General features: G+C 37.2%; 3 protein-coding genes across 3 annotated transcripts; 1 reads left to right on the top strand and 2 right to left on the bottom strand.

Moving 5' to 3' along the window:
* Window positions 1-5,678: 5,678 nt before the first annotated feature.
* Window positions 5,679-24,100, bottom strand: pspc1 (paraspeckle component 1). The gene is made up of 10 exons (XM_038305783.1): window positions 23,711-24,100; window positions 21,141-21,290; window positions 20,910-21,061; window positions 19,770-19,865; window positions 19,496-19,692; window positions 19,327-19,411; window positions 19,087-19,192; window positions 13,168-13,225; window positions 8,656-8,792; window positions 5,679-6,383 (listed from the first exon to the last, which is right to left on the bottom strand). Exons 1-10 carry the CDS (start codon window positions 24,098-24,100, stop codon window positions 6,204-6,206), a joined length of 1,551 nt encoding a protein of 516 aa, XP_038161711.1. The 3' UTR covers window positions 5,679-6,203.
* A 1,391-nt stretch (window positions 24,101-25,491) lies between these two features.
* On the top strand, window positions 25,492-38,984 carry LOC119796987 (ly6/PLAUR domain-containing protein 6-like). The gene is made up of 5 exons (XM_038305798.1): window positions 25,492-25,574; window positions 26,753-26,895; window positions 38,419-38,517; window positions 38,594-38,724; window positions 38,802-38,984. Exons 1-5 carry the CDS (start codon window positions 25,504-25,506, stop codon window positions 38,982-38,984), a joined length of 627 nt encoding a protein of 208 aa, XP_038161726.1. The 5' UTR covers window positions 25,492-25,503.
* Window positions 38,985-41,306: 2,322 nt separating this feature from the next.
* Window positions 41,307-47,988, bottom strand: mmadhca (metabolism of cobalamin associated Da). Its single transcript, XM_038305777.1, has 8 exons — window positions 47,903-47,988; window positions 47,413-47,451; window positions 46,032-46,170; window positions 43,654-43,871; window positions 43,377-43,482; window positions 43,184-43,305; window positions 43,017-43,103; window positions 41,307-41,983 (listed from the first exon to the last, which is right to left on the bottom strand). The coding sequence occupies exons 2-8, from the start codon at window positions 47,422-47,424 to the stop codon at window positions 41,765-41,767; spliced, it is 903 nt and encodes a 300-aa protein (XP_038161705.1). The 5' UTR covers window positions 47,425-47,451; window positions 47,903-47,988; the 3' UTR covers window positions 41,307-41,764.
* Window positions 47,989-60,948: the final 12,960 nt, after the last annotated feature.

Here is a 60,948-nt window from a genome sequence, read left to right as displayed (position 1 = left end):
AAGTCCTTTTTAAACAGGACTTGCACGAGGAGAAATGGGCTTGTGCATGCTCTTGCACGTGCATTTTGTTTTTAAACTGGAGAGGGTGGGTCTTTAAAAAAAAATCCTCCACAATACCTATAAATAATTCTGGAAAAAAATCCCTTAAAACGATCAAAGCAATTTTCACCGAAAATGTTGAGATCCAACAAAACACAGAGGTTCCTGAGACTGGGACCAGAGAGGGTTCAGGTCCATTATTCAGCTAACCTGCATATAAAAAAACAGCTAAAATCCGAAGCAAAAAGAATGTGACAAACATTTCCACAAGTTACTGATATGAAAAAAGTACAAAAAGGACAAGTAAAGCTTGTATAATCAAATAAGTAACCTGCCAGGCCAGACAGCCTTAATGCAAGGCATCTGATTTTGATTGCATAAATGAGAATATTGTCTTTTACTAAAGGATCTGGATGATGTGGAAGCAGAACAATAACCACACTGAGTGGGGAGTAAACCAGTTCAAAGGTAGACGGCATTAAGAACATCTGAAGGACGCATCACAGGACTCCAAACGAGAGCCAAGACATTTATCTGCGTTATAAATTTTCTGCAAAAAAATAAATACCTGAAGGATTTAAAACTAAGTTTAAAAACTGGGATCTGGGAACAGAGAGGCATTGAAAGATGATTTGAACAAGCAAGAGTATAAAGCAGCTAAAGGTATGCAGAACTGACTATTATTATGTTCATTATGAGTAAATAAGCTGAATTATAGAGTTTTAAAGGTTATGTTAGTTCTAATCCACCTGTGTGTGAACGATTTAAAGCACAAATACATAATGGCTAGATTCTTGGGAGCAGGGAAGAGGAAGGAAGCCACGTCAGTTACCAGATGTTCTAACACATTAAAGACAGAAGGAAAAGCAAAAAAATATAAATAAAGAGTTTCAGAAATCAAAGAGTCAAATCCTCTCCCTCTCAGGTCTGGATATTAATACAGTGAAAGAAAAAGCAGCAGATATTTTTCAGTCTAAACACAGACGTCTACGTGTCCTGATGAGCAGGTAAGATAAAACAGCATATTTAGATTGCTGGATCTCTGCTGCTTCTCAGATTCAAAGTTATTTTTTTACACCGTGAGAGAGATAAAGTACCTATGAAGACAAACATGTCCTGAAAATCCAGGAAACACACTTACCTGCTTATTTAAAAATTCATTTCCATATTGAATCCTGTTTAATTTTTTATTTTTTCAATTGCATTTATCATCTCAAGCCTCCCCCGCAGAAGTTTGTCCATCTTTTGTTTTTAAATGTGTCATATCAATAAACTGACGTTTAACAGATGGCGACCCGTTCATGTCGTAGAAGCAGATCGGTGGGGATTCTCAATTCAATTCAGTTGATTTCTATAGCACCAATTCACAACACGTGATCTCAAGTCACTTTACAGAGACAGTTCAACCAGATCATAGTCAAATTGGTTCAAAGTTTTCGATCTAAGGAAAACCAGCGGATTGTATAGACTCATTGAATCAAAGGCACACTAAGCATGCTTGTAGCGACAGTGGAGAGGAAAAACTCCCCTTTAACAGGAAGAAACCTCCAGCAGAACCAGGCTCGGTGTGAGCGACCATCTGCCGAGGCCGACTGGGGTTCAAGGAGACAGAAGCAAACATAGAAAAAGAAGCTGAGATAAAAACGGAAACTGTCAACCAGCTCCACAGGCGGCCCCGTCCAGCCAGGCGGACGAGCTCCGAGCCAGCTCCCATGTCAGAGGATATAAAGAGAACATCCAGTTAGTCACAGTAAGAGATACAGGACTACACTGCAAAACAGGCCAGGCTCCAACATCTATAAACAAAGTCTTTGATGGCAGCAGCGCAGCAGACACGCCTCTCCATGATGGTGTCACAGCCACCTGCTTACTGAGGCCTGACACCAGGCTGTCAGTCTCAGCTGTTTTCTTGCAGCACCTCCAACATTTCAAACTCATCTTTCAGCCAATTCGTCCGTAAACTCTGATCTTAACCAAACTGGGTTCATTTAGCTAAATAAGAGCAGCAACTGTGAGTGGATTGCATTGTGATGCTTGGTACCGCTGCCTTTTCCCCCCTCTTTATCGAATTATTTTCTAAATGTTTGACAAAAACTGTTTAACAGCCTTATAAATGTCCTTTCTTAGGCTACGTTCACACTGCAGCCTGAAGTGACCCAAATCCGATTTTTTTGGCCCATATGTCACCTGGATCTGATCTTTTCATGGCTGTCTGAACAACACAGATTTTTCTCAATCCGACTCAGGTTACTTGGCTATGTGGTCCTGAATCTGATACGAATCTGATCTTTTTAAATGCGACCTGTGTCTGAACGGCCAAGTCGAAATTCAGCAAGAAAAACAACAACCATGGCAGATGATGATGCGGAGAGCAGTATTTATGTTTAAAACATATTGAAAAGATTGTGTTTTTATGGTTGGAAAAGACCGCTAGATGCACGCCGGCACTACCATCCACGCTGGCCTGTGATGTCATTGCGTCCTCTACTGCGCATGCGGGACACTTGCGTTGTATGACTGCAGTTCACACAGGAGATCACATACAAGTCGCATTTATTTGGAAATATGGACGGCAACGCAAAAAAATCGGATTTCACAAAAAAATCGGGCATCAATTGAGCATCAAGGCTGCAGTGTGAACGTAGCCTTAATACTTCCAGCAGATCTTCAGGTTTTAAATTTTTCACCCTAAAGCGAAAAAAAGTGATTAAGAATCAATTAATGCTAATTAAACATACTTTTCTATTTTACACTGATTTTAATTCCACTGGATTAAAAAATGGCAAAAACAGAGTTTAGAAAGCAGAGAACATTTTATCAAAGAAAATTACCTCAGAGACAAGAACAACTAAAATCAAGATAGTAACTACCGATTCAAGCATAAAAAGTCAATGACATGTTCTGCTGTAGTACACAAACACACATTCTGAGTATTTTTAATGTGATACTTCAAATATATCCCACAGGATGACGCCACCTACACCAAGCTCAGGTGGTTATAGCAGCAAGTTTCCAGCCACGTTTCCCGTCTTCTGCTGCTTCAAAGTCCAACATGTGTGTTCAGAGATGGTATTCCACATTTTAAACCTTTCTTCATGTACAGAAAACGTCAAAGAGTTTAAATATATTTTCATCCGAGTGGGATTAAAAATAAAGAGATATTTGACCAAAAGTACATTAAGTGTCTTATGTGTTTAAAAGTTCAAAACAATCAGAGAGAGAAAGATGCAAGTGGAGGATTTTTATTTTCATTGAAAAAAAAAAAGAAATTATAGTTCGTTCAAAACAAGAAAAGAAATTCCACAAATATTAATTTCTCTTGACCATCAAATACGAGACACACAATGAGTACATCCAACATTTATTTCCTGTTACTCTGAGGTGAAAAATGGGGAAAGAAATTCCCAAACACAAAGAAAAGGAGGATTTCACAGTAATCGCTAGTATGTATGCAAGTTCAGGATGTCACAAACACAAATACTCAAAGCATAAAAATAATATAAAACAACATGTCGGCTTTTTAATTCAACAGCAAGAATAAAAACCTCAATAAGAAGCTGGAAGTCATTGCCCTGAAAATCAGCATAGATAAAACCTGCAGCTGCTCAGTGACTGTACATGTGGCTTCTTTCATTCATAAATCTAAAATCCTCTTATTTTGAAATTGTAGAATTGTACCATTTCTAAAATATTAGCATAATACACCATATTTCTTGTACAAGTGATATTCCCATCAACAGATAAAGATTGTAACATTATTTTAAGTCTATATTAGTTAACAGCAGCAAAGGTTTTAAATGAAAAAAAAAAGAGCTGAACACTCAACATTCAGAAAATATACATTTTCAGTTTAAAAAAAAGTTGCCATTCAAAAGTTTGTAAGAAGTTTTCTGAAAAGTTGCTAAAGTACCAGTACTAATAGCTGTATTTATGTATCCGGGGGCAGTTTACCCCTCTGCCAGCTCCTATCCCCTTTTATTTATCTCTGCTGGTGTTGTGAGAAAATCCTCTAAATCTTAAGCGGAACTTGAATTAAATGATATTTTGTAATTTTTACCCTTTTTCTAATTAAGTCCTTTAACAACCGTTTTAAAACCAATGCACTGATTTCAGCAACACGTAGGAAGTTGAGGCGTAGCAGAGGAAGGAGGAACCGCATCATGACTGCTGCGTGGGATATTTCTGAAGATTTAAATTAAATCTAAACTAATCTGGGAAACTGCTGCAGATCTACAGTATAGGAGGAATACAGAGAGATGCCAGATCTCAAAGTGTGCGTGGAGCGTCACCTAATCTGCTATGAACCGACATACAGGCAGTGATGGGACTAACGGCGTTGAAACTAACGGCGTTACTAACGCCGTTACCTTGTTTTAGTAACGAGTAATCTAACTAATTACTTTGACTGTAACTATAACGCAGTTACCATTGCAGGCACCCCGTTACTGCGCGTTACTCAGGTCGCACAATGAACCTTTTTTCATTATAGGACTCGTGCGCAGCTGCGTGAAGCTGACACCCCACCCACATCAAAAAACTCTGCAAATAGACTGAATGGTTAGTGCAACGTTAGTGCAGATTTGTGCAGAAAAAAATATTGTTTGTTCTACTTTTGTTTAAGAGATATTAAAGATTATTTTTTTAGGTCATCCAGAGGTGCGCGCCTTGTCATGAGAGAGGGGAGGATGAGATTCCGTCTGTCAGTTGAATAGGTTGGTGTTTCTGCTGGTGGGTGTTAACGTACAGCACACACAGAGAGATGGAGAGTGAGGATGACTCCAGCAGCAAAACAGCGTTTTCCACATGGAAATACCGGTGTTACGTCGAGCTGCGTTTCCCCATCACATAACGGTTACCTCTGCATCTCCACACAGCGCAGGCGGCAAGAGTCACCGCGCAAGCGACAGGAAACGCGCATGCTCGCTAAAGGCGCGCAACAGTCGCTCTGTGCTCGCGCCACAGGAGAACTATAGAGAGCGTGAACGATCAAATGAACCTGACAACAGCCAGAAATGATAGCCTGTATGGAGAAAGGGAGAAATCTGGATGGATGGATGGATGGATGGATGGATGGATGGATGGATGGATGGATACTCTGCCTTCTCAACCTACTGTATTTTTTATTTTAAACATTATTTGATGGCCTTTGTGGCAGGGATGGAGATCCATATTTTATGTCACACACAGAGTATACATCTAGATAGATAGATAGATAGATAGATGATAGATGTTGCAGTATCTATAACAACCCAAACACACAGGATTTCAGAATTAGACATCCCCAGTTATTAATTTCATATACTCACCGGACCTGAATGTCCTGTTATAAAACTTCACATCGCGTTCCCCCTGATGTCATTTACGTTGAGTTGCAATAAATGCTAAACTGTCTGCAGGTTCTTGTCTTTGTCGTCCGCTCTATTCAGCTGGCTTTGGAAACACAGGCGAGAAGGTGGGGGCCGGGTGGTGAGGTTTACGGGGGCGAGAAACGCAAAAGTAACGCAATAGTTACTTTTACTAGTAACTAGTTACTTTTATTGTGGTGTAACTCAGTTAGTAACTCAGTTACTTTTTGGGAGAAGTAACTAGTAACTATAACTAATTACTTTTTCAAAGTAACGTGCCCAACACTGCATACAGGCGTCATTTTCTACAAGCAAGCTGGTTCTAAAATGACCAAACCTGCAGAATAAAATGAGAAAGAGGTGAAGCAAGCAGCCAGATCCTTTTGACATTTCTGGTTTAGAGTTTCTTCTTTCATGGTCAAAGGTAACTAGCAGGCAATTCCACACAAAAAAAAACAGTGAGGGTGTCTAAACAAAGCTCATGTGCCGCTCTTTCATAAACCTCTATTAGTCGGGTGCAGAATGATGAATCTGAACATTTGAACTTTTATTAATGTCCACCCCAGGGAGCCATACCTCTCATCATAAAGTGTTTGCAAAAAATGCTAAAAATATTTTGTTTTCCAATAAATGTGTTTGTATCAACTAGTCTTATTGGAATGAGAGAGAAGGGGGAAAAAAATGCTAAAAAAGAATCAATCAAAAAGTAAATCCACTAAAGGAGAGAAAACATGCGACTTTGTTTAGCAAACTGGAGCGTTGATGTTGACGGGTAAACATGAGGGCCGATGACATTGCATCCTAAAGAACAGTTAGACGTTAGTATCTGCGGCGTTTGCTGTTTGGACCGTCAAAGACGCCCGAAACGGGACTCCCCCTGCCGTATCCTGGAGCTGGTCCACCCTGGGGCCCCAACACCGCCGCCGCCTGCTGCAACTTTGGGGACTCCACCTCAGGTCGACCCCCCATTGATCCACCCTGAGGGTACCTGTCATTACACTGAGGTCCACACCGAGATCACAGTGGCAGTGGTTTTGGTTCAAAAGATTCATGGAACAGTTTTCAAACGGTGAGGTTATTCATTTATCCATTTGATCCAAAATGGAGAAGTTCAAAGTTGAGTAAGAGGACAGTTTGATCCAATTGTCGCCATCCAGAAAAAACGAATAAAATCATGGTCAACCCGTAGGGAAGAGAGAAAAGAAAAAGACGACCATTAGTGAACGAGACTGAACATTAAAGATTTAGCAAAACTGCTTGGATCAACATGACTTGCAGACGTATCAATACCTCAAACATTTTCACATTTATCTTAATAAAAAAAAAAAACAAATGTTTAATTTATACTGTAAATGTGCATTTCTAATAAGGACTCTGACTTATTGTTTTCTGGTCTTTTATTTTATTTCACCAACACATTCAAATAAATGCAGTTTGAATTGTTTTTGCATTTATTCTTTGCAAAATAGCTTAAATTTAGTCAAATTAAACTAGGAACGTCTAAATTCCAAAGCAGGATTTGTTTCTGCAAAACAGCTCTGAATTTAGTTCCACACTGTAAAATAAAAAAAAAATAAAAAAAAAGCATAACTATCTTTTTTGGGTAAAGAATAACCATTTTCAAGCGCAAAAAGCTGATAAGCTACGGAGGAAATTAGGGACAATAATGGCATGTTCCCAGTATCGGACAAAATTGGCTTTAAAACTAAATAGCAGCCATGAGCCATTCTATCAATATATACCGATATAAGGCATGTTTTTAGTGACCAAACAATGAGGAGCATGAATGCAGCAGCAGGTAACATTCACCAAACCGATCCACGAGTCTGTTACAGAAGACATACTGAAGTAAAAATGTCAGTGATGTTTTCTTTAAGTTTCAGAGTTTCAGTAACCTGAGCCAATATTTGCAATGTATGCAGAGAATAGGGGACATAAAGGTTTCTGTAAAAAGGTATAGGGGATGTTTTTTTTGTCTTGATCATTTCAAATAACATTGTGCATTAATAACACTTTTATCTTACAAATGTTGGTTATTTTAAAGGGTGAAAGTTCTGCTAACTGTTGTGCTTTTCTGGGAAAACGGTTGTTTTTCTTTTCATTAGGAGGTTTGAGTGTTGGCACAATGATCATTGTTTACAGCTTCTATGAAATTCAACAATAAAACTAATTTCTGTAGGATAAAAATAAAGCTTTTTATTCAGTTTCGGCTTGTCATTAAATAAAAACGGTTGGGAATACAGAGGACACATTTCCCCACTGAGGGACAATGAGGGGGAAGATTGTTTTTAAGTGAGTTTTATAGTTGGTCCATTACAGTTTCTCAGTCATCACTGATTTCATTTCAACTAGAAAAGATCAGGATTCAAAACTGTAAAAAAAAATATATATATATACCGGTATATATATATATATATATATATATATATATATATATATATATATATATATATATATATATATATATATATATATATATATATATATATAAATCAAAACGTAATGGTTAAGATGAAGTCATAAACTGAAAATTGTTTGCCTTTAAAATGACTTCTGCAAACTTTTTTATTTTTAAACAGTGCACCTTCCCATCAACTCTACATTCTTTGAGAAAAAAGCGGCTGCTAACATGATATATTAGATATTTTTGTTGACAGCACAGACAGTTTTAGCTTTCCATGTACAATAAAAAATTGTCAAACTCAAAAACAAAACAGTGCATAATTGCACCATATATATTTAATGCTCTAAACTTCCACATCAAGGCGGGTTTTTTGCACCAAGTTTTTTCTCCCAATCTTTACATTTGATCACTGCTGCACTTTAAGACATGTTAATGTCATGAAAGCTGAACAAAATGAAATAACAGTTGTCTAAGTCTAAAAACGTTTTACTATTTTCAAAAGTGAGTATTAATGCTGTTTAAAATAAGGGTGTGAGATAACCACATGTGGGAAAATGATATGAATACTATCTGATTGCACCGTCAGCCTTACAGGTTCACAGCGGTGCTTTATTATGTCAATTTACTGGGCAATGTGAAATAATTTGAAGGTTATGTACATCTGCAAGGTGTTGAATATTTTCCAAAGCAAAGTCTTTCTTTCCTTTATATATATATATATATATATATATATATATATATATATATATATATATATAAAAAATTGGACAAAATGCTATATTTCTTTCAATACGGTGCTGTGAAATGTATTCTGGTTTTTAGATCTGACCGTTTTCATGAATAGAAAAGCGTTTTCAGATACGTTACCATGGCTCCATTCTCTGACATCAAAGGTGTCCCCATATTTGTTGCTCCCTCTGGGGCAATGGCTCCTCCCCTTCCACTCACGCCCATCATTTGACCCTGGTTACCACTGGGCCCCGCAGAGGCCTGGTTAAACCCATCTACACGCAAAACAACGGATTACCGGGTCATCAGTGTGTTTCCTATAAAACTACCTCATTTAGACGTGTGCGTCACAATCTGATCATGTAACTTTTGCACATTTTAAGATGAAAAAGATGAAAGGTAATAGAATAGCACTACACATTTTAATGCTGCATCTATATAACAAAATCTACACCTTATAATTTAGGAATCTATAGAACTGTAATCATTCTTTAAATTTACACTTAAATTATGAAACAGTTTAAGATTTTATTCAGTTTTGTGCTCAAAGATTAAAATAAAAGAAACTTTAAATTAAAACGAAAACATTATGGATTTATGTTAAAATATATATAGTAAAGGTCAAAGAGAACATGAATAATTAAGAACAGAGAAAAATGTTTTAATATAAAATCATTTTAAGCAATATGACACGAATACATTTAACCACCGGATTGCACATCACCCAGAGCAAAGGGACACATAGAGGGAGAGTTAAAATAGTTATAGAGGGAGAACAGGATAAAAGGCAAATTCACTTCTTATAAAAGTTTTGACAATGGTGAAGAACAAATGAGTGACTGAAGGGAAAGTTAATGTTCAACAGATTTTATATTAAACATGCCGACCAATTCCTCTATGCAACAACAAACCATTAATTGCACTATTGGCTTAAAGCGTAATCTAATGGGATCATAATACGCCACACCAACAATTACATAAACGGAGAATAAACACCTAATCCTACGAGTGTTTTTGAGTCAACGTATCCTACTGTAAGCGGTGCTATGAATGGACTCCCTGCACCAACTATAGCGTTTATTCACAGCCAGTTTGAGATTTTATCTCAAAATAACCCTTTAAACTAAAGCCGCAACTAATTATTATTTTGAAAATCGATTAATCTGTCGGTTACTTTTTGCGATTAATGGATTAATAATTGGATAGCCAATGATTCTTTACAGAAAAATGTTTTTTTGCAGAATGAAACCAGGTAAAAGTGAAACTTTTCCACTTGACGAGTTCTATGTCGAGCATATTGACAATTTTGTTTTTATATTAAACTGCTCTAAGTAAATCACTCTTGTCAGCTAAAGGCATCTATTAGAGTCTCTATACTCCAGTTAACGATTAATCGATTACTAAATTAGTTGTCGATTATTTCAATAATCAATGAATCATGATTAATTTAATTGTTTCAACCCTACTTTTAAACCTTAATAAAGCCAATATAATGGACATCTTAGACAAAACTAGTTTTATATTCTACTTAGAAGTGTCCCGATGTTGATATCGTCTGATGTGAGCCATAAAATTCATATTGGATTCTATTTACCAGCATTTAAAACCTTTAATATAAATATGATAATTCCTTCCATGTAAAAGTTTCTTTTCATTTATTATTTTCCTTTTTGAATCCATTCTCTATTAGTCTAAGAATCGAGCTTAAATGTTATTGTTGTTGACTCACTCCACACTACAAAAAATAATAATAAAGAAGAAAGATATCATATTGGGTCCCTATCAGTGTCGGCCGCAACTCAAAGCTGCAATATCTGTATCATATCAGAAATGAAAAAAATTATATTGCGACGTTCCTAATTCTAGTATAGTTATAATTATTTTATCCACATAGAACAGTTTCAGGTTCATTTGTCCAAAGAGAGTTTATTTCAACCATTGATGTCTCATAGTCATAAGTGAAGGACACTAAAGCCCCATTTACACTACCCTTGAAAAACCGATCCGTGCCGAGACCGGTCCGAGCTCTGATCAGTTAACCAGGCCGAGCTCGGTTCTGACGACCGTTTACACATCAGGCAATCTCGGTTCCTCGGCTCCTCTCCTCCTAGTGACGATCTGCGGTATTGCTGCCAGTATTGAAGGAGGAAATCAAGCAGTTGGTGGCGGTAATGCACCAAAAATTGTTTGCCAACCGCCATAAAACACAAGAAGGAGGAGGAGGGAATCAAGCAAATCAAAATGGCGGCACCCGTCACATTCAGAAAGTTATGCTTGATTATTATTGCTGTACTTCGGTGTTAATATTTAAAATGCAATTATTTAAAATGTTGCATGGAGAAGATTTCGATTGTTGTTTATAGTTGAAGAAGAAGTTGTTCTTCTTCTTCTGTTTCCGGAGGAGCATTACCGCCAACTACTGGAATGGAGTGTGAATCGCGATGTGCAGCCAGACGGAGATGACGCGTTCTGCTCATGCGCTCTTGTTATCAGAGAATCGAGCAGAGCCCACCTCTGGAACTGGTCTGCAGTTAGCTCCGTCCGGTTGTGTCTAGCTCGGTTCAGTTCAGTTTGCTTTTCATTTAAACACGATAAGTTATCTCAGTTACTGAGCTCGGACCGGTCTCGGCACGGTTTTTCAAGGGTAGTGTAAATGGGGTAATAGATGACCAAGTTAAATTCTTTGTTTTTTAGCTTAGATCTTGCCTTAACCTGAGGGATCAAGTCGTATCCAAACTACAAATAAAGGGGAAAAAAACATTGTTTCCACTTTCTCTACCGTTTTCTCTTTCTAACTATATGACTAATATAAACAGAATAGAAGAGGGTTAGAGGAGTCCACCAATAGGCAAAGAATAGGGCCACAGCCTGAGCTTTATTCACAGAAAAAAGACTCCAGCACCCCTGAGATGATGGCCCAGGACATTAATACCCAACTTCAGAAGTCGCACATATGCTGCTTCAGGAGTCTCAAAGAACAACAGAGCATCAAAAGCATCTTCCTTTAGATCGTGTCCTCTGAAGTGACCCAAATCTGATTTTTTTGCCCATATGTGACCTGCATCAGATCTTTTCATGTCTTAACATAGATCTGATTTTTTCCAATGCGACCCACTTGGCTGTGTGGTCCTGAATCTGATGCAAATCTGATCTTTTAAAATGCAACCTGTGTCTGAACTGCCAGGTCGCATCCACCCGACCTGAACACCATTACTTCTCCACAAAGGTCACTATTCTGCTTCTTGCTACGCAGAAGTGGGAAGAAAAACAACAACCATGGCGGTCGATGATGCGGAGAGTTTTTTTTTTTAAACAATCTTGAAAAGATTGAGTTTACAGAAGTTTAAGGTTACAGAAGATCGCTAGAGGCACTCTAGCACTACTATCCATGTTTACTTCTGTAAACGTGGAGCATGCTTGCTTTTGACGTTATTGCACCCTCTAGAGCGCATGGGGGACACTTGCGTTGTATGAAGGCAGTTCACACAGGAGTCCCTCATACCAAAGCTGTATCTGCAATGGCATTCCTGTTTTGTGCTCATCTTGATTACATCAATTCAACTTCTCTTAAATAATGAGAGAACCTCTATTGGAGGTTCGCATGTTTAAATGCCCCCCTTTTCTCCTAAAGGTCTGAGTAAAAATGCTGCAGGTCTGATGATACGATGGCTCTCCTTTCTCAAAAGTCTGATTAACAAAATTAAACATTAGATTCAGGTAGGGGTTGTCCTTTAATAGATGTTTTCTTTAACCAGTATAAATGGTGTAAAATGTTAAGAATCTTATCCAAAACCCTTTACACAAGTCTGTAATTCACAGAGTTGGCATCATTTCACCACATTCATTTCCCTGAGCTGACATTTTAACAGTGGAACCACAGCGCTTCCAGTCTTTAAGGGTCAGTTAAAGTAGCTGCTAATCTTTCTAAAGCACACAAACATCAATCTTCTTGTGTTTAAACCAAAAAAAAAGCTTTAATTTTTAATTTTTATTGAATTAAAACCTGTGAAGATTTTATCTGAAGAGTAAAAACAATAAGATGAAAGATGTTTTAAACAGAATGAAAGCATAAAAACAAATGGGAGCACAGAATGAGAGAAAATATAATAACACAAAACATTTAAAAAAAAAAGTATTTTATCAACCCTGAAGCAACCGTAGAGGTATGACTGATACCTGTTTATAAAGGGGATGTGCAATCCTGGGTTAAGCTCCAAATCAATTTAGCTCCCTGATTTAAAACGGACATACAACCAAAGCCTTTCTATGTATTTTTTCCACATAAATAAAAAAACATCAATTTAAAACAATAAATGAGAAACAATCCCTTAAAACATGTTGGATATTAATGTGCATTTGTTTTAATGCAATGGCATTTAATTATGGAAGCCCATATTTTTGATACCACCTTGCAGAAAGTTTGATCTGCATGCAGCTCAGGATGAAAACTACATCTTTCACCCATCAAAGTAGTTCAGTTAGCTTAGCATTAACCGCATGTCCAGTAAATTGCCATCTTATCTTTTGCAGTTTAATAAGGATATGAGAAATGCAAAAACTAAACATTGGTGTGAAGTCTACAGCTCCTACCGTGAGTCTATGAAAAATTGAAACATCAAAAATATTTCATCCACAGAATCATGCCCGTACCTCCCATATTACCGGCTCCACGAGGGCCGAGCTCGCCCACTCTCATTTCCTGTTCCCTCTGAAAGAAGTGAAGAAGAGCCTTCAGGATATATATAAAAAAAAAAGCTAAAATACAAAGTGTTATTGGACAGACTGCTGTAAATCCATCTTGGGGGTAGGGACAAGCAAAAAAAAATGTAAAGAACCTTAAAAAGCCTGGAAACCAAAGGGCTAAATGATGAGGTTTAGCTGATCTACCTGCAGAACAGTAAAAATATTATAGCTGTTCTCGTAATGTGTATTTAAAGTCGTAGGGAAGCAGCTGTTCCAACCGTTGCATTTCCGAATTCTCCCGAGTAGTGCCTGACTTTACAAGAGTTAATAAAGTGAATGTGATTGGTCGTTTATCAAGGGGGCGGGATTATTGTGGTGGAAGGTTCGCAAGCAAATTTGGTTGTGGCCGGTTTGTCGGAAGCATCTTGCTAACCAGTTAGCAACTTAGTGCTAGTAGATTCCCAATAAGAAATTACACTGGGACCAAGTAGCACTTAGCAACGACACTCAAGGAACGCTATGGACAGCGGAAACATGCAACAGGAGGAGAGTTTTGTGTCGGAGGTCGTTGATGAGTCTCCTCCGTCATACATTTTTTATTTAGAGGAGGAAAGCGGGGACAAAGTTGTTGTGGAAGAGGACGCCAGGGCAGCAGAAGCTTGGTTTGGTGTAGAAGGCTTACAGCCGTACATGTTGGAGCCCTTGCCTCGCAACGCTGCCAGTTCTGTTAGCTCTACGCCTGCTGAAGACACAGACGTCCATCCCCGTGAACACTGGGACGGAACTCAATGGGAAAGTAAATTATTCTTATTTCAACCGTTGCGTATATTAACTGCGACATATGAATCAAGATGCTATGATCGAAAAATTTTGATTGACAGATGACTGTAATATATAATAGGTGGAATTTAGCTGACGTATAACTAACTGGCCTGCATAAAATAACGAAACCCCCCCCCCCCCCCCCAACAGATGTTAAGATAGGATTTTTTTTTTTTTTTAAGAGAAATGTTCTAACTTTTGGGACAATATCGTCTGATAAAGAGTACATTGATCATTGAATCATTGAATGATTTGAAATTTAAATATGACTTCCCTATGACTTTAAAGACAATTACAAAATCAGACAGTTTCCATATTACTGCTCTCAGTGGAGATGGCCGTCAGGGAAACACTTGCAAAAGTAAATATGTTATAAAAGAAAAATAAATCATAGAAACATGCCTTTTACACTGTTTTTGAACTTTGAACTGTTATGATAAATTGTCACATTAAAGCCGTCAAGGTTTAACCAGAAAAGCAGCCAAGAGGCCAATAGGGACTTGAGATGAGGGAGCTGTAGAGATCCACATTTTTCAGGTGGACAGATGCGGGTCAATGAGTTCCTGTCTGGGGTAACAGCAAGAAGACAGCCACTGGTTAAATGTCACAGCAAGCATGTGAATAAAGTTGCTCTGGTTGAGTAAGACCAAAATGGAGACTTTCAGGAATTAAGAAGCAGAACAAAATCTTCACCATCATCACTGTAAAGCACGGGGGTGGCAGCATCATGCAGTGGGAATGCTTTTCTTCAGCAGGAACAGGGAAACTGGGCACATTTGATCGGAAGGCAGTTAGTTGTCTGAGAAAGATTTGGGACTGGGATGGAGGTTCACCATTTGAAGGACAGAATAGAACTATGGACGCACTATTTACAGGTTTCTAGACAAAATAGAGAAGACTGGTTTTAAATATAAGTATCAACCAATCAGCAAAAATAAAGGAAATTACAGCTGCTAAAGTGGTGCTCCTTTAAATAGAACAGATTTGCTAGATGAAAATGCATGGGATAGAACCCATATACACCCTATATCTAACTGGAAAATAATAAAAAAGAAGTAGAAGCAGTAGAAACGTGTGCTAAAGAAGCTGCAGCCGTATCATGAGGCAAAGAAAGCACATTGAGGTTGGTGATAATAATGTAGAAGGACAGTCTCAGATTTAATTCTTAGTCCTTCAGTTATCATGTTGTTTTCTTGTTAATCCCATCTGTGCATTAAGTTGTATCACATTGGCATGAAAATGTGCTCAAACAGCCGAAAGAATCCGTTAATACTAGGGATGGCCGATCCGATATTAGTGGATATCGTCCGATAAAACCACAAGAAAAATACGATCGGATTTCATCGGCCAGCATCTAAAATCTCAGATGTTTTTATGCTGATAGAAAAACTTTTAAGGTTAATTTTAAACGGGTCAATGTTTTTTTGTAGACTTTTCTTCCCTGTTTTAATAAATGTTTTTCTAACGTTCCACAGTATAAAATAATAAAAGCTGGTATGATTCGAGATGATATCGGATCAATATCGGTATCGGTTGATTCTCAAAGCTGCAGCATCTGTATCGTATTGAAAATCAAATAGTTGTATCAGGACATCCCAAGTTAATACAAGCGACAGTTCAATCTCTGCTCTCACATTTATGCATGCAGAGCATTTAGGTGCAGAGAAAGGCACATTTAGAATATAAAAGGTTCTTCAGTCGCTCATCCTCTTTCCTTCAAACTGACAAACAAATACACCAAACTGTTTTAGGCAGCTTTAGATTCTGGTTCATCTTCTGTTGTTTAATTATTTACTCATTATGAGAAGTATCAAATAAAAAGGAAGCTAAATAAATATACCCCCCAACGTGGAAATCCACAAACATAGACGGTTAAAAACAAACATCAACAACAATATACCGATCTGGATCAAATCTACTGTTGATATAATAAATAAATAAATAAGTATGTGTTTAATCTATTACAACTTGAGAATATTTTATACTTACCTTACCTACTGCAGCTAATAGTGATCAATAGTAAACACTAAAATGAAGCACACCTAACAAAACAGCTGCGTCATTACTGGGACATTTATGTGAATAAAAACAATTTTTCTTAACTTTGAACTATTCATCAAAATGATTGCTAATAGAATCATCAAAATAATGAAAAACAAAACAATAACTTTACACTGAACTTAATAGATATAAAAAATGTGATTTCCACACCTTAAAGTAAAGAGTATATGAAGAATTTATATATTTCAATATAAACACAGAAAAGCTCTAGATAGAGGTATAAAATGAAGTTTTATTGTATGAGTTAAAGTAAAAATGAAGAACATAAGAAATAATATTTTGATTGGTAAAATAAAATTTAAATATCAAAGTAAATATCAAGTGGAAAAAATAATCAACTGCTGAAGAATTGGATAGGAATTCATAAATTAACCAAATTTATGAATTCTTATCAGGTATTAAACACTTGCTGCAACAAAACCATATGCTAGAAAATCTTATTTGCCCTTAAATGTTTATACAATCCCCATGTTTAATAATTTAGTGTAAAAATAACAGTGAAAAAGAAAAGCATAAAAGTTTTCTGGTCAGTCATCTGTTCACGTCTGCCCCCTGGTGGTTGTTCTGGAGTAACAGCTGATTGTAAATGCAAGTGTCCTAAAAGATGGAGAAGTCCTTCTGCACTTTTCAGGAATATTTAAGAGTTGTGGATTAACCTCCCTCTCACTAATTTCCCCACTAATTTCTGTAATCCTTTATTTTTATTTAACAACAGAACATTTTGGCAACTAATATTTCACTAAAGATATCAGTGAAATGATTGATGCCAGCGACAGAAGGCAGGTCACAAACATTCAGGATCTTCCATCAAAGGTATCAAAATTATATCTCAAGATTTAAAACAAACAACAACATAAAAAAAGGTATACTTCTGTATAAAAGTAAAGCTTTAAACTTTCTGTTTTGGGAATTTTTCCCCGCTTTTACCTTGAGTTTAAAAAACTGTACACGTAAACCATGCAGTGTCTCCACTGAGCCTAATCCATAGGAGATAATCCAGAATAAGAGGATGAGCTCAAATACAGGTGCTGGTCATAAAATTAGAATATCATGAAAAAGTAGATTGATTTCAGTAATTCCATTTAAAAAGTGAAACTTGTATATTATATTCATACATTACATGCAAACTCATATATTTCAGATGTTTATTTTGTTTAATTTTGATGATTACAAATGACAACAAATGAAAATCTCAAATTCATCATATCAGAAAATTAGAATATTACTGAAGACCAATAAAAACAAAGGATTTATAGAAATGTTGGCCAACTGAAAAGTATGAACATGAAAAGTATGAGCATGTACAGCACTCAGTATTTAGTTGGGCCTCCTTTGGCCTGTATTACTGCAGCAATGCGGCGTGGCATGGAGTCGATCAGTCTGTGGCACTGCTCAGGTGTTATGATAGCCCAGGTTGCTCTAATAGTGGCTTTTAGCTCTTCTGAATTGTTGGGTCTGGTGTATTGCATCTTCTTCTTCACAATACCCCATAGATTTTCTATGGGGTTAAGGTCAGGAGAGTTTGCTGGCCAATTAAGAACAGGGATACCATGGTCCTTCAACCAGGTACTGGTAGCTTTGGCACTGTGTGCAGGTGCCAAGTCCTGTTGGAAAATGAAATCTGCATCTCCAAAAAGTTGGTCAGCTGCAGGAAGCATGAAGTGCTCTAAAACTTCCTGGTATGTGGCTGCGTTGACCCTGGACCTCAGAAAACACAATGGACCAACACCAGCAGATGACATGGCACCCCAAACCATCACTGACTGTGGAAACTTTACACTGGACTTCAAGCAACGTGGATGAAGTGCCTCTCTTCTTTTCCTCCAGACTCTGGGACCTTGATTTCCAAAGGAAATGCAAAATTTACTTTCATCAGAGAACATGACTTTGGACCACTCACCAGCAGTCCAGTCCTGTTTCTCTTTAGCCCAGGCAAGACGCTTCTGACGCTGTCTGTGGTTCAAGAGTGGCTTGACACAAGGAATGCGACAGCAGAAACCCATGTCTTTCATACGTCTGTGTGTGGTGGTTCTTGAAGCACTCACTCCAGCTGCAGTCCACTCTTTGTGAATCTCCCCCACATTTTTGAATGGGTTTTGTTTCACAATCCTCTCCAGGGTGCGGTTATCTCTCTTGCTTGTACACTTTTTTCGACCACATCTTTTCCTTCCCTTCGCCTCTCTATTAATGTGCTTGGACACTGAGCTCTGTGAACAGCCAGCCTCTTTAGCGATGACCTTTTGTGTCTTGCCCTCCTTGTGCAAGGTGTCGATGGTCGTCTTTTGGACAACTGTCAAGTCAGCAGTCTTCCCCATGTTTGTGTAGCCTATAGAACTAGACTGAAAGACCATTTAAAGGCTTTTGCAGGTGGTTTGAGTTAATTAGCTGATTAGAGTGTGGCACCAGGGGCCATCAATTTTGAACCTTTTCACAATATTCTAATTTTCTGATATGATGAATTTGAGATTTTCATTTGTTGTCATTTGTAATCATCAAAATTAAACAAAATAAACATCTGAAATATATGAGTTTGTATGTAATGTATGAATATAATATACAAGTTTCACTTTTTAAATGGAATTACTGAAATCAATCTACTTTTTCATGATATTCTAATTTTATGACCAGCACCTGTACAACCAGTAGAAATTTTAGTCAATAAATACAGAAACCCACAAACCCCACAGTTGATGGAAAGGTATCAAAATAAGGTATGGAAAAGGTTTTCAATAAATTATGGTTAAAAAAATAATATCATCAGCTTGTACGAACAGTTAAATACCAGAGAAGGTGTTTTAGTCATGTGGGTTGTAGTTTTTTAAATCTTAAAACTTCGGCGATCTATAGAAGCAAAACAGTATTCATCAAATAAAAAAAGCTGTTTATTATGTAGCAAGGTTAACCTGAAACATCCTATAGAATATAAGTCTTATATATATGAAGCAGCCAGACGATTCCACATTCAGAACCGACCAAATCAAAGTGTTCTCCATCAGTACTCACGTTGTCCTGGTAGTTTGGTATGAACCCATCTGGTTGGTGCCGCATGTCGTCCTGCTCCCTGTGTCTCATCATCTCCTCCTCTCTCCTCCTCCGCTCCTCCTCGTGCCTGAAGACATGGGAACCACATCACAGACAGATCAATTTCAATAAAACAATTATCAGATAATATTAGAATCTAACTCCTTTCTTAAAATGCTTGTAATGGTCCTCTGGTAGTTTGTGAACAGGTAGGAAACACACCTCATCTCTATCTGCTTTCTCCTCTGCAGCTCCTGGTTGCGGAGCTCCTCCAGCCTCCTCAGTTCCTCCTGACGTCTCATCAGATCTGAGCAGAAGGAGCAGGAAGATTTCAAAAAGCTAAATCGGCGGAAACGCAGAAAAAAATGTCCCCCGCCCGCCCGTCTCTTACCTTGTCGCATCAACATGAGCTGGTGTTCGTTTTTGGCGGCCTCCAGCTCCGACTCCAGCTTCTCTTTGGCCTCTTTGATGTTCCGGTCCACCTGCTCTCGCTGCTGCTTCTCCATCTCGTCCAGAGCTTTCCAGCGAGACGCGTATTCAAACTCGAAGGTGCCCGGCTGAGCAAACCGGGGCGGCTGTTCCCGCTCCCTGTTAGATGAGCAATTATATAACTACCAATAATGCTACATAAATATTAAATAAATAAAAGGAAAAAGTCAGCTTACTTGTAATACTTTGGAGTTTTCTGCAGCAGCTTCTCAGGGAGACCATCCTCATTATCCAAGTGCTCCATGGGTTCAACAATGGCAGGACATGGAGTGCTGATAGGAGCAAACAGAAGCTGTTTAGGTTTACAGGTACATCTAATTATTTCACTTGGCATGAAACCATTCCTTTTAATTTTGAAGACAGATACTGAACTTATTTAGACCTTTAAAAATTCAAAAACATATTTTTAAAGGTCTTAAGACTGCTGATCTTACAGACGTTCAGAGGACTGTGACTGACACCTTGCACAAGGAGGGCAGGGTGCAATAGATCATTACTATAGAAGCTGGTAGTCAACGCAGAGCTATATGCAAGAATATTCCCAGAAAGTTGGGTGTAAGGAAAAACTGGAGAAAAAATGTGAACCACCATCAGTGAGGGAAGGAATGTTCTATTCAATGCAGATGTTCTGAAAGTTTCTATGAAAGCTGGGATTTTATTACAGCTCTGCAGAACCACAGCCGGATCATCTCTGTGCCAAGAAGCACTGATTGAAGTCATTCGTGCAAAACAAGGCTCCATATGCATTTCAGAAATCTACAATTTCAATTTAAAATATCCTTTTTGCATTGAATTTGTTAAATATTCAGATTTTTAAATAAAATTATATTTAGATTTTTTTATTATCTGTAAGCCATAATAATGAAATACAGAAATAGAGTGTAGCTCATCCCTTCAGAAGAATAGCAACTGTTACCACACTGGACTAATTAAATAGATACACCTGACAGAAACAAGATCTCAGTAAATAGATGGGGAATATTATGATTACCAATGTTAATAAAAAAGGTTTAATTTGAGCCAGTAACATAAGATCTGTGTGGTACGGGGTACAATGTCCTGCATGTTCTATGTGGACTTTAATGATTCGGCAAAGATCCTAGGCCATAGATATTCAAGATAGCTTGTGCGTAAAGAAAGTTGCCGAGTTTGCAGTGTTTTAATTCCACTGCTTTAAAGAAATTTTCTAAGAGATTTCCATTGTCTACTGCAGAAAAAATCATAAAATTCAAGTTGCTAAAAAGTTGCACTATTATGCAAATATGTTGATAGTGGTTAATAGTTAAAAGCAAGCATAAATAAAAAGCTTTGTTTACGTAGTGAGCAGCATTGCTCCCTCGTTGCATCGCTCCAGGGCTTTACGAGCATCCACTTTTTTCACAAACTCAACGATCCCTCTCCCAGTGGAACGGCCGCGGTCGTCTGTCACAACAAGAGCCCGCTCCACAGGCCCAAACTGAGAGAAAGCCTGTGGATAAACCAAGATTGGTTTTCAATTATTGCACAGAAATCAATGTTTTAAGAGCCCCGGTTGACCTCCAACATACCTCTTCCAGGAGTTCATTAGTCACTACTGGCAACAGATTGCGGACTGTGAGGGCAGCTCCATGTGTTGCAAAGCGGACCTTTAGCGATCTGTTGTTTATTACCGTTCCGTCTAACTCGACCTTCGCAATCTCAGCCAGTGTTCGGCTTCCCTGCAAAACAAAACAAAAACTAGCATGAAGGATTTAATCCTCCAGTTCTTCCATGTTCTTCTAGGGGGAGAGGCGGTGTTACACCAGCTTACCCATAGTCAATACCCGTTTATCCCTTTAGTTTTGTACAAAAACTACACTTTAAACTACCTCAACAGATTTTTATCTATTTAACTCAATCCATCATCCCTGCCTGCCTCCCAGTCCTTGTTCTTCGCAGCATGATTAGGCCACCACCATGCTTCCCCACAAGAAAGATGCATTTTAAGCCGGGCTTACACTGTGCGATTTTTTCACTCCTTTCGGGGCGACTTTCTAGTCGTGAGAGAATTTTCCGATCAGGCCGACTTTTAGCCTGATTGTGCGTCGTGTAGTGTACAGATGGTAACCAGGGGCGATCAGCCGCTCACGACCACCTCCTGATCAGGAATTGTGATGTAAGGAGAAAATCAACCAGGTTTGATTTTCTCCTGATCGTTGTGGGCAAATCACAAACAAGGATTCTTCTTCCTCTCAGATGTAAATGCAAAAGCATGGTGGGGGTGCAATGAGTGAAATGGAGTCCTGTCTGTAAAATTGACAGACCGTAGTAGCCACATTTGCTCAGACCTGTATTTGTCCAAATACGTTGTCTCCTTTTCTTTTGAGGGCTTTCAGCACAAAATTGCCAAGGCAGTGCGTTTCTCTGTAGTGAGCTTCAGATTCCTCTTCTACTGGTTTGGCTTCCAGTTAGACGAATCAGAGCAGCTCTATCTCACTGCGGAGCTGAGTCCGACGTGGCTTTTAGACGTACAGTGTGAGCAGGTAGATTGCATCAGAGCATCATGTTGCACATACACTGTGAGCTGTGAACTCACACTTTATGACGAAACCGCCGGGTTTCGTCGTACAGTGTGAGCTGCAGCTGCGTGCAATGATTGTAAAAAAAAAAAAATCACACAATGTATGCCCGGCTTTAGGGTGATTGAGACTGTCAGATTCATAATAATTTTTGCATGCAAGCAAGAAAATGACATTTTGGTCTAATGCAGTGGTTCCCAAACTTTTTTGGCTCAAGGTACCCCTACACATTTTTCCACCCAGCGGTGGTACCCCTAAACTGATAATGATTATTTGACATTATTTGATAATAATTATTTTTCTGTCATTTTTTCAACATACCGGTATTAACGAAACATAAAATGTAGCCCCTCGTCTTAGAATATATTTGCCTACATCAAAATAAATTTACAAAATTGTTAAAATGTAAAAATGTACATTCATTAAAAAACTCATCAATCTATGAAAAAATCCTGCGGCACCCCTGTAGTGACCTCGCGGTACCCCTAGGTGCCGCAGCACTCACTTTTAAAACCCCTGGTCTAATCTGACCAGAGCGTTTCTGCATGTCATCTGTGTCCACCTGATGCTTTGTGGAAATCTTATTACAGGTTTTCTTGTGAGTTTCCTTCTCCTGGACTCGTCATGCTTGGTTCATTGGTCTTCAAAATGAGACCTGTGATGGATGGGGTCGGTGACTTCTGAAGGCATTTAGTAGATATCAAGGTTTTCTAAAACCAGTGCATCATTTTCTCTCGACAATTCTAAAGGCTAATTTATATTTCAAAAGTAGGTCGTCAGCATCAAGACACTCTGCTTCACCTCTCCCAAATTGTAGTGCCAGAGACAGGAGTCCTCTGATTGGTTAAATCTACATACGCTCTACTCATGCGCATTTCCTGTTTGGTACCTTACCGCCTTCTTTTGTTCGTATGACTGCCATTGCGGAAAACAACTTGTGAAGTTGGACCAGCAAGAAAAGCGAGGTGCACGAGAACGCTGGGACCCTTTTTCCACCTGGATCCCCGCTCTTTTTCACCCTTAAGTCCCTCCCTTGTCGGACAAACTTGCCCCCAGTTCCTCACCGCCTCAGCCTTACCTAGACCCACAGTTTGTGATTTTCCCTTTTCCGTTGTGGTGTGGACTAAACATAGCGCAGACCACGCTTTAATATTGAGCATAAATCAAAAATGTCTGCGTCATACCTGCGACAAGCTCACTGTGACACACTGCTGCGGGAGTTTTTCCTCTCCACTGTCGCTACAAGCATGCTAGGGTGAGGGATTGCCTTCCAGTCAATGAGTCGATGTAATCAACTGGTTTTTCTTATATAGAAAACTTTAAATCAATTTGAATGAATGATCTGGGGAACTGTAAAGTACCTTAAGATGACATGTGTTGTGAATTGGCGCTATAGAAATAAACTAAATTGAATTAAGGTTTCAACCTGTTCAATTAAAGTATGCTGCCTTTAAAATCATGTATTTGCTCCAGCACACCATTAAACTTCAAATATTGACCTCATACATTGAATGTGAAATAAACTTAATATTCATTGAGCACTAAGAAACTAGAGCAGAGAAGAACAGATGTGAACACACCAAACGAACGAATCCGAATCCCCGCTCTCTGTTGATGAACACCTCGCTAACGTTCCCGTATTTAGCGAACAGGTTTTTAAACTCCTCCTCTGTGATATCCAGCGGCAGGCTGCCTACAAACAGGCGGGCGCGCTGGGTGAAGGTATTTTCTCCGGGCTTCAGAAAACTCGCGATGTTGAAAGTCATTTTGGACGGGCCTTCCCCCGTTTCCTCCGCGGCTCCTTCGCTCTGTTCAGCCGGGGGAGACTGCTGCTGCTGCGGCGGCGGGGCTGGGCTGTCTTTGTTCCCCGACGTCTGTTCTGACGAAGCCGGGGAGTCTGTCCCTCGCCTTCCCGGCTGTGGAGAGTTTGCACCCAGCATCCTCGTTTGCTGCATATTTCTGTTAGCCATGCAGCTTTTTGTGCTCGGTGAATTAAACTAAACTTGATTCAAATATTGCGCTGATACAAGTCTCCTGCTACCTTCAAAGATGGCGACCTTCTGTTTTGTTCTTGGGGGGATTTACGGTAGCTGGGAGGCGGTAAACGGATGCTGCTGCCCCCTACAGGCCAAGTGTCGAATTTTCTTAACTTTTGTATATTTTAAGACTTTTATGATATTGGCTAAAAAACTAATACATTTATTCTTGACTTTTTAAGTAAAAATAAATACCCCCTTTCAAATATTTATGATCCAACTTTTAATTTCATTGTTATAACGAGATATAGACTTTAAAAAACATTTAGACTAACTCTATTTTTTATTAATTTTACTGTAAAAGTCATTTGAAATTTAATTCTGTATCTTATAATGATAAGATATGTAGCCATTACCTTAGTTGGGAAAATCAAAATCAGAATTTTGACCTGAAGAGTCATAATTTCAATGTCAAAGTCATAATTACCACATTCAAACCAAAGGTTTTGACTTTTATAATATGAATATTCACATCAGATATAGACATGTATAACATTTAGACTCATAATTTCATTTTCAGTGTCACAATTTTTACATTCAGTATCAAAACATATTGATTATATATCCCACAAACAATGCGTTGGGAAATTTGTATCCCAATTAAATCCAGTAAAATCTACTGCAATCAATGACCTGCATGATATCAGCTTATTTTTACATTTATGTCAAAAGTATGTATAAACACAAGGCTGTTCTGTGAAGCCCTCATATTTCTATTCCAGGAATTTAGTGAAGAAGCTGTATCATGAAAGTATCTAATCATTTAACAAGCCATTTATAGCTAGAGTTAAAATAGAATGGTTCAGATCAAATTATATATATTAATGCGCTCAAATTATAGGATCAAATTTTGGTGATGGCAAAATCATGCTGTGGGGTTTCTTTTCTTCTGCATATACTGTAATTAAAGCTAACTGTGCTACTTAGAGCGGTATGTTGTAGTGAATTAAAATAAAAAAACAAATACATTTCTCCTTATATTAATCAAATTACACAGGTTTAAAGCTATTTTTCACAAGATAGGGTTTTTTTGTGTCTTCTTAGCTTGCACAGAATTATGTAGCTGAATCAATAGGATTTTATATTTACACTTTGTAATGCTCATATATCATGTCTGCAGGATAAACGAAACGTGCTTCCACCCAGGACAGACCATCTATTTGTATATCTGTGTGGTCAGGCCTCGGAAATTCCTCTGCCTGACACGACTCTGAGGAGCTTCTTCTTTACCTTTCCAGCAAAGGATCACATATCCAGTAGGGTCAGAGGGCTGCAGCCTGTCACTGATGAGTTCTTGTATGGCCCCTTTCAGACATGCACTCCTTCGCATTTATCTGATGGGAGCTGGACATGACGGCTTGGCTGCAAGTCTTTCACCCCAGGAATGTGAATCAAAAACTAGCTCAGGGTGGGTCTTCTTCTAATTTGCTTTAACAGATAATGCATGTCTGTATGAAACAGAGCTACATTTGTCTGAAACATTTTTTTTATGCGTTTCCAGATCCCAGACCTTTCTGATGTAAAAAAAAACCCCCCAAAAAACAAAAGAATGTTTGTTTAGGAGGGATAGAGCAAATCTGAGGAAAATGTTATTTTACTTTCCATTAAATCATAGTTTTTTTTTAATTATTGTTTTGATCACTGCTGCTTACCTTTATCAATGCTGCACTTTAAAAAAATGAAAAAGTCTATAGAGCTTTACTTAATGGATTTTTTTGTATCCACTAGTGTGTACAAAATGACAAAATAAAATCTGTCTAAGTTTAAGTCTAAAATTATGGTTTCAGAAGTTAAAAGAGATATTAATCAATCAAAAACAAAGTAAACAAGTAACATAATACTTTGTCTTAAACTTGGGACATCAAAACAGAAAAAAATAGCTGAATTTTTGCAGCTTTTGACAGGATACTTAAATAACATAAAGAGTTATCAATATTTTTCTCATAATCCCTTTAAATAGAACGCCAGTCAATGTTCTACTGCATTTTGCTCCATATTTATTTTGCACCTTTCCATATCAATGCACCATGACTTTTTCTCCTAAAATGTCTACATTCTTGATCATTGCTGCACTTTATAAATGGTAATGTTGATTTCACTTTTGAGAAATTTAGTTTTTAATACAAAAATGACAGAATTTCTCTAATTCTAAATCTTTATTTTTTTTGGTATTATTTATTAAATTGGTATACTAACTGTCATTTAGTGACTGTCAAACATAAAATATATCAAAATACTTTGTGTCATACTTTATACATTCTCATTTTTTAATCATATTTATAGATATTCATGAGTTATTTTTAATAAATGAAATATTGTTGGGGAAAAAAATAAGCATTTTGTTTAATTTCTTATAACATTTTCATGTTCTTAGCCATTTAGAGGGGAAAAAATTCATTATGTTGTATTTTTTCTTCATAAAGTTGACATAAATAGTAAATGAGTGAAGCCCTATAGGTGACTGTCATTATGCATACATTTAACATGCGCAGTTAAAAGCAGATAAAAATCATTGCAAACCCATATTTTCCTCTAATTAATTAAATATATATCAAAAAAATACAAAGCATCGCTTCTTTCTTGCAGAGGGGAGTTAATAATGTTTGACGCGTCTGTGACGCAGCGCCTTTCCTTCCCTAAAGTCTCCAACATCCACACGGAGCAGCATTTTCCCTCCTTCATCTCCTCCCAGATGAGTCTCCTGTTGGTCCTTAAAGGAACTGGATTTGGTAGGTTTCATCCTTAAATCTTTTCCTGTTGCTGTCCTGAACCGTTAAAAACGCTGAGGTGATTTTTTTCCGCTAAGTTTTGCGCAATCTGCGGTTATTAACGCGCGTTTATTTGGAGCGCGCGCTGCTGACATTCTAAACATTGCAGTTAAAGTGTTAAAGAATTCTGTTAATTAAGAGTCAAATCCTTATGAAAAACGCAAGCTGTGATTTTTTTTTTTTTTAATTTGTGGCAATTTTCGCTTCAGCTTTGTTTTTTGTTTTTTGGCAAATGTATGAAAATTCATGACTCTGTTTAAGGTTAACTTTGATTTAAACCAACCAAAAACACACTTACCCTGGAAAATGTCACACTTTTCTCTATCTATTTACAACCAGAGGTTTCAGCAAGTTATTTTATTTGATAGAACAACACAAAACAGAGCTTTATTGTGAAGATGAGGCTAAATGCAGGGGCGGAGCTAGATAGATAATTATACACATCAATAAACATCAGAGATGATAAATACAGACTTCCTGCTCTTTTCAGAGCTAGATTTTGTGTTATATGGGGTAAAGAGAGAATTATGTGTCTCTGCAAGTCATCTAGGAGTCTTCAGTTAAATCAAAGATAAATAACAATAAAAAAATGTATCAAATAATTAATTTATGTAGATATTAGTGCTTGTAAATATCAATTTTATGTAGAATGTTTATTGATAAAGTAGGTAATTCATGACGACGATGACTGATTTATGCTCCAGATCTCAAAACTGAGTTTTATCCACTATACCTTTTTTATCTAGAAATTACAGATGTTTAAATATATGCATATATTTGTTAGCAAAGGCTGTAGGAAAGTATAGTTAGTCTTTATTTAGAAAATATGGATGTTTTGCTCATTAATTTTCCTGTTGGAACAGTGTAGATTGACCCTGAGGTTCTAGCACCTGTCCGCTTTTGGCCTTATATAAAATTTCTGGCTAAATGATACATGTTGAACTGCATTCTACTAATTCAACTCCTAAAAGGTCAAATGCATGTGTATTTATTCACATAAAGATGAAAAAAAAAACCTTCAGACTTCAACTGCTTAATCATTTAAGTCTTGTCTGTGCAGTCTAACCAGATAATTAACATAAACTAATATAAATGGTGCTGCTAAGACATGGTCATCCCCCAGAATATTAACTTTATAATCTGTTCTTATCAGTTAAACAAACCTAACTCATCATACCCATCATAATGTATGGCGGCGTTAACGGCATGCTGTGGGACGCCGTACTAAGAATGGGATAGGGAAGGATCTTGGATATATATGGCTAAATTAAGGGCAGTTCTGGAAGAAAACCTTTTAGAAAGAGCAAAAGCATCCAATACTTGTGCAGAGTTTGATCTTCTAGCAGGGAAACTATCCCACGTAACGACAGACATGCTCAGCATGTGTTACAGCCAGACTCCACCAGGATCCTTTGTTTCCATCCCAATAACTCTTCAGCTGAGGTTACCTTACAGTTTTACTGATCCGGCGTTGGCAGGATATGATTCATGCTGTGGTTTGCTGTGGGGGCAAATAAAATGCCTCATAAACAGAACCTAATGGGGATCCAATAAATAGTCTGGTCATGAAATGACTAAATATTCCCCACATGATGAAGCCTAAGAAGAAAAACTCATATTAGGATTTTTTGCATACAGAGGGGCAGATAATTAGCTAGCATACTGCATATTATATATTGTTTCCCTTTTGTAATGTAGTAATGGTGGGATGAGATCAAAACGAAAACAAAAGATTAGTGTGACCGGAGTTAAGCCTGTGCCATGTGTGTCTGGTCTGCAGAGCAAAGCTGCCGAGCATCAAAGTCGGTCCTGGTGGTCGCATGTTATGCCGAGTTTACTTCTGACACCAACGACCAATGTGGCGCAGTTAGGCTTCATCTAAGGGATTTGTTCACTCACTTTTGACACGCGAGTCTGTGTCAGCTTTGAAGGTTAAGCATGTTAGTGGGATTGGCTGTACTGGATCAGTGAAGCAGGAAAACAATAGGGGAAACGTTAGGGTCCCACTCCTTTAAATGGAGCAACCACTAACTACACATTAAACTATGATTCAACTGTTTACTTTCTATGGAATTAACCAATGTCACCTGGTATCTACACTTTCAGTAGGGTGGGAATCTGGTAATTATCTTTTAAAACACAAAATCCCTCCTTTGACATGTGGAGATAATTAAACATCAAGACTGTCATTGTGTTTTTTACTGGGTTCTAGTTTGGAGGAAGGAAAGAGTATTTGCAGGTCCCTCTTTCTGCACCAACTGTTGTCCGCCTGTTATTTGTGCATCATTGACGTAAAATAATACATACTTTAAAACTATTACCTGATTTATATTTTGGGATAGATTGTAGAATCTATGTTACAACATGCTGGCTTCTTTGTTAATATAGCTACTCATTCAGCTATTGTCGCACCTTAAAGGTATAGTGGAGGACATGGAGCCAATTGGAAATGGAACAATAAAAATGTAATAGTATTGAAAACTATTAAAGGTAGTATTTGTCCTGTATTTTTGCTCAAATATGTGTATAAAAAAATTAAAATAACAAACGTTAAAATAACATCCATGTTAGTATAATAATGTTACACACCAGCAGTAAATATAGCTTTTTAAATTGAAATTAAAGCATCTATTTGGTATCATATGTTTTTCCTTAATTTTAAAAACCAATTGGATTAGATGGAAATAGCCGAGAAGCTAAAGCAAGCGTTAGGCTCAAATAAATGTGTTTAAACAAGCCCCGTTTTTTCGCTTAAAGTTATACCAACTAAATTCCATCTCTCTTCGGTCTCTGTTTTTATGTCTTGAAGATGTGAAGGCCTGGGTGGCCCTACATTTTTTAAAACTCAATGAAGACAAGACGGAGGTAATGATCTTTGGCAAATCCACTGCTGATTCCGTCTTGGCTCCTGGGCTCAGTACGTTAAGCCGGTTATTACTAATTTAGGGGTTAAGATGGATGCTGGTCTTAAAACGGAAGCGCACATCAGAGCCGTTATAAAGTCCAGCTTTTTCCACTTAAGGCAGCTAGCCAAAGTAAAACCCATTCTATCTAAACAACATTTTGAAACAGTGATCCATGCTTTTGTGACCACACGGCTGGATTACTGTAACTCACTTTATACAGGGGTCAGTGATTTGTATATTTCTCAACTTCAGAGGGTTCAAAATGCTGCTGCACGTCTTTTAACAGGTACACGGAAATTCGACCACATTTCCCCTGTTTTAGCTTCCTTACACTGGCTGCCAGTACATTTTAGGATTGATTTAAAAATTCTTTTATTTGTTTTTAAAACTCTTAATGGCCTTGCTCCTTCTTATCTGTCTGAGCTGTTGCATTCTTACACACCCTCCCGTTCCCTTAGGTCAGCTGATCAGTTGCTTCTGAGGGTCCCAAAGACAAAATGCAAGCTCAGAGGAGACCGTGCTTTTTCTGTGGCAGCTCCTAAGCTGTGGAATGATCTGCCTCTGAGCATAAGACAGACGTTTTCCCTTGCTGTTTTTAAGTCCCTTCTTAAGACTTATCTTTTTTCCTTGGCTTTTGGCACAATTTGAGAGGTTTTACTTTGTTTTATTCTTTTTGTATACTAATATGTATTTTACACTCGTTTTTTTTTTCTATTTTATAATTTTATTGGATTTTATGATTGTGTACAGCACTTTGGTCCTGTCCGGTGCATAAAGTGCTTCATAAATAAAGTTGGTATGGTATGGCTTAAAGGTATAGTGGAGTATTTTCTTTTTCTGGGTGGATCGTCAAAATAAGTGGTCCTCTTAATTGTCAATAATTCTGGTTATTTGTTTACCTAAGTCTGTCATACATACTCGTCCCCATATTCAGTTTAAGATGGTGAGTCTGATATGGTGGAAAAAAATGATGGAAAAGCTTGTATGACTGATGCAAACAGCAACTTTTAAACAGAGGAGAAATGGGCTCATGCACGCTCTCTTTACATTAATAGGCGTTCCCTCTCAGGAGCAGATACAAGGTTGTGCATGTGTTTTGGTTTTTTTTTTATAGTGGAGAGGGCTGGTCCATCCAGAAATTCATGAAAATCCTCCACTATACCTTTAATTACGGCGCTGGTTTTGACTAAATCTTGCTTGCTATAAAACCCTTTTCTTCATCCCTCTCTGGCCGTAATGAAATCTATTGTACCGTGCTTCTGCTCTTCTGTTCTGTTCCAACTTAAACAAGATTTCCCTACAAGGAAAGCCGGACACCAACCAAGGCGCTCAAAAAGGGGGGACTTAATCAAGTTGTCCTTTCAGTAGTAAAACATCTCATCTCGAGCTCTACAGCAACATTGTGGCAGGAGAAGCTAGATGAATGAATGGAAGCACTTAGATTAATAGACCTCTGAGGCCTTTCAAATAATCATTTAATTAATCCTGGCTTCCAGAGCAGAAGCTCTGTAAGAGAGGGGGTAACGGTAAAGGAACAATAGATTTAGGCACCAGATCTTTTTGTCTGCATGTTTATTAATTTTTAACATGTGGAAAAACACATTTTTATAGGAGAGTGTGATATTATGGTCTCAGATCCATAAAAGAGAAGCAATTAAATGTTTTTGAACTCTTTAATTACTGATAAATTGGTGCTATGTAATTAAACATTTTTCTTTTTGTTGTTTAGTTTTTTAAGGGTGCTATAATCTAATGGACATATGTTGAAATGTTAATTTTCAGGAATATTTATTGTACAATATAATAAAATTATGGTGAATAATTGCTGACCATTCAGATTAGTTAAGACAAGGACATTAAAATCATTTAAGGCAAGTAATGGTTGATTGTGATATCTTTGATTTTTTTCAGTTATGAAAACATCTTTAAGTGTATTTTGGAATTCAGTTTTAAATTTTGAGATCAAGTCAGTCTCTTTCTGTAAAACAGTTTTGTGCCTTAAGGTTTGAGAAAAACCCTTAGATGATTAAACAAACATTAAGGATTAGACGAAAAAATTTATATTAAGTTTTTTTCTAAATTATAACTTAAAACAATCTTTCTGGTTTCTGTTTCAACAATAGGTAAACATTTTAAATGCAAACAAGATTATGTAATGTATTAGTTAATATAACACTACCATATCCAACTAACCCAAAAAATGAACTTTACATGAAAAGTAATGCACAGAAATAAAAACATCCTGTGGCTCATAGTTTAAAACCTTTTCCAGTTATGTTTTGAAGCGGGTTGAAATTGCATGTGAATATTAGCTTGCATTTAAACATCTTTCATCAGTTTAGTTTTATTCTCTATGTGTGTTTTTCTTTTAGTATGTGTCGGGTTGGTTGAGGACCCAAATGTAGAGATGAGTTTTGCTGATTTAATGAAAAAATGCAACAGAAAAAAAAATCCAAGAACCAAAATACAGGAAACTAAAACCCAGGAGAGGTCAAGGGAAAACACACATGGAGCCATGTAACAACCAGAAACCAGCAAATTGTAACTGAACAGAAGGTGAATACATAGGAGACAGAAACAAAGGGAGGACTAATTAGCTGATAGGGAGCAAGTGTAGACAGAAGTAACTAGAAGGGGCTAAAGGAAAGGAGGCTAGCACAAGGGGGCAACAGACAGTAACTAAAAAAAAAAAAACACTGATTAAAGTGGAAGGGAAACGGCTGTTCCAAACATTTCAGTTCCAAATCCTCCCGGGTGGTGCACGACTTTACACGAGTGAATAAAGCTAATTTAATTGATCTTTTATCAAGAGGGCGGAATTGTTGTGGCGGAAGGTTCGCAAGCAAGTTTGATTGTGGCCGGTTTCTCGGAAACATCGTTGCTAACCAGTTAGCAACTTAGTGCTAGTAGGTTCCCAATGGGAAATTCCATTGGGACCAAGTGGCACTAAATTGGTGACTTAGCAACGACACCGTCAAGGAACTCTATGGACAGCAGAAATATGCAAGAGGAAGAGAGTTTAGTGTCGGAGGTCGAGGATGAGTCTCCTCCGTCTCCTTTCAATGGAGCGCTCTCAGAGCTCAGAGTATTAAGTTAAATGTTCTATCTTTTGTTACTGTTGTTCAATAAAAGTACGTTTTAAGATCATTTGAGGTGAGAATATTATACTTTTAAGCATCACTTTATGGTCTATTTACCGATTTAATGTGTAATTTAAAAAAAAGTTCCGATGTTGAGGTGACCGTGGCAACCAGCGGACTTCCGAGGGTAACTGCAGCCCGTCTGCAGCGGCCCTCTCTCGGCATAGCCGTGTGTGAAGTACCACTGGCTATGATGGTGATATTTTTGCTTTATTTGGCAAAATATTCATTTGTGTTTATCTGACTTTGTTAATTATTATTCCCCCACTAAATGAAAAAAGTCAGAATTTATTATTATTTAGAGACTATTAATAACAGGAGGTGAAATGCAGCTCCAGACGAGCCTAGCGTGTGGTGATGTCACGAGTACGTTTCCGTTCCAAATTCACCCATATTTATGCTGCGTACTCCCGTTCTTCCCCAGTCCACATTTTCCTGTGTTCTTCTCAAGAACAAACTTGGCGAAGACACGAGTCCGTACTCGCGTTCTAGTGAACTGAGAAACAGTCAACAATTTGCTCTCCAACTATACACCTGTAACGTTCACCACTACTCAGCGAAGATTCTTATTTGAACCATTGCGTATATTAGCTGTGACATATGAATCAAGATGCTATGACCAAAACAATCTATTGACAGATGACTGTTGATGTATGATTGGCCGAATTTAGGTGTACAGGCTGATGTATAATTAACTGGCCTGCATAAGATAACGGAAAAAAGTTTTTTTTTTCTATAGACATTTTTTCATAACTTTTCGGCCAATATAGTCTGATAAAGGGTACATTTATATACATGTTTAAGGCAGAATGATTTGACATTTAAATATGATTTCCCTACGACTTTAAATATAACAAAAATATTGAAGAAAAAAAAAACAATGAACAAGAAAAGAGAGAATAACATAAATCAAAGCGGAACTGAAAACTTGAAAATTAACTCAAACAGAAATCCATATAGAGCACAACCATGACAGTATGTTCTTGTCAAAGAGCGTAATTTGGTTGAAAGCAGGTTTATTTAAGTTAAAATATCCTTCAGCAAACTGCACTAAAATAAGTGTTTGATTCCCCTATTTTAAGTATCTATGACAAACTTACAAAAATAAACCTGACTTAATTTTTTTCTTTAGTTCTGATCCAGTTATGTTGCCTTTTATAATTGTGGAGCCTTAGAAGCTTTATGATGTTATTAAATTATCTTTGCAGCTTGGTAACATACAGATTACGTTTAAAGAGATAAGAATTAATGTGAGCTCTAGTTCCGACCATAGCATGGATCAGTTTTACTGGAGCATGTTTAATGCAAAGAAAACAAGCATTTATAAGCCCACAGCCTGGCACAGTGCCTGGGGATAAAGTACAAAGAGAAGTCAGAGCGATCTGATCTCAGAGCTGCTCTAACTGAGTAAAAGGGGGTAAAACCAGGTCAGGTGGTGTTTAATTCAGTGGCTGACATCTCTTAGTGTTCATTTGTTGGGGATTACTCTGTATCTCTATATGTAAGTAGAGACCAATACTTTAGATTTCATTGTGGAAAATAAAAATTTACTTTTATTTTATCATTATTTTGTGTTTATTTGCTAAGATTATCCAAGTACATGCATAAATCTTTAAAGCATATGCTCAATCAGTGCTAAGTGGACATTTCAATTACTGCCTTCTCAGTTCTGATACTGTCTTTTTTACTGTATCAAAGTAAAAAAAAAAAAAATGTTAATATAACATCCATATTAGTATAATAATGTTACATACCAGCAGTAGAAATAGCTTTTTAAATTGAAATTAAAGCATCTATTTGGTATCCTATGTTTTTGCTTAATTTTAAAAACCAATTGGATTAGATAGAAATAGCCAAGAAGCTAAACCAAGCGCTAGGCTCAAATAAATGTGTCCCGTTTTTTCTTCTTCGCTTAAAGATATAGTGCAGTATTTTCTTTTTCTGGGTGGATCATCAAAATAATTGGTCCTCCTATTTGTCAATCATTCTGGTTATTTGTTTACGTAAGGACGTCCTATGTGCTCGTCACCATTTTCACTTACAGATGGTGAGTCTGACATAGTGGAGAAATTGCAAATCTTCTTTTGGAAAGTAAGTTTGTATGAGCGATGCAAACAGCAACTTTTAATCCACTCGTATTAAAGCTACAGTGTGTAACTTTTAGCGACATCTAGCGGTCAGACTGCAGACTGCAGCAACATGAACATCTCCCCCCCACCGCTTCTCCCCCCCAACAGTACGGCGAGCGTTACGGGACAAAATGTCTTCCACGACGTCCGCATCCCCTACCTTCTCAAGTGATGAGGTTTGTTTACATAGATAATTTTACAGATAGTATTTCATTAGTCTGTGTAGGGTATAGATTTCATGTAGACTTAAGATAATAAATATACCCGTTATTTTTTCTACATCGTTGTGACGTTTTGGCGATCTCGCAATCGCTAGTTTGTTGGCTCTGCGCTGCCGTAGCGCAAAGATGTCTGCCTCCATGGCTGCGAGACCCGCTCCTATGTAATTATAAAATAACGAATTCTAAGGCAACGCAAATATTAAGGTTAAGAGGCTGAGCTCGTAGATGATGATAAATAACATAGTTATGTATAATATATTACATTTCTGACTGTATATCCCTGTAATTATTACACACTGTAGCTTTAAAACCATTCAAGAGCGTGCACAAGCCCATTTCTCCTTGTGCACGCTCTTGCACGACTTTAATACGAGTTCCCTCTCTGGAGTGGGTACAGGGTTGTGCATGTGCATTTTTTTTTAAAGTGGAGAGGGCGGAAATTTTCAACAATTTGCAAACATCCTCTACTATATCTTTAAGTGTCTCCTATAAAAACTTTGTTATTCCAACTGTGTCAAAATAAAGTCATCAACCAGGCCAAATTTAACTGTGATCCATTGAACTTGTGTGCGTGATTATAACATACACGTTTCTTTCTTTCAAAGCCTTTCAACGGCAGCAGTGTTGATGCAGACACATGATGGAGGCCTGGCCAGGCATGGCCTGGATTCTGGTGCTGTTATCAGTTTCTGATTGGATGAAAATTGCACAGGGTCGGGACTTTACCATGAAGGACATCGCTCGTCTGCATCCTTCAAGTAGGGCCATGGTGTCGGCTAATAATGCAGATCTACCGCCTTTTCTCTGTGTTTATATTATCTCTATTTCTTTATTCAGAGATTTAGAAGGCATGGTGATGACTTTTCCTGATAAATCTGAATAATGGATGCCACTTGAGAAGGGAAGCTAATATATTTGAGAGAACATTTCAGGGTTGTTTATATCAATGAGGTTGTGTCAAATACCTGTGAAGAGTCAGTGTCATACCTTTTTTTTAATCTTATATTTTTAACCTCATACATAGTATTAAATTAAATGTAAAGAGTTACAAAGCTAAGTGCAGAACAGGTGGTATGCATACCATATCCCCACAACAAAGCAAATGTAAAGCAAATTTGTTTTCAAATTTTTAGCAAGGCTTTTCCTTCTTTTAACCAATTAATGTGATACAATATTTTCAGCTTTGTTTAATGTAGTCTTTTTCCTGTTCCAGAAGGTGTTACACATCCAGTTCTTACAACACTGACGAAAATATTGTTACACTAAACATTTAGGCTCCTCCAGACAAAAATGCAAATAAATCAGTGCATCATCATTCTGTTAATTAATTCTGTTGCTTTGCATTTGCTGCAGAAAGTACGTCTGGCAGTGTTTCTGTTTTCCAGCATCTTGTTCCAATCTTCCCAACCCGACAAGGCCACTCTGTGACCAAACAGTTTTTAGTAAATAATAATTGGATTATAAACAGTTGGTGGTAGAGCATTTTGCAGCACGGTTTCTGTTCTTCTTTGTTAACCGCTAAGTCATTTGTTAAATTTGTAGGTGAAAAGGGGGAGTTTAACATGGCCAGGCAAATACAAGGATAAAATTGTTGCGTAAAGTTCACATCTGTAAACAGAACAAAACTCCAGGCACCAAACAGACTAGGAGGTGAACTCTCTATAAAAACTCTGACTTTACAGCAATGCCTTTATTACCTGAACCTTTCAGTCTGAAATACAAATTCATACATTTTATTGTGATTTTATGCCATAAAACAAAACAGAGTAGTGGGTATATGAAATGGTTTCAAGCTGTTTATGTTAATCAAAACACAAAAATGTGGCTTGCATTATGTGTCAGTTAGTTTTTCTATGAAACACCCAAGTGAAATCCAGCATAACCAATAATCCTCAAAGGTCTCATTATTGGTAAACAGGGTGTGTGGTTTGTATTTTATTGTTAGAGGTTTTATTTAGAAAACCATCATTTATTTAGTTCTTGTTAAGCACTAGCTGTTTTTGTCTGTCGCATAAGGCAATAAAATTATTTAAAAGTTGTGGTTCTAATGCGACATGAAGAGTTCAAATGTCATAACCAGTGGCGGTTCTAGACTAAATGTACCAGGGAGCCAGGGTGTTTTCATGGGGGCACAGAAAAGCATGAAATAAAAAACAGGGCAAGGGTTTCAAATATATTAAGAGAGCTGCATGAAGGGAAATTTCTATTCAGGTAGGTTTAAGGAAAATTCTATTACTTATGAGGTCAATATACATTCATAATTTAAGAATTGTACATATTTTTTACTAAATTTAAGTTAAAATTTCCGTTTTCTATAAAATCTGAATTAGAACTCAAGAAAAACTGATAAATTCAGCTGTATAAATTTTTAAATTTATTTTGAAAAAAAAAACAACCATTTAGCAGATGAAACCTGGGATTCTAGCTGCATGGAGTGAAATTTCTATTCAGTTAGGTTTAATAAAAATTCTATTTCTTATTAGGTCAATATACATTCATAATTTAGGGATTTTACATATTTTTTCACTTAATTTACGGTAAGTAAAAATGACATATTTTCCAAAAAATCTGAATTAGAACTCAAGAAAAACTGATAAATTCAGCTGAGTATTTTTTTTTTTGTTTTGAAAAAAAGAAAAGCATTTAGCAGATGAAAACTGGGAACCTACAGTATCTTAATACCAATGAAGCTATCACCTTATTGTTTTTAAATAATTAGTAAAACATAATTTTTAAAGAAAAAAAAATGAAATATCAGTAACTATGTTCCAGCGTATATCATCATTAGAAATTCTTTTAAGTATTATTTCTTCAGTACAAGGGCCAGGACATGATCTACAGGGGTACTGGCCCCTTTTGGCCCCTGTCTAGAACCGCTGATGGTCATAACTGATAACCGTTCAAAAGAAAATCCATTCATGCATTGTAAATTTTAAAACTAAAACAGAAATGCATAACATTCGCAAGAAAATATGTATGAGCAGGCAAAATATTCTATGTGTACCGGATGTTTTTTTACCTAATATTCATGCTAAAATGAGCTGAAAAGTCATGTAAACATGATTCAGTTATGTCTGCATCCCCTTAGCCACTCCTCACCCCGGCGGCTTCAAGTGTTTTACATGTCAAGACGCTGCAGATAACTACGAGTGCAACCGCTGGGCCCCAGATGTTTACTGTCCAAAAGGTAAAGGTTTACTTTTTTTCTTTTAAATCATGCGTTTCTGCTGATCAGATTACTAATCAGAGGAGTTTCCCTTCAGATACCGGCTACTGCTACACGCTCCACATGATGGATAACCATGGAGACAGCGTTTCTGTGACCAAGCGTTGCTCCACCTTAGAGAATTGCCGCTTCACTGGCTGCATCAACATCACCCATAATGGCTTCCAGGTACGTGCGGAAAGATTGATTTAGATGCCTTTTCTACGTTTTTTCAGCTTTGCAGATGATCCCCTCTCCTCTGACAGGTGTGCACGTCGTGCTGCGAGGGTAACATCTGCAATGTGCTGGTACCCAGGAATGACAGCAGCGCAATGTTCTCCTTCCCCACTCCTCTGGGCAGCTCGGGTGGCAGGCTGCTTCCTGCTGTGCTGCATTTCTTCCCCCTCGTCATCATCAGCAGCTGCTGGACATGTTTAAGAGTCAAATAATTCAAGTTTATCAGACTCAGTTTTTACTCTTTTTGTTATTTAAAACTGTAACACTTAACTGTAAATGTTTTTTGTATGGCATTTTACCAAGCTGTCAGGGGAAGTTTAGCTCAATTTATAAAGTAAAAATTTACCTTTAAAGGCAATATGTTTGGATTTTATGATGCACAGAGAGCTTCCTTTTTTAAAGATTTGTTTTCTTTCCAAACTTAACTTAAACTGGTGTGATCAGGTTGGAGGTTAATTTCATTGGTATTAAACTAAAGGGGGCCAAACACACATGCTTGCCACATTTGACAGAAAATCCAAGAAAAGTTTATTTAAATCAGGATTTTCACTTGTTTACTATTTTCGGTTAATAATATGAAATCCCAATGACATACATTGAGGTATTTGGCTGTAATGGGGCGAAACTTTTACCGATTTTGGTACCTTTGAAAAGCAACATAAGAGCAGGGCAAGGAGTTCAGTTTGTGTCTAAGTTCTTGGGAAAATAAAAAACCAACTAGTTTAGCTCTAATTTTAGAGCAATTTAGGAACGTCTTCAGTTACATGATGTATAATGCTTCATTTAGACCACATTTCTAATCTCTCATTTATTGACCAATTTGATAATCTCAATAATAGTCAGTATTTAACAAGGTTCCCTCTCATTTTAATTACTTTTAAACACAGATAAACAGAATTCTCCAGCAGGTTTGTAGGACTTCCCAAATGTCATGCAGTTCAAAAAGAAGCTACATTTCAGGCATAACTTGAAACAATTGAAGATCTTTCAAATAAGTTTATTTTAAGATGAAAACTTTAAACATATTTAAGAATTTTTTCATGATTAAAACTGAGATGACCTGATTAATATGGAGGACCAACTGTGCCATATTTAAAAATAAATACAGAAATAAATAAATGCTCTATAAATAAATAAGCATACAATTAATTGCCACCAAAAATACAGTAGAAATAAAAATATACAGTGAGACATAAATGTATATAACTCTTAATTAGCTTCTTTATTTGCCTTTGTAATATTTAACCTATTTATTTTTTTGTCTTTTATAATCTTCAACTTTATTTTTTAATTACCTATATTTTTAAGTATTTATTTATGTGCATGTTATAATATTTTTGTCTGTTTTATTCTTCCTTTGTATTTTTTTTACCTTAGTTATTTCTTCAACGCTATTTATTTCTGCCTCATTATGCACATGAGGAGGGGGCGTGTCCTAGATAGTCAACTTCTGCTCATTGGTTGGCTTGGCGGCCCATCTTCTTAACTCAGAGCTCAGAGTACTAAGTTAAATGTTCTCTTTTCTGTTGCTGTTGTTCAATAAAAGTACGTTTTAAGATCATTTGAGGCGAGAACATTGTACTTTTAAGCATCACCATATGGCCCATTCACCGATTTAATGCGTAATTTAAAAGAAAATGTTCCGAACTTGAGAGGTCCGCGGCAACCAGCGGAGCTCGGAAGCTAATGGCAGCCAGGTCTAACCGCAGCCCGTCTACAGCAGCCCTCTCTCAGCATAGGACCGTTGGCTATGATGGCGATTTTTTTGTAGCATTTGCAAAAGGCGAGGACACGAATCCCTACTCGCGTTCTAATAACTTCAGACTCTCCTTTCCTTCTGTAGATTCGACCGATGCAGTAGAATGATAACCAACCAATAAGCAGAAGTTGACTCTCTAGGACACGCCCCCTCCTCATTTGCATGAGACAGAAATGTAAAAGGGCAGGCAGAAATAAATAGCGGCGAAGAAATAACTAGGGTAAAAAAAAATACAAAGGAAGAATAAAACAGACAAAAATATTATAATAAATACTTAAAAATATAAGTAATTAAAAAATAAAGTTGAAGATTATAAAGGACAAAAAAATAAATAAGGTAAATATTACAAAGGCAAATAAATAAAGAAGCTAATTAAAAGTTATATACATTTATGTCTCACTGTATAATTTAATTTCTACGTACATTTATTTGTTTATTGTATTTTTGGTGGCAATTAATTGTATGATTATTTATTTATTGCGCATTTATTTATTTCTGTATTTATTTTTAGATATGGCACAGTTGGTCCTCCATAGGTTAATACTTTTTACGCCCCTGCAGAAACCGTACTTTCCATAGTCAGGCACATAGATGGAAGCATTATGCTTTGGGCTGAGTGGGAATCAAATATTTCAAATCCATCAAAACTATATCTAACTCCTGTATCTTAGTTAGGAAACTAAACTTACAAAATCGGGAGGGTTAAATTTTAATTTCCCCTTTTTGTTGAGTAATACATCTTTGGATCACAAAAAACAAACACAAGGTGACTGCATCCTGAAGAGAACCCATTTTATTTGCAGTGTGGTACGTCAATAGAAGTTGTGTTTGCTAGAAGCAACAGTAGTCCACGTTGTTGTAAAATGTCTTTATGACCTGATATTGTTCCAGCCAAAACTTTCTGGTGGTTTTAAACCTTTTACTGTTTCTGCAATTTATAATCACCTGGAAAAGATTATTTCATAAATACAAATATTAATCTCTTAAAATATTAACACTTTCTACAGGCTGAAAATATTGCAAAGTTGATGCTTTGCTGAGTGTGAATCACCCTGGATGTAGTGAAGGACAAAACAGATTTGTGAGGGGGGGTCCTATTAGCACAGGGATGTCCTTACAGTACATGTTCCAGTCAGACAAGGTTTTAACACAAACTAGCAAAATCAAACATCTCTGACAACAATTTGAGGCATTCTGTGCAGATTTTCTGGTGTAAAACATTAAAAAATAAGCCTATTCTTCATCATCGAATGCGTTTGATAGTCCTTGGAGTCTGGTAATAGCAGCACTGTTAGTAGGTGCGTTGGTGAAAACGGTCCCAACGAATAAAGGCGTCCCCCTGAGGATGTGGCGAATGACAGTGCAGGAGCCCGACACTTCGATGTGGAAACCCAGATGTCTGAGCTGCTCCTCTGGACTCAGCGCCGCCACACTTGAGGGAGACGCAAAGAACTGCAGGAGAACCAATTTATATCGTTACAGATCTCAAAGAGACAGATTTCAATTTCCTTTTTGCAGATTTATAATATCTAGATTTAGATCTGAAGGAAAAAAACTGATGTTTTTAGAGAATACATTTCCCTATATATATATATATATATTTCTTTTTTTATTGGAAGCACAAAAGTTTAAAATAAAATTACTGTGGCTATTTATTTAAGTTTAATGAAGGATCAGGCTTTAAATAAGCAAATTGATATTAAGGAGACGTATGAATAAATAAAGGGAGAAACTTAATAATGAACATAAAACAACAGATGAATAATAAAACTTATATGTACCGTAATCTTTGGACAATAAGCCACAACTTTTTTTTTACAAGCTTTAAACCCCTGCTTCCTCATTGTCCGATACGGCTAGTAAGAGGATTTGTTTTTGGTTTGTTCTGCTGTTGTACGGCACTACTTTTCCTGGCGGAAGGCATGTGATCAGACAAAGTATCCATGGAAAAGAGTGGTATGTTGCTTACATGTCTGTCCGCCAGGCAAAGTAGTGCTGTACGATTTAGTGCTAAAAAGAAGCAACTGCATCCACTTGATTTCAGTGTGACTTGTGCTTTAAAGTGACACTACGTGTTCAGTGGGAGGCGTGGATGACGAGAGACGATTATTAATTCATCAAAACTGGTCGCGTGCAAAAAGCATGTTTTGGCCAAGTCTGCCAGGGGATTCATACAGCATGGAGGAGTGTCAAAACATCCTGAAAACCAACAGATTTCAAAGGGCAGGACTGCAGTGTGACAGTAGGAGGACACAAAGGTAAGTGTTCCCAAACAGCCATCTCTTTCCTGACAATCCCCTTTGAGCATATTCTCTTACAATTGGTAATTAAACATTGAAACAGGTGCTGCTAATTTTAACTTGTGCGTTTAATATTCAGTTGGAACATCTGCTAGAAATGACCTGCACTACTTTGTTTCACTCGACTATTATAGGTTGTATGTGCTGACATAAGTGCAATAAAAAAAAAAAGGAAAAGCACTTACAGCCTCTCCTGTTGCCGGGTTAATAAAGTCGGCCCAGTATCCTGCCGTCCACAGGGCGAAACACATCTCCTTAGCTCCGCTCACAAACTGCAGCAAGGCCATATAAACGGGTTACAGCTGCTGCTTTATACCCCATAAAGCAAACAATAGGCGAGATGCAGGCTCACCTTATGAAGCAGCTGGTCTTTGTCCGGCTCTGCTGACGCCTCGTCCCTCTGATTGGTCCTCTGTGTTACAGTCACGACTGTGATGGAGGCCGTGGGCGCCGAGGGGAACATCAGCTCCAGTTCTGAGACGGATACTTTGGTTATTAAAGGCAAGTGAAGCTGTAAACGAGGAAGCGCCTTAACGTTCTCTTACCTTTCCTTAACAGCTCAGGGCAGGAACTGATAGAACAATCTGTGTCTGTCTGGTTAAAGTATTGCTCAGCTTTGTGAACTCTTGTGGATAAAGGCCCTAATTTCCCCTGTTGATCAAAAAAACGTTATCGGTGAAGAAAAGAAAACTAAACTACAATATTTTAAAACTATGCTTTTTATAAATGCATATATTAAAATCAGACTTCATGCAAAGTAGCATATTTAACAGTATATTAAAAAATAAATAAAATTTAACTGAATTTTATTCAAGCGTTTACATGGAACTCGTTGACAAACTGGGCCAGTATGAAGTGATGTCTCTCTGTGCTGTTTGGAGTCGCCAGTACGTCAGGCACCGTCCTGTTAACCGGAGCCTTCTTTTGATTTCCCATTCCCTCAAGGTGGCAGTCAAACCCTGCGTTACCCGGCAACTGGAAGCGCTGGTCCTGAGGTCCGAACGGTCCCATGTTCTCATCTGGCCACACAGTCCTGGGACCTGTAGACACAGAATCACAAATTAAGGTTTATTGAGCCTAAATTCGCTCTCAATCTGCAGGTTTACTAGTGGTTCCTAGAATTTCTAAAAGTAGAATGGGAGGCAGATCTTTTAGTCATCAGGCTCCTCTCCTGTGGAACGAACTACCAGTTTTAGTCCATGCGGCAGACACCCTGTTTACTTTTAAGGCTAGGCTTAAAACTTTCCTTTTTGATAAATCTTATAGTTAGAGTGACTCAGGTTATCCTGAGCTATCTCTATAGTTATGCTGCTATAGGCTTAGACTGCTGGAGGACATAGGGACCCCTTTTTCTTCATTCTATCTCTATTCTCCCACTCTGTAGAATCTGTTAGTTCAATCTCTAACGTTCTGCTCCCTCTGCTTTTTCTCATAGTAGCTTCCCCTCCTCTGTTCCTGTTTGGCAGTGACTCCATCCTGGAGAGAAATATCAGCTGTGCTGCTGCACACCTTTGCTTATAGATGTTGGAGATTGGCCTGTTTTCCAGTGTAGTCCTGTTTTTCCGGCCGTGGCTGCCTGAATGTGCTCTCTTCGTCCTCTGCTCGGAGCTCGTCTGCCTGGCCGTGTGTTTCCTGGACGGGGCCGCCTTTTACAGCTGCTTTTTTGTATCTTCTGTTTCCTTGAACCCCAGTCGGCCTCACCCCCGGCTCACACCGACTCCGGTCTTACCGTTGCGGTGCGGTGGGTGCAGCGCCGCAGTGATTCCAAGTCATTAAAAAGACGTAAACCTCTCTCACCGGCTGCTGAGCTGTCCGGCTGTGGTTACTGAGACACTCCGGCGCTGTAGAAAATTCCGCAAGAAAGCTATCCTTGCGGCGTGCCGGAGCGCTCCGCAACAAGCTCTCGCAAATATCCTTATTTGGGCCGTGTTATCGCGTGAAGTTACGTGAACTCAAGCGAACTTCTGTTCTCGCGAGTTAAATCTCCGGACCTGTTGCCGGAGCCGCAAGGCCGCACCGCACCGTAGTCAAAAGGGCGGTGTGAGAGGGGGTGTGCGGGAGTTGCGGTCTCCGTCGGCTCGGTAACCGCACCGGAGCCAGTGTGAGCAAGGGGTCAGCAGATGGTCGCTCACACAGAGCCCGGTTCTGCTGGAGGTTTCTTCCTGTTAAAAGGGAGTTTTTCCTCTCCACTGTCGCTAGCATACTTAATGTGAGGGATTGCATTTGAGTCAATGAGTCAATGCAATCAACTGGTTTTCCTTAGATAGAAAACTTTGAATCAATTTGACTGTATGATCTGGTTGAACTGTAAAGTGCCTTGAGATGACGTGTGTTGTGAATTGGCGCTATAGAAATAAACTGCATTGAATTGAATGAAAACATCGTGTTCCAGAGTAGAATCCAGTCTGTCTCTGACAGCATATTTGACTCCATTTGCACAGGGGATATAAAACGTGTTATGATATAAAACAGCATCACAATAAAACCTTTTAGCTAAAGCTATAAGGGGATGAACTGCTTTAAGGTATCTGAAAAAAAGTATTTTATATAAACCACATGACAGTAAAGAAACTTCTCAAAAAAAAAACAGACTTCAAGTGCTGGGCCAAAACTCGGATCACTAAGTATGACCAACAAACTGACATATCCTCCGGGAAACCTGAGAACATCATGCTGTGGGCTTACACTTTTTTACAGGGTTTTCCTTTTTTGCTTTTTCAATGTGATCCGCGTTACAAACTGTTTTGATCAAAGCCCTCTGCTTTTTGCCCGAATGAGGCTGATTAGAAGGGATCTCCATTTAAAGCATTACACTGACTCCAATCATAAATAAAAACTAGATTTAGTATTATCAGTTAAAGGTATAGTGGAGGATGTTCTTTTTCCAGCTGGATCATCAAAAATAAGTGGTCCTCCTAATTGTCAATTATTCTGGTGATATGTTTATGTCCTATGTGCTCGTCCCCATTTTCATTTAATGGGCGTTCCCTCTTGGAAGCAGGTACAGGTTTGTGCATGTGCATTTTGTTTTAAAAAGTGGAGAGGGCAGGTCTTTTAAAAATTTGTGAAAAACCTTCACTATACCTTTGTGTTGGATACAATTGCTCCATAAGCGTCAACAAACAAAAGAGGAACAATTATGGCCCTTGAAGGTCCCTTCAGATGTAATTATTGACTGACTGTTTGCATTCATGTCTCACCTGAGTCGGCAGGTGACACGGCGATGTACGGCTCATCAGGGCTGGCAGCTGAGAATGCTCTGCTTCTTCCAACCCTGAGAGAAGTTAAAGCTTGTCGGCCAGCAGTCGGAGACAGGACCAACCTTCGACCACACAGCACCTGCAGCGGAACAAGGCCCATATTTAGCAACATAAAACTAAAGTACAAATGCTACTCTCTCTAACCTCAAACTCTGCTCTACAGTTTAAGAAATAAAAAAAGCTCAATTTTGCCTTTGTGCTTGATTAAAATTTTAAGGATTTTTTTCTGGCTTTAAAGCTTGAGACTAAATATTTGTTATTGTTATTTAGTCTCTTAATATTGCGACTTTATTTTTGCGATATTGAGACTTTATTCTCATAATATTACGACTTTAATCTCGTAATATTACGACTTTATTCTCGTAACATTGCGACTATATTCTCGTAACATTGCGACTATATTCTCGTAATATTGCGACTATATTCTCGTAATATTGCGACTTTATTCTCATTATACTGCGACTTTATTCTCGTTATATTGCGACTTTATTCTCTTAATATCGACTTTATTCTCTCAATATCACGACTTTGTTCTCGTAAAACTACGACTTTATTCTCTTGATATTGCGACTTTATTCTCATATTACGACTTTATTCTCATAATAATGCGATTTTATTCTCATAATTTGTGACTTTATTCTCATAATATTGCGACTTTATTCTCATAATATTGCGACTTTATTCTCATAATATTGCGACTTTATTCTCATAATATTGCGAATATATTCTCATAAAATTGCGACTTTTTTCTCGTAATATTGCAACTTTAATCTCTTAATATTGCGACTTTATGCTCGTAATAACATAACTTTATCCTCATAATATCAGGACTTTATCCTCATAATATTACGACATCATTATCATAATATTTTGACTTTATTCTCATAATATTACGACGAAAAAAAATTTCTGTAGCCTGGCCCTAATACTTGTACCATATAAATGTCCTTTTGCACCATTATTTTATTAAACCAGTTTTCCTTTTTCTCCGATACAGTTTATTTGCTGATCATTGTTGCACTTTATAATAGTAATGATAGTTACACTGTTGTAAGCAAATTCATTTTGTTTTGTAGACACTCAGTGTAAACAAAATGACAATGAAGTTTGTCTAAGTCTAAGTCACCAAATCCTTAAAGATTTCATTTGCAAAATAAAAAGCCCCAAATTTCGGAACTCTGTATGTTTAAAGTGGAGGACATAACATACGTTATCATGCAATTAGAAAAATATGTTTTTGATTAGAAATGCTTATTGTGTTCTTATATTAGCATAACAAACAGCCAAATTCAGATATTCAAGGTGAAAATAAGTCACTTACACTGCTTGACATTATGACGCACCGCCTTCACCTTACAACCTGTTGGTTAGAATAAAAACATATATTTATAAAAATAAGTTAGGAGCAATCCCACGGGATGAGATTGACATCACCTTCACCGTGCTAACAGAGCTAACTAGCAACATCAGCGAAGCATGATGCAACAACAAAGAGTACATCAGATATAAGGGAATTTAAAGTCAAAGGAATGCCACTAGTAACTAAAAAGATTATCTAAAAATACATTAAAAGTACTTATAACTTTCAAAAAATTGGTCATCTTAAAAATATGCTAAAAGTAGCTAAAAACCCTCACGGCTAGCTATGTAGCTGTTAGCAGCGGTTAGCCATTTAACAGGAAATTTGTTTTGACATTTGCCCACTTCAACGTTAAAAGCCCCAGAAAATACAAACAATCTTGCCTAACATAATTTAAACGAAGTCTGTGTCTAAACGCTTGCATTACACACGTTTTTTGCTGTTTTTTTACCTTACAACTTCCCCGACGACTACCTTCTCAAAACATCGACGGCAACCACCGAGGGTCTAAAAGCAGTTAGCGTTTGTGTAACCAAAACACAAGTCATAGAATTGCGTGAATTGCACGTACGTCAATGGTTCCGCCATATTGTGAGTGGTACACACCATGGGTGCCCAAAATGTGGTTTACAGGCCAATTATGACCAAAAGATCAATTTGATTAACGCCTCCAGAAGTTTCCATGATTAGTATGTTTAAAACTATTTTTTCCACACCCTGAAATGTTTTACTTTCAAATATTAAATCAAACAGTTAAGATTGATGTTTTGGTTTGTCTCCAAAAAGTGCCTGATTTATGTTTTTCATTGCCTCTGGACATCATTTTAATGATAAAATTTGTAGTGATCTATTTAAAGTGGCTGATGTTTTAGATAGAGCTAACTATGATGGGATAAAATTAGATGCTGTATTTAAAAAGATGTATATTTATATATTTTTCTGCAAATTTCCAATTTGCAAAGATTTTCCTTGTACACACAGTTATAGTGATGGATATGCACTTCTGGCTAAAGTCCTCTAATGTACTGGATCTATTCCCTTGAAAAGGAAAGGCGACAACAATGAGCGTATAATTAATTGTTTAGTTTTGCTATTTAAATGAATTTATATTAGGAGTGTTTAAATTTGGTACTGATTTGCTTTAGAACCTGAACAAACAAAAAAAAAAACCCTGCTGGTATTCAACATTTTGTATTTTAAAACAAATGTCAAATAAATTCCTTTTTCGTTGATGTTTTTAAGGATAAAAATCTAATTACCATTTAAATGGAACAAACCCTTTAAAAAATAAAATTCAATTACATAAATGTAATTAATCAATCATATGTAAGTCTCTCTATTGTTTTCTGATATTATCCAAAATATCCTGCTTTACATTAGGGATAAAACTGCTTCTTAATCTGTTGTAATACAGATTAATCCAATCGATATTCCCTGCAACGAGAAAATGATGTATTACTATATAAATAAAAACCATAAATCATTCAATCCTAACAAATTAGAAAGTTAAGTATGAATTCAGCCTAAAAGTTTTCAACCTGATGACAAACTGCTAGTGAACCTTGAATTTTGCCACAAGATGGCAGCAGAGTATTATCTAATAGTGATAAAAGTTGCATTTGAGCAGCAAACTGTCTTTTATCTCTTACCTACAGTATATCTATGTATTAGATAACTGTATTAGATAACAGCACCATGAGGACCGAGAAATATTAGCTCTGTAGAAGAATGGAAAGAAGGAAGTTGATGTTGAAAGAAAGCCACGAGAAGCCCTGTTTGCCGTTGGTCATAAGATGTAAAGAACACATGGAAGCAAAAAAATTAACTTTGTAGCCTTCATGTAAAAACACCCTGCTACCTCAATTTAAACCAAGGTTCTAAAACTAATGAAATGAATTAAAAGAGATAATAAATAGAAAAAAATTCTTAACTGAAAAAATAAAAACTAACTTTTGGAGACATTTTTTAAGATTTTACTTAAAAATATCTTTATTTATTTGACTCTTTACGACCTAAACATCGTTTGATAAGTAGACTGACACCTCAGTATCTCAGTTTGATGCTTGTTTTCCCCCTCTCTCTAATCCAGTTTCCTGTTTGTGTCACAGTTTTCTGGTTATTTTTCAGTTTTCAGGTTTTTATTTGTTGCCCTCTGCTGCCCTCTTGTGTTCTCCATTTTCCCTTTCCTGTCTGCTCTGTTAATACCTGCTCCCAATCTGCTCGTTAGTCCTCTCTTTGTTCAGTCTCCCATAAATACACTCTTTGTGCAGTTCTTCAATGCTGGTTCCACTTCAAACTTTGACGTACACTGTCTTACAGCGTCTTACCTCTTTGTTTTTTACCTTTTTGTTTTCCTCTGATGTCCCCATGGTTTCTGGTTTGTTGGATTTTTTTATTTTTTAGGATTCCTGCCTTAGTTATTTGTTTACCACACATTAAATCTACAAAAACTCACCTCTGCCTCCCTGCCTCTGCATTTAGGTCCACAAACCTCAACCCAATTCTGACAGTTTTTCTACTTAAAAAAATAAAGGCCACTGGTAACATGGGACAAACCAGAAAGATACATCTAGTTTAATTTGAATCCTGCATGTTATCAATCTGGGAAGCCTCCTGTAGAAAGATCTCGTAAAAGGGAGGGACATTAAGAACAACTCTTTAAGCTAATTGGGTACCTGCCTCTGATGTTGAGCTTTTAGCCAATCACAGCAGCAATAGCAGCTTGATTACTTTCATGAAGTTTACTGATAAATTGCATCGTTTTGCTAATTTTAAAAAAAAAGAAATAGGTTATTCCAGCTGAAACCAATTTTTGCTTTACTTAAGCCTTCCACCTCTGGTTGAAGTCTGAAACATTTCGGTATCAAGGCTATTGGATCTGTTGGCTTCTGGCAAGATGTATTTTCAGGAGATTGTGAATTCACAAATCTTGCAAAAATTCATGCTGCTTGCAAGGTAAAAAGGGTTGCTGCGGAAGTTCCCGCACTGTTCAACAGACATGATGATAGGTGGGTCCTTGTTAAATGGGTCCAACCTTGCAAACCATCGAAGCGTTATATTCAAGATGGATTTTCTGGATATTTAACTCAGACACCATGGTAAATCTACGCAAGGTGGAAAAAGTAAACCTTGTACGAGCCTGAGCAACGAGAACGAGCAGAAGATCATTAGAAAACTCTGTAATGTCTCTTTAAACTTTAAAAACAGGTTACAAATCTAATTAAAATGAACTGACCTTTAAGAGATAATGTGATTACTTTGTGTTTGTGTCTTTATCATAATGCATAATGCACTTTTATTTCTACTGTACTGGATTACACAAGCAGATGCAGGTACAGCAGTTTGGTCATTTGTGTTGTTTAGCTGTTATTTCTCCTTTTTTATTAATTGTTTTTAGTCTTTCCCCCAGTATGCTAGTTGCATGACAAAAAAGACAACTGTAATTTAAATCAGTGAACCCAAAACTGAAACTAAGCAATAAAAAAAACACTAAACTAACAAATGCTAACAATGAATAATAACTAAAATAGAATTGAAAATCAGAAGTCAAAGATAAATAAAACCAAATGTTCAAAATTATATAAACCTTGATCTGAACTATAAAACAGGGTGGTGGTAGCATCATGCTGAGGGAGGGGATTTTAATTTAGATGTTGAAAGGAAAGCTTGTAAGAGTGGATTTAGTTTGGAGTTTAACAAAGGGGAAATTATGGTGAAAACAGTCCCCCCCAAAAAAGTGTGGAGTGTCTGATGTGACAAAAGGTTTTAGACCAAACCCCAAAGTCAATCTAATCCTCTAATCCCTCAAAGCTGTGGTTGTTATTTAAACAAAAAAAAAGGTTAAAAGAATGGGAAAACATTTAAATGTATTATGAAAACTATTCTAATTGAAAAGCATTACCTTTTTAATCATTGTTTGTTCAGCTAAGGAACTCTTTCATATCAGCCTGGACCTAATAGGAGTCTGGTGTAAAATAATAGCCTACTATCAAGCTCTGATTGGTTCTGCGAAGGCCTATTCCCTGGACAGCGGCGTCAGGCTTTGTGCAAAGAATTCCTGAGTGCTGTAACGCCTTAAGACCTCCAGACAAAGCTATGAGTCAGTTGAGGTCTATTTTTTTTGTTTTTTTTCATGGCCGTCCTGTCAGCCTGTACAGGATCTTGGTCGGAATCAGCAATTTTCTTTTGCCATTTTAACCTCTGTCAGAAAAAAACAGCCTCATATCTCACACATTTTGAACCGCAAGCACTCTGCTAACAGCACTCCCCACCGATGACAATCTGAAGGCTATTAATGGTCTGTTTCCCTTCTACTCTGTGTTGTGTGGTGATGTTACTCACATACCACCCAGTCCAAGAGCCCAGGCTGACTGGAATTAAAAAGTCCTATAATGGATGTGTGCGGGCCTATCGATTTTTTCCCCCCGCATTGGTCCAAAACACTGACACTGCTATGAATCTTTATTATGAGAAACAAAACAGTAATGCAAAAATGATGAAAAGTAAAGTAATGCAAAGTTGATTTGCAACTGGAGAAAATTTGTGATATTTGTTCCCCACAGTGGAGAACAAAAGGTTGGAAGGCTGAAACGATTTTCAAATTCATGCAACTATACGGGTCCAAACTCATCCCAGGATGTACACTCCCAGTAGCTGCTGACGGTAAAGCTAGTGTCTAATTCAGAGCTATAAATGGCCTATTTTTCTTTCTTTATAACACAGTTAGTGATCCACAAATCCTTTCTTTTAAGTCAAACAAAGAGTATTATACTATTATTATGCAATGACCTATTTCTTTATATTTGACAACCAGTGCGATAACTATATATATATAAATGTCCATCTATATATATACGCATGTGAACACTCTGTGCAATAACCCTGTATAATAATCCTGCTAAAAAAAACTAACTGTCATATGTGGACGCACTGTATATACTGTGTATCTCCCATGCTTTTTCTTACTTGGCACCGTCTTCTTCTCCTTTTGACTATTTGAGCTGATGTAATGAGTAGATTTCTCCACTGTGAGATCAACAAAGTCAATCAATCACACTTTTTCTTGTGCATTTAGATGGCTTGAATTTAAAAGTGTCTATCTTCCAATCTACCGACGGAACAAAACTGGTTTGAATTGTTCTATGAAAGCTTTTAAACATTTCTCCATTATCATTATTTTTTGGATAAACTGAATTCTTAGTCATCTAACTGTTTGCTCATCAAAAGCACTAATTAAAAGAGGGAGTCTGACAATGTAACTGGCATCAAGAGTATTTTGTTACCATGGAAACCATTAAAACGTCGTTGTTCATCTGTTGCATATAGGCAAGTTTGTACCTCAGAAAATTATCATTTTAGAGTTAGATTGTCAGGATTTAGTTTTGATAGACTCCAGATTCAGCCAACTGACCTGTGTTCAAGCTTCAAATTTGACTTAAATTACAGATCTGTTAATTTTGGATGCATTTTTTTGCTATTTCAGGCTGTTTAATTGCTCATCCAACATGGAAAGAACAATATATCTATTATTAGTGCAAAATCGCTGTAAGCATTTATGCATAAATACTTTGCTAGGCCCTGTTTTCAACTCTTAGACTTATTTTGTATCCTAGTTTAAATTTTTTTAAACTGACGCACTGTTAAAAGGTTTGATGCAATATTTAAAATATCATCTCGTATATTAACTGTTGTGATAACTAACCAGAAAGGTTGGTTTAAAAAGGCTTGTATGAACATATCTAAACAGCCTCCTAGTTTCACTTCCGGTTAAAATCATAATCATGCACTGTGGATTTTATCTCCCACGCATGAATAATGGTTTCAACATTCGGGAAAAACAAAACATTTACATAATACAGGTTTGCCAGTTTTGAAACTAGAGTTGTTTTTAAAATGGTAGCTTTAATTTAGCTTCGGTTTCAGGCTTTGCTTCAGGGCCTTATTCAGACTAAAAGTTAGTTTAAGCCTCTGGAAACAAATAATCTGGACTTATACTAAATAGGAGCTTTTTACTCTAGTTCAGATACTTTTAACTTAAACTAATAGGCTGCAGCAAACATTATGTTAGTGAGCATTTCTAATTTTCAAGCAGCTATAACTCAAATGACCCAGAAGGTGGTATAAACCATGAGAATTTATCAAGACCCAGTCTACAACTCTGCCATGCTAAAGTTACAGACGGAACAGTGGTCCCAGGAAGGGTCAAATATGACTGAGAACCACTGTAGCTGCTTGCACCTGATGCTCATTTGTTGATGTCTTCTCCAAAACGCTCCTAGCTCTGTTGGTGCTGCTGAGCTGTGCAATTAGGCTTTTCCCTATTCGCAGGCCTCAGGGCTGCAGCCTCTAATGAGGCAGCAGTTGATGTGTGTGTGTGTGTGTGTGTGTGTGTGTGTGGGTGTGTGTGTGTGTGTGAGGGAGCGTGGTGATGCACTGAGCACATTAAATTCTGTCGAGAGTGCCCCAGGAATAGGGCTACAGCACTAACCGATACGCTGGCAGTGATTGGTGGTTAAGTCTAATATCTGATCTCTGTTTGATCAGTAAGACCAATGTCAACGCTGGATGGAGAAATACTGCTACTTTAAGCAGAACATTAAAATTCAGGAGAGCTGTAATTATGGGGAAGATGATTAGCATATTGTTACATTATGAGAACACTCCAACGTGTGGAGTCCCTATCGTTTATACATTTTCACACATCATGAGAGCAAGTTTATGCACACTACAATGTGCTCTAATAGCATGCTACTTTTTTAAAGAGAAACTATAAATAAGCATGTAAACAAACCTCTGAAATCACCAGAAACAGATTAAAATAAATCGGCTTGCTTTCTGAGCAGAGTAGTTTTTCTTTCCTCTTTCAATTGTCTGTTCGACAGATCTTTAATGGAAGAGTCTTCATATGTCGGAAGAAAACTGGCATTACTAACACGTGTGGTTTCCTGCTATTAAATGGGCCAAAAAGCCTGGAAAACTCAAAAAGTACAACTGTGAAGCTGAAAACAGAAGGATCCGGTATTCAAAACAGACAAACAGACTTCTCAAAACATTAATAGAAAACTGAATCATAGTGAGTGGTGTCTGTGTCCAAGACAGGAAACTCTGGTCCTATATTTCAGTCCGAATCCAGAAGGTGAGGATGGTTTTAGTTGGGTGGCTGCCAATGTGTTGCAGCGGTCGCAGCACAGAGAGTCCCAGGTGCTGATGTATCGTTGGTTGGAGGACAGGGAGGAGAACCGAGCAGACAAACGTAGGCAGGATAATCCAGAGGGCAAAGCCAATGTTTGGAACATTCTTGATTGTCAGAGTCAGGAGTTCAGAGATCCTGTGAGGTGCCGAAGAAGAATCCAGGATGGAGTCGGGTCATAATTCCAGGTACGGTACACAAACAGGGAGAAATCTGACAGGAGTCAGTAGAAAGGTCAGGTAAACAGATCAGACGGGAACAGCAGGCTCAGAGCTCAAGAGGCACCACAGGTAAGGATCAGGTAATCAGAACACATTAACGCTAGAATAAGTCTCACCAAAGGCTAAGAAAAATCTGCCACTGATGACTGGTCTGAAGGCTGGTTAAATAGAGACTAATGCAGTTGGATCAGATAAGTAGGTAATGAGAACTGGGCAGAGCTAAGCAGGTGTATGAAATTATGTCAGACCAGACATCAGTGCCTAGATCATGACAACAACAGATACACTTGTTTAAAAGTTTTTATCGACGTTTTGGATTATTGCTTGAAACCACTTTCAGATTAACGAGATGGACAGACTTTCAGATATACACCAATAGTAGGATAACGGCCAACCCACCAGATAATCTGAACTGAACAGCTGTTTTGATCATCTGAAATGATGGAAATATCCAGAAAATTCAACATGCCAAAGTTGAGAAGAAGAAAATACTCGGTGAAGAGCCATGGAGACGGTGAGACGTAAAGGGGACCTTATTGACCCGGATATTGGCGGAAGCCTCTGGCATAGGACCTGAGCTTGAGATGAGCAGCCAGCCCCCCCGCAATCCAGGTATAAGAGGGATGGATGCAAAATTAATGAATCAATAAACATCTACAGTGAGTTTATCAAAAGAGGAAACACATAATTCTTATAGACTGCGGAGTTGTGCCTAAATAGACCTTACAGATTAGCAGATAAATCAATAACATAAAGAATAACCTCTTGTTTATTCGCCCACCAGAGAGGATGACAGGAATTTCACATTTCCAGGGATAGAAAAACAGGAATTGAACAGCAAGCAAAAGCTGACATTAGTGCAGTAAGAACAAAAAAAAAAAATGTATCAAAAACCCAAAAATTATTTCCTGTAAATCCAGATAGAATTTGAAGGTTATCCAAGCAAACATGGAGGGTCTTTTATAACTGTGAAAGGGAATATTTACCTTTCTTCAGGCTTCGGTTTTAACATTTAAAAAGTCCTATCTCTCTACTATCAGCTGGCATTTAGCTCAACCTATGAGATCACTTCAGCAAAGCTATAAAAAGATTTATGCCACTAAAATTTGTGCCGTCTTGTACATTCAGATGGCAGCCCTGGAAGGACCTTAGTGTGTTTGTGAGTCAACATTCATAATTTTTAAGGCTCCAGGGGCAAGTTAGAGTGACATTTCAGGAAAAACCTACCGAAACCTGGATAACAGCTGCAGTACAGTCAAGGACAGCTCTATGAAAGCCTAATAATGTGGAATACTGAGAGAAATCTGCCAGCTACTTTAATCCTCAAATAGATTTCAGTATAAAAGTTAACCTGAGTAAATCCAAAGCGCAGTTTTACATTCAAAAGTTAAACATAAATCCCTGTTTCAACAAAGCATATTGATGGTTCCCAGGAGCTTTGGGAATTATTAATAAGGAAAATTTTAGGAAAGAGGCACCTTTTTAAATTTAAAGCACCATTAGCTGAACAGTCAGAGATGCTGGTATGGTGAAGAGCTGATTAGCTGCTTCAGGTATTGAATAAGTTGGCATTAATGGAGCCATCAATTTTGCTCACCATTAGAAAATGTCTAATTGTTTGACATTTTGTGACCTTAATTTCAAAATGAAATTTAGATTAGATTAGATTTAGGGGCCCACTCAATGTCTGTTTCTGGTTATGGTTTGTTGACCCCAAAGCAGAGGCAGTCAGGCAGAGGTGAATTTATGTTGATTTAATGAAGAGAACTGAAAAAAGTCCAAAACCACAGGCAACAGGAAAGATCTTAAAAAAAGAAAAAACACAAGTCAAAACTTTACCAAAAACCTAGGAGTCATCAGGGGAAAAACTGTAACCAGGAGGAGAACTCAGAGAGACGAGTAGGAGGAAGACTGATGAGGTTAGATAGTTTATGACGAGGACCCAGCAAAGAGGAACTGAAGAGAGAGGGCTTTTAAAGGAGACTGAGACAAAGAGAGGGCTAATGAGGAAACTGGGAGCAGGTGTGCACAGAACAAGAGAGGGAAAGAGCTAGGGAAGAAAGAGAACATAAGAGGGCAGCAGAGAGCAACAAATAGAAACCTGGAAGACTGGAAATAACAACCAAATAATAATTAAATTACTAGGACTATAAAACATAGAGATAAGCAAGACTGAACACTAAAAAGAAAATATAACAGAACCAAGACTAAGACATTAACTGAGAAAAAATCAAAGAACTCAATAAACTAAGAATTAACCCACTAAAACTAGAAAACAAGGAGCAAAGCAAAACTGGATACTCAAAAAAAAAAAACATAACAGAAACAGAAACCTGACAGTCTGGACTTTAATGCAACTGAGACACTTTGGCTTAACCTTAAACAAACCATGGATCCTCAAACAACACATAAATGTAGAATTATATAAGGAAAACAAAGCCAAAACAGCTCTGCAGCAATGTAAAAAGATTTATCACAACTTATTAAAAAGAGTCTATGGCAGCTTTCTAGGTAAAGGATGGTGCAACCTTTTTAGTTTTTTTTACATTGCAATACTCTGGCAGAATGTTATTATAAAACCTGACTTTCATATTTAAATTGGGTTTGGCCCCAAAAAGTATTTATTTCTGGATCTGAAATGTGTGAAACAAAATAGCGAAAACGGATCTTTAAAAGAGCAGAATCTTTTTCATTGGAGTAGTTTTTGTCTTGCCTGAGGCACAGAAAGAAAAACAGGCAAACGAGCATCAGCTTAAACTTAATATGAATATAGGTGTAGAAACAGCTTGAATACTAATGAAGTCATTATCCTCAGGATGACACTTCTCTAAATGCAACCTGAGCTGCAGTAGCACTCCTTTTGGATTATCAACAGACAGGATTCATGTCCTTCTTTGTCTAAGATCAATATATAATTCAAGAAGGCAAAATACATTCTTTGTGGTTCTTAATCACGTGTAATGGTATTTTTGATAGACACAGTTATTTGAGGGAGCAGTTCTGAGAATATAATCCCATTATCCATTATAAACGTTAGAAAACTGCTGAAAATTTACAAATATATTCGGATAATTAAAGATTTTAGCTGCATTTTAATTAATTTATTCATTTATTGCAAGATATTGACTCGAAATATTAAGGGTACCCTATACTCTGAAATTTGTATCCATTAAGTTAATGAAAAATACCTTTTAAATGCCGCTTTCAGGATGCAAACTCCTATCTAAACAATCTATTCAGATATAAAGGCAAAAAAAATTCCATTATATAGTTCTTAAATCTTATTTTACAATCATAAAAGACTTTCTAAGTATTAGAGAGACAGATATACGGTAATTTATTACTACAGCAAAAAAAAAATTTCAGTTGAGTAAACAAACATAATCCACATTAATTTTTGTAGCACTGGGATTAAAAGCATATTGCACCAATATAAACTAGGAGGATGTCTGTTATGTTGCAGCTCTGCAGTAGAGCAGGTCTAGCAGATAAGGGCTAGGACTGACTAAACGACGAGTAGATAACCTGAAAAAATATATACGAGAGGGGGACGATTCTTATTACCATAGATTTGCATAATAACGTGTCAGGGAATAAAGGAGCTGAATTATTAGAAATCTGCATCCTTTTATGTGAAAATAAAGAAAGACGTCTGAAAACATGAGCACAGAAATGGGTGTGTAAAAAAAGAGGAGTATATGCACCATTGTTTCAGCCAGATGCAACAAGATTATCTCCTCCCAGTTTCCCACACCCTGAGGCTGAATGACACGAGGCGCCATTGTGACAGCTGTGTGGTGCACGGAGATTGCGATGCCACAGCTCATAATGCCCTGCTAATCTGTGCTTTCATTTTCCATTTTTACTCTGAAAAAACAAGAGAAAATTATAGGGTGTGTCACTTCTAAGGCTTTTTCTTTTTTATACACTCAGCGCCCAAAGCTAATCTCAGTGGACAATGCCTCAGTAGAATGAAACATGAATCTCAATTAAAGTTCTCCAATAAAAACAATTTTTGGAGCAAAAACAACAGGGAGCTGAAGGCCAAGCTGATAACATTGAGCATCATTTGTATAGATTTGTTCTTATAGATGTCTGATAGTATCTCTCATAAGTATTGCCACCCTTTTAACAGTTTCACATTTTGGTGAATTATACTATAAATCTTTATTTTATTTTAATAGAATTGAATGAAATATGTGAAAAAGAGCTTGCACACACCTGAGAAATGAAAAGGATTAATGGTTTTTTTGTTTTTTTTAAGGATCCTTTGAGTTAAATCCACCTTTTGCTGCAGCTGCGAGACTTTTTCTTGCATCAATCCACTACATGCTTTGCATATTAAGATGCTGAGAACTTTTAGCAAAAGCTCAGTAAAATTAATAGGAGAGCTTTTATAAGTATTAATTTTTAACTCTTACTATGAATAATCAACTGCTGTCTGATCTGTACTTTAACTACACCACAGTTCTGTCAGAACAGCATCGGCATTCACGATCTAGAAATATTTTAAATTATTTTAAATTAAGTGCATTCACTCTGAATTTCAGTAGGTAAATGAGATAGTTTGCCAATGGAATGAGTATTTTTACTCAAGATAATTAGATAATATGCACTTGAAATAAGACAATGCAATTGGGTTTTCTTATTTTAAGTGTAAATTGCCTTGTTCCATTGGCAAAACATATTTTCTACCTCCTCAATTCAAGAACAAATACACTTATTTTAGGAAAAAAATTACTTATCTAGATTTAGATTTTTTTGCAGTGCATTGTTCTAATACGCATGTGCCCACATGTGCAACAGAGAATTATTCCCGCATTGAGTTTTAGCAGCAGTGTACAGACCAGAGAAAACCAGTTTATATTAACTTTAGAAAAAGAAAATCAGCTTTGATTATACTGTTAGTTCTTGGATGTAGAAACAGCCAAACATTAAGTTTTCGGGATGCTGGGAGAAGATGCCTTTACAGATAAAACCATATTAGCCAATATTATTTCAAAATAAGTTACTCTAGACTTTGAAAACTTTCATTGTCATTTTATACGCACAGTATGTATACAGAACAACATTTCATTTTGTACAGCTTTCATGACATTTCCATTCCTTAAAGTGCAGCAATGATCAAATGTAAACAGTTTGGGTGAAAAAAAAAAAAAAAAAAAACACAGTGCCGCATTGATATGAGAGTTCAGAGCATTAAATATATATGGTGCAAATATACAGTATTTTGGTTTGGTGTTGTCAGAGTGATGCAGAGTCCGTGAAAATGATTTAAAGTTTTTTTAACATTCAGCCATCTTGTGGCAGTGGGAAAGAACCTGTTGCAGAACCTGCTGGACCTACAGCGGATGCTTCAAGCCTCTTCCCAGAGGGCAGCAGGGAGAACAGTCCATGGTGGGGGTGTGAGGGGTTATTTATAGGGATGCACGATATAATCGGCCCCCTATCGGTATCGGTGTGTATCGGCCTTAAAACTGAATATCGGACATCGGCCACCCCACCGATATTTAACCCGATATTTGATCAGCTTCTGAGTTTCTGAAGTCTAAAAAAAAAAAAAAAAAAAAATACTACTTCTTCTTCCTGAAATACTTATTTTTTACAGACTTAAAAACTTCTAAAGACGAGGGAAAAAATAATAAAAAATAAAAAATATTGATACATTAAAATATCACAATATCTTCATATGCTGATATATTGCCATTTAAAAACACCATATCAATCTATTTTACTAATGAAATATTGCTATATGTCATGGAAATTTTGCCATATTTTTATATGTTGATATATTGAAGCGGTATGGATCTATTTTACTAACAAAAATTCACAAGAATTTGCAAAATATCACGAGCGTTTGTAACAGAACGATGAAATTTCACGAGATTTTGAAAGTAAAATAGATCGATACCGCGTTTTTAAAAATCAATTTGATATCAGCATATGAAAATATATTTGAGTATATTATTTTTCAAAGTGTCAGAAATGGATAACAAAACTGCTATTTTCAATGACTACTTATTTTTGTCCAACTTTAACATCGGTATCGATATTGGTTATCGGCTACATGAGTTTTAAAATATCGGC

Source organism: Cyprinodon tularosa, unplaced genomic scaffold (assembly GCF_016077235.1).
Source record: "Cyprinodon tularosa strain WSP-4 unplaced genomic scaffold, ASM1607723v1 ctg564, whole genome shotgun sequence".
Taxonomy (NCBI): Eukaryota; Metazoa; Chordata; class Actinopteri; order Cyprinodontiformes; family Cyprinodontidae; genus Cyprinodon; species Cyprinodon tularosa.
This window is presented reverse-complemented; position numbering and strand designations above follow the sequence as displayed.

Coding starts and splice junctions, on each gene's coding strand:
- LOC119796987 (XM_038305798.1), top strand. CDS start 25,504: ATGGGAGCTGGACATGACGGCTTGGCTGCAAGTCTTTCACCCCAGGAA. Junction 25,575..26,752: donor GAATCAAAAACTAGCTCAGG/GTGGGTCTTCTT, acceptor TCTTTCTTGCAG/AGGGGAGTTAATAATGTTTG. Junction 26,896..38,418: donor CCTTAAAGGAACTGGATTTG/GTAGGTTTCATC, acceptor GCATCCCCTTAG/CCACTCCTCACCCCGGCGGC.
- mmadhca (XM_038305777.1), bottom strand. Junction 43,483..43,653: donor AGTTTGTCAACGAGTTCCAT/GTAAACGCTTGA, acceptor TTTGATCAACAG/GGGAAATTAGGGCCTTTATC. Junction 43,104..43,183: donor AAGACCAGCTGCTTCATAAG/GTGAGCCTGCAT, acceptor GCCTTGCTGCAG/TTTGTGAGCGGAGCTAAGGA.
- pspc1 (XM_038305783.1), bottom strand. CDS start 24,100: ATGGCTAACAGAAATATGCAGCAAACGAGGATGCTGGGTGCAAACTCT. Junction 19,866..20,909: donor GGAGCAATGCTGCTCACTAC/GTAAACAAAGCT, acceptor TGCTCCTATCAG/CACTCCATGTCCTGCCATTG. Junction 8,793..13,167: donor TGGAGCCGGTAATATGGGAG/GTACGGGCATGA, acceptor TTTTGCGTGTAG/ATGGGTTTAACCAGGCCTCT.